The sequence below is a fragment of the Aethina tumida genome, chromosome 6, assembly GCF_024364675.1.
Source record: "Aethina tumida isolate Nest 87 chromosome 6, icAetTumi1.1, whole genome shotgun sequence".
Lineage (NCBI taxonomy): Eukaryota > Metazoa > Arthropoda > Insecta > Coleoptera > Nitidulidae > Aethina > Aethina tumida.
The window spans coordinates 9,697,924-9,758,871 of NC_065440.1; the positions used below are offsets into that span (position 1 = coordinate 9,697,924).

General features: G+C 27.6%; 2 protein-coding genes and 4 long non-coding RNA genes across 23 annotated transcripts; 3 read left to right on the forward strand and 3 right to left on the reverse strand.

Annotated features, from left to right (window-relative positions):
- Positions 1–6,166: 6,166 nt before the first annotated feature.
- On the reverse strand, positions 6,167–10,400 carry LOC109604304 (uncharacterized). Its single transcript, XR_002191872.2, has 4 exons — positions 10,226–10,400; positions 10,020–10,164; positions 9,882–9,968; positions 6,167–8,815 (listed from the first exon to the last, which is right to left on the reverse strand). It is a non-coding gene; the product is annotated as an uncharacterized LOC109604304 (long non-coding RNA).
- A 2,228-nt stretch (positions 10,401–12,628) lies between these two features.
- Positions 12,629–14,470, reverse strand: LOC109604298 (glucose-6-phosphate isomerase-like). The gene has a single exon (XM_020020824.2). It carries the CDS (start codon positions 14,468–14,470, stop codon positions 12,629–12,631), a length of 1,842 nt encoding a protein of 613 aa, XP_019876383.2.
- Positions 14,471–18,506: 4,036 nt separating this feature from the next.
- LOC109604302 (uncharacterized) lies at positions 18,507–20,296 on the forward strand. 2 transcript variants are annotated; one of them, XR_002191871.2, is made up of 3 exons: positions 18,507–18,704; positions 18,764–19,370; positions 19,428–20,296. It is a non-coding gene; the product is annotated as an uncharacterized LOC109604302 (long non-coding RNA). The 2 variants fall into 2 exon arrangements; XR_007548272.1 differs by lacking the exon at positions 19,428–20,296 and having other exon boundaries at positions 18,764–19,005; positions 19,064–19,323.
- Positions 20,297–31,712: 11,416 nt separating this feature from the next.
- LOC109604306 (uncharacterized) lies at positions 31,713–43,932 on the forward strand. Of its 3 annotated transcripts, none has more exons than XR_007548459.1 (7): positions 31,713–31,848; positions 36,431–36,542; positions 36,941–37,057; positions 37,130–37,249; positions 37,567–37,650; positions 38,982–40,700; positions 42,731–43,226. It is a non-coding gene; the product is annotated as an uncharacterized LOC109604306 (long non-coding RNA). The 3 variants fall into 3 exon arrangements; XR_007548458.1 differs by lacking the exon at positions 42,731–43,226 and adding an exon at positions 43,333–43,932 and having other exon boundaries at positions 31,715–31,848; positions 38,982–41,303; XR_007548457.1 differs by having other exon boundaries at positions 31,715–31,848; positions 38,982–41,303; positions 42,469–43,226.
- On the reverse strand, positions 41,143–44,568 carry LOC126265964 (uncharacterized). 2 transcript variants are annotated; one of them, XR_007548461.1, is made up of 3 exons: positions 44,440–44,568; positions 42,423–42,707; positions 41,143–41,257 (listed from the first exon to the last, which is right to left on the reverse strand). It is a non-coding gene; the product is annotated as an uncharacterized LOC126265964 (long non-coding RNA). The 2 variants fall into 2 exon arrangements; XR_007548460.1 differs by lacking the exon at positions 44,440–44,568 and adding an exon at positions 43,573–43,701.
- Positions 44,569–51,399: 6,831 nt separating this feature from the next.
- Positions 51,400–60,404, forward strand: LOC126265963 (arginine and glutamate-rich protein 1-A-like). Of its 14 annotated transcripts, XR_007548456.1 has the most exons (4): positions 51,473–51,935; positions 51,993–52,256; positions 53,668–53,717; positions 60,342–60,404. XR_007548456.1 is itself a non-coding variant. In XM_049969064.1 (3 exons), the coding sequence occupies exons 2-3, from the start codon at positions 53,452–53,454 to the stop codon at positions 58,931–58,933; spliced, it is 378 nt and encodes a 125-aa protein (XP_049825021.1). In that variant the 5' UTR covers positions 53,224–53,383; positions 53,441–53,451; the 3' UTR covers positions 58,934–58,953. The 14 variants fall into 14 exon arrangements, 4 of the variants coding, with proteins under 4 accessions (XP_049825023.1, XP_049825021.1, XP_049825025.1 ...); XR_007548454.1 differs by lacking the exon at positions 60,342–60,404 and having other exon boundaries at positions 51,483–51,935; positions 51,993–52,216; positions 53,628–53,811; XR_007548453.1 differs by lacking the exon at positions 60,342–60,404 and having other exon boundaries at positions 51,483–51,935; positions 53,668–53,797.
- The last annotated feature ends 544 nt before the right edge of the window (positions 60,405–60,948 follow it).

Below are 60,948 nucleotides of genomic sequence, written 5' to 3' on the forward strand. Positions count from 1 at the left end.
AAAAATTTTGTATTTTTTTTAAATTGGGAATAAAAGCTCTATCAACTAGTTCAAATATTTCTTCTTTAGTTGAATTAAATGCTCGACTCTCCATTAGTAATTGATAAGCAATCATGGTTGTCGCATGTTTCCACATAGCACCTTCCATGCTAAAAAAATTGTTATAAGACATAAATAATTAGCCATTACTCTTGAGTTATAATGTTGCCCAGTTAGAACACCCATCTCTCCAAACGAAAAATATTTCATTAAAACATGCTGTTTTAAAAAACCAGTCAGATAGGAGTTAATATTAAAATAGAAAATTAACGCAAAATATTATTTTCACGGAGTTTCACAATTAAAATGTTCCTTTGATTTTTTAGAATTTCCACATTCCACATACAGCAGGAAAAATCCATTCAATTTTACTTCTAAGATATATACAGCACTATACGTCTGCTATAAGCATGTCGGTGACGCGAACATTCAAAAAGTGTCCAACGCAGCTAAAGAAGTTTTCACTTCAAAAATCTAACAAGAATATAACCATTATTGGAGCTAAAGCACGGTAGTGGTGTTTAATTGTACGATTTGAAGAATTGTGTTGTATGTTAAGATGATGTTAATAAAATAGTCGAAACCTCCTTATCAGTTTTATAGATTTAGAATAATATGTTTCTTTAGTTATACACTGTATAATTACTTCATATTTAAACATTATTCACATTTTTCTTAAATATCACAGAACACCCAAGAAGTACCAACATCTTACTAAAAATGAGAAACAACACTGGACGATAAATTGATTTGTAGTGTTTAAATTATTCAATATATGTCGCCTTTATAGTTTTCTGTATTTTACTTTTGACAAAATTGGCGGGAATAGTTTCAAATTCAAATTAATTAGTATATATAGGGTGAATTGTGAGAAATAAAACAAGCTATGAAATTGAAACAATTTTATTATTTATTGTACGTTATAAAAACTACAGTCTACATATTATATATAACTACATACTATTATATACTATACTACTACATATTATATATAACAAAAAATAAATAAGTAAATACAAATACAACACAATAAATTTCTTCTACAACAATAACAAAAAACATAAAAATAAATAATTCGAATTAGAATTCAAATTAGACAAACTTTTAAAAACATTAAAATTAAGATCTCTGTTTTGTTAGAAGGATTAATATTACAAATTGACAAATTGAACGCCGTACTAAATTTAATTTAGAATCGAAAGGTGGTTTAAAAAACGATTTATTTTTAAAATTATGAACATCACTATAATATGTATTGAAACATAATATAATATATATTGAAGCACATTTTGGCACAGTAACCAGTGGCTGAATTTTATAAACTTATAAAATAAAATCACAGAAAAATACGATGTTTTAATAAAACTACCTAATTTCCATTCATCGAACCTTCCCAATCTAGTTGGAACGTAGATTACCCACTTTTAATATTATATATTATATAAGATTAATATACCTAAAAAGTGCCGAGTCTATTCTGGTTAAATCAGTGGTCCGGCAGACTATTTAACCTACAAAATAACATTAATTTATTCAACAGATAAGAAAAAGTATATTAATATATAAAGCATCTTATTCAAATTTGACGTTATTTTATTTCTAATACGATTGTAATGTAAAGTAAACATCTTAACTACTAAATTATTCAATTACAAAACATAGTAACCAAGTATGATTTTATTTATTAAGAAATATAAGAAATAACTTACAAACAAACAACAAAAATTTTAAACCATTTTATTCATTAGCTCCCGACACCTATTTAAATACTGCGTTGCTATTGGTCAAAAAATTAACGAACAAATCTAGTTAAATAGCCATTACCAATTGTCATACCAACATTAAAACAACATATCAATTTTAGAAAACGAGTGTAACTTCGGGAACATTCGTCTGTTTCCATTCGGTCCTATTCACTTGCCCCTCCCCATGTAGTAAACCATGTAATTTACATAAATTAATAGATACACCATTACTACTAATAAAAAAACTCGCCCTACTTGGCTTCAAAGAATTAATAATTAACTTTTGCAATTAGATGATACACAGATACACAGGAAATTACCTTATTTGTGGTTTACATTTTGAGGATAGCTGCAAAGAGGTAATGAAAAACTACGAGTGGAAGCAAGCAAGTGTAAAATGGCAGGGATAGATTATAGATATTTTGATTTATAATTTGTCTCATTTTTTTTTTATTTTTGCAGCATTAAACCAGATTGTATAACAACTTTTTTGTTTATATTCTGAAAAATATTGGTATGTTTTTTCATAAAAATCATATAAATTAAATTTAGAGTCATAGATTAGTTAAATTTGTCAGTTGATCAATTTAGCAATTAAAGCTTTTACTAAATGTTTAAAAATGAAAAAATAAAAAATGTATATTAAATAGACTGAGCTTTTTATTAAAAATATTATTTTAATAAATTTAGTATGATTTAGAAGCAAGTTATTTGTATTAATATTTGTTAGCTATAGTATGTATATTAGTTAGGCAGTAATCTTATTTTTATAGTGGTTCAGGCATGGGAATGTTTTTTTTTACTAATTAATAGTATCTCTTAATGGGGTTTATGTAAACATTCCCTATTTTAAACAGGCCCATCCAAAAGGGTGGACACAAATTTTTGTGAAGTTAACATCTAAGCAGTGTAAATTGTGAAAAATATGTGAAAAATATAGTTTTAAAATGTCAACGAAATATTCAGTTCACGACAAACCTCTATTTTTCCAGATTTTGGCGAGTCATCCCATTATTGAGGATAAAAATGGGCAAAAATTGAACAAGAGTTTAAGCGGTGGCCGATGAAAAGGTAAGTTATATATATATTATTATTACAAATCGCTGCTATCTTACTAAATTAAACTATTTACAAAGAACAATAATTCAGTTGAGCATGTTGTGGGTTTAAGTTAAGAGGAAAAGAAAGAGTGAATTGGAGGAGAAAAGGAAGGAATTAATGACTAGCATCATTGTCTCCGAAATTTCAGCCAGAAATTGATAATCTCCTCAATCATATGGATTACGAAATCTCAAATCCATATGATTCCGACGGTTTAATTTTAAGTCAAATTTCAAATGGTAAGTAAATTATTTATATTTAATCATTAAATTATATCAAAATAATTTTAGAAGATGGGGCAACGTGTAGTACAAGCAGAGAAGTTTCCAAAGACTGTGAAACACCAACAGGAAGTGGTGTTGGATCATCCAGTAGGAAACATACAGGTAAGTTATTAATAAATTCATTGTTTTTAGGTAAATTTTAAAAAATTGCAGATGGGGCAACATGTAGTACGAGCAAAAAAGTTTCCAAAGACAATGAAAACCAACAGGAAGTAGTGTTGGATCATCCAGTAGGAAAGTAATTTATTAATAAATTCATTGTTTTTGTTTAAATTTCAGTTCCTGAAACGCTGAGATCCAAAAAAGAAAAATGTTATCAACTTTTAACAAATGAACGAATGAAGTTTATTGCACTGGAGAATAAAGAACTTCAAGAATTAAATAAAGTACGGTTGAGTGAGACCAAGTACAGGTTGGAGGAGGCAAAGACAAAAGAAGAGGAGGCCTCATACAGTTTTCAAGAAACTAAACAAATAAAAAATGTTACTAGAGGAGGCAACGTTTACGATGGACGAGGCGAAGTTAACGTTGGAGGAGGCAAAACGTAGACTAGATAAAAAATAGTAAATTAATAAAACAAAAATTAATAATATGTATTTTATTTTATAAGTAATTGATTCAACAAATTATTTTAATTCCCTAGAATTAAAAGTTCTAGTTAAATGTTTGTATACAGTGTCTTCATAATTGGTATAAATTATATTAGCAAGTTATATATTTTTAAAGTTGCTCTACATTCTACCAATACTGTATATATATAGTTTTCTGCAGATAACTTATGATCTATAAAAAATATCAAAAATTTTTTCGGAGATAAATTATAGGAAATTGAATTCTCTACAAAAAAGTCCAATTCAGCACTACAAATGCTCACGATAGTTACACTAAGAAGATACCCAGGAGATTTAAAAATCCCTATGATATTCCTCTCAACATCACGGAGATTAGGCAGCTAAGAAGAAAGTATACAAATAGTCATTTAGATCAGGACTGAATCACCCCAAACCAACATAGTCATGGATTGAAGAGAAACCTACGGGAATTCAAACAAAAAGTTTGGATTAGGAAGCTGGAGGAACTTGCTACACATGATCAATGTGTGTAGAAAATGGAAAAAAGCATAGGGAAGCATTTCCCAGAAGTGTGTAAACTTGCAATAGTTCTCATGATGCCGAAGCCTGGAAAGAGTCACACCTTTCCACAAAATTACCGACCCATTAGTCTCCTGCCTGTGTTGAGAGGGTGATTTTGAAACTGATGAACTGAATGTTATCCTTGACCATCAGTATGGGTTTAGATCTGGCCACTCGACGGAACATCAAGTTCAGAGGGTGGTGGATCTAATCACTGGGTGTAATAGAAGAGAGGCCACCGGCAAGGTGTTTTTAGATGTAGCCCGAGCATTTGACAGGGTCTGGCACGAGGGCTTAATATTCAAGATGAACAACTTTGAATATACGAACAACATTACTAAACTAATATAAACTTTTCTGGAACAAAGTCCTGAGGCCTGCTCAGTTAGAGTTGGGGAAGCTCACTCAATATCTTCACATCTGACATGCAACTTCCGTACGTATAAATGGTTCCCGTCACTCCTGTAGCTAGCTAACTTGAACGTGACCTTTTCATCCATCATTAAGCATACCTTAGCAATAATACGACTTATTAAATCTTCGATATCCGGCAAGCCCGCGTTCATCATATTCCTAACTAACTACTCGGTCCAATGCGTAGGCGACTACATCGCTGATTTTTGCCTACTATCTAATTATTCATCCTGATGAGCAGCCAGAGTAGCTTGCAAATTATGTGGTAACCGATTAATCCGTAACATTCCTAGTACAACGTTTGACACTTTGCCTTGTGCCAAGACCCGAAGGCGTCGAAGAAATTAGCAGGTATTGCAGTTGCCCATTGGGTCATCTTCCAGAACGTTCAAACCCCATTTCTCATACTGATAGATACAACGTGGCCCGTATTGTCGACATCCAGATCCAGACAAGGCAATGCTCAAGAAGAGATGAAAAAATCGACTTTTTCGAAACTTTTCTGGAACAAAGTCCTGAGGCCTGCTCAGATGGAGTTGGGGAAGCTCACTTGGATAAATAACACTTAACAGCAGGAGTGCCATAGGGAGCTGTGCTATCACTTATACTTTCTTCACATCTGACAAGCCATCTAGTAGAAACGTCGTTATTATATATCAATATGCTGATGATACAGCAATAGCTACAAGCTTCGGAAACACCACCATAGTCCAAAAACGTCTTCAGTCAGCCATGTATGATAGTGTGGCAAATGGAAGATAAAGATCAATTCAGAAAAATGTCAGACAGTCTTATTCCAAAGAAGACCTTATTCCAAAAAACATCTCAATTGAAGATAACGAAGTGGCATGGGCTAAGGAAGCGAAGTATCTGGGAATTCACCTCAGCTAAACACTTACGACCTAAGGAGGGAAACCAGGACTTCGATGGTGAAGCTTTACCCCCACCTGTGTAAAATAAGTAAGCTGGAACGCAGTATGAAAATTTAAATAATCAAAGCTATTGCAAGAAGCCAATTATCTTATTGCTCATCAGTGTGGGGCCATGCGGCAGAGTCTCGTGTCAAGAAGCTTGCTAGGGTGAAGAGGATGTCCATGAATGTCTCTTGGTTTGTCCGTAACAGACAGATGTATAGGGACATTCATTGGACGGAATTTAAAGGATACCTAAGAAAGAGGCTACTAAATTTTTCGCAAGAGTAGAGAGCCACTATATCGATATAATAAGTGCTACGGTTAGAGGTCCTCCTGTTTGACAAGAAACATAAGGCCTAAATCTCTTAATATAATATTCCACAACTCGGGCATTGCTCTATGTGTATCAATATATCGTTTTAAAATCTATTTTTTCATCTCTTCATGAGTATTGCCTTTTTTGGATCTGGATGTCGACAATTCGGGCCACGTTGTATCTATCAGTATGAGAAATGGGGTTTGAACGTTCTGGAAGATGACCCAATGGACAACTGCAATACCGGCTAGTTTTTTCGACGCCTTCGGGTCTTGGCACAAGGCAAAGTGTCAGACGTTGTACTAGGAACGTTATGGATCAGTCAGTTACCACATAAATTGCAAGCCATTCTGGTTGCTCATCAGGATGAATATTTAGATAGCAAGCAAAGATCGCCGATGCAGTCGTCGACGCATAGGATCGAGGAGTTAGTTAGGAATATGAAGAACGTGGGCTTGCCAATTGTCGAAGATTTAATAAGTCGTATTATTGCTAGGGTATGCTTAATGATGGATGAAAGGTTCACGTTGTACCAACTTAGCCAGCTATAGGACTGGTGCGAACCATTGCTACGTACGAAACTTAGCCATGTCGTCTTCCTGTTTCTTCCTTCGATCTTGATTAATACAAGTTTTATCAGGATCTACAGATATCACTGCTAATATGGATAATAAAATTTAAAATATCGGTATAAAAATGTTTCCTTGGCACCGTCCCTACGAAAAAGGACAATTCTGATCCACAGGTACGCAATTAAGAACCTTGAGGCTAAAATCTCTCCACAAGAGTCTCAGGAGGATCTCCTTCCGCTGCGACCCTCCGAAGCAGCCCAGCCCCTTTTAAAACCCTTCTCTCGTGCCGTGAGGATGTCCATAAATGTCCCCTGGTGTATCCGTAACAGACAGCTGTACAGGGACATTCATTGGACGGAATTTCAAGAATACATAAGAAAGAAGGCTACTAAAATCTTCGCAAGAGCAGAGTCACTATAACGAGACCGTAAGTGGTACGGCTAGAGGTTCTTCTGTGGATGAAGAAGTATGGTATGGCAAAATACGATACAAAGGATCACTCAGTATTTATGTCAGTATTCAGTTTCATAGTTCAATTGTTCCCAGAATATTCTTCCTGTAGCCGTCTCTCAGTACCATTCATTTTAAAAATAATGGACAAGAAACATATGGATTAGTCGGTTACCACATAATATGCAAGCCACACTGGCTGCTCATTAGAATGAATATTTAGATAGTAGGCAAAGATCATCGATGTTTTATCAGGATCTACAGATACCACTGCTAATATGGATAATAAAATTTAAAATATTGGTATAAAAATGTTTCCTTGGCACCGTCCCCAAGAAAAAGGACAATTCTGACCCACAGGGACACAATTAAGAACCTTGAGGATAAATTCTCTCCTCAAGAGTCTCAGGAGGATCTCCTTCCGCTGCGACCTTCCTTTTAAAATCCCTCCGACTTCTCCTCTCTTCCTCTCACCACACAGTTTTTCCCAATTTAGCTATTATCTTCGGATCGGTCCCGAGAGGGGGTTATAGTCGGTGAAAATCCGACACTAACTCCAAATTTCATCTAGGTGACGTCTATCAAGATTTTCCCCTCATCTGTTCCAATAAAAAAATACTGAGGAATCTTAAACTGGGAATTACAGTACCATAAAGCCTTATCAACTTAACAAATTGTCAAACTCGAACATTTACGGAAGAGCAGATTATAGATCATAATTTAACGTCAATTACGAATTAGATTTTAAGTCCTCATCTATAAGATTTCGTATAGATTATTAAATGAATTTGAAAGTGACACTCTGGCAATTGTTAATTGTATACACATAAATCCTTTACGAAACCAACTCTAAATTATAACACCTTATGAGATATTGAAAGGGATTAATTTTAGATATTTAATTCGTACATTTCTGAAGAAAAATATAGTTGCTGAGCAGCAATCAAAACAATATTCTTAAATTAAGACAACTCGGAAAACTTATTTTAGTTATGATCTAAACACAAGAAAAATTGTTAACTTAGAAAAGAATGGCCAATTTACCAACTATTGGGAAAATATATCCAGGAACAATAATAGCTGTCATCAATCACAACACCAAACAGAAAAGAATCTGATGGTCAAGTTTTAATCAGAGAGAACTTATCAAATCCCTGTTAGAGTATGGAATAAAACAGAATCAAGTCACATCAAAACAAATAAAGGCGACCGAGGTTACCTTAGAGAGCAAGAAAACAGTTCAGTTCAGCTTCAGAGAAGAAGCTCAAAAGCTCAAATGTTGACTCATCTATTGTATTCTAATTAGTTTGAATAAAACACCGCACTACACGAATACTTTCGTCCATATTCTCTGAATACCACGATTTTTCAGGTTGAAATTAATAGTAAAATCTTCAATAGAACTACACCATCAATGTCAGTTATTAAGTACTGGTTATGAGTTTGTTAACATCTATTAGTTCAGATATACTAAACTGATCAATTCCTAAGAATGATCTGAATGATAGTCAAAGACCAGTGAAACTTTCTAAAAATTTAAAAATCACAGCTTAATAACTTACATTGACAAAAGTTTGCAATTATCGTCAATTTATCAAACTCCAATTTTTACCGAGCAGTAGGTATTAAACCTTAATTTGACGATATGCATTATGTATACAATAAACAACATTTACTAAAAGTTGTTCACTTAATATATGATTTTACAAAATGTCCGTAAATTTTACTTAAAATATTACCTATTTTAAGTAAACACAACTGTGATTTTGTTCTTGACTACTGTTTTTGAGTATTATGTCCATCTGGGAGTTTCAAAATGTCCTTGTACGTCTGCTCAGATATAATACCTAAAATAAAAATAAAGAATATATTAAAGACACTAGGAAACAAGTATTTTAATATTTTTGATTTCTCTGTGACTAATTTTTAATCTTTTAAAAATTGTTACTTTTCTTTTCCTCAAAACATCTTTGTTCAAAAAGAGGTACAAGCAACATTTTAACATAAACATTTTTCAGAATCTAAAAAAATGTTTATATTCGTTTAATTTTTAATGAATGAATAAACGAATGTTGAAATAATCTTCAAATGGGCCATTTAATCCATAATAATAAATTTCGCTCAATTAACCCCTCAAGTAATGAAGCGGCCAAAGCCAGTCTCCTGATGTCAATCCACAGAATTTGTGGGATAAATATTTGGTCCCACAATATTAAAAACAAGGAAGGTTTATTTCAATGCTATGAAATCGGAGAGATTCAAGTTATCTGTGAAGAAATGTGAAAAATCAGTTTATTCTAAGATCAAGAGATATGCAGATGTACTAAAAACAAAATGTTTTGCCACAACATATTAAAAATATCCATTTGATTTTATTTCTAAATTTTAGTGGTCAGATATTTTTTAATTATTATGTAATATTTATTCTTATTAAAATTATTTCTGGTCAATAATAATCTTTTCCTTTCCCTGCTTGTTAAAAAAATGGCAATCTTCATTTAATAATATATTTTTTAAGATTTTAACTAAACTGCTGGCAAAAAATAGGGGATAATGCAAGTTCTTGAGTCGAGAAAATAAAAAAACAAACTAAAATGTTTAAATTATTTACCAATAATAAAAATCTGTTTTGAATTTTTCTATTGTGTGGTAATATATATACACTGTATATATTTGAAAAATTAAGGTTGTGAAAATAGAATATTCCCTATTTTTTGCCGGAAGCGACAATTTAAAAAAATATAATTTAAATCAACATTTAGGAATAGACACCAAGATACAAAAACTACAATACAATTAAATTTAAATTCAAACCACTTCCAACTATAATTGTTAATGATGTAAAGTGGGCAAGTAACAGTTAATTATAAATTAGAACTAGATAGAATGTAACAACAAATAATTTGTTCTTACCTATGTGGTGTAGGCATGACTGATGGCAAATCTCTGATCAAACATGAAACAGCAGGCCCTGATTCAGTGTCTTTAAAAACATTTCCCCTAAAAGAGTAAATCGTCATATCTTATTTATACAAAAAAAACTCAGCTTACCTCAAATAGGGTGCAACAAATAGACGGACATGAGAAGAATCGTTGGACGACTCGCCTAATTGAACCAAACACTCAGTGTTGTGAAGGTGACCAATTGTTCTCCCATTTCAGGCACCCCCTTAGAACACGATCTTGGTTGAAATACCTGTTACAGAACTGGTGTAACTAAATGACAAGCAAAGCAAGATGAATCGGTGAAAGCTTACCATTGTACAGCCAAAATTTTAGGTTAGGTATGGACCCACCGTAAAATAGCATTTTATGGTGAGTCCAAGTTCAGTCACAGAAGACAATCCGACACAAAGAAACTACTTGTATTGATCATGATCCCATAGACAACATTGAATCTAACTGAAGACGTAATTATCAGTCGTTGACTAGAGCGTCATGGCACACAACACAGGTCACGTGTGTACACAAACATAAAACCACTGAGGGGGGGTCAAGTGAATGAGACCAAATGGAAACAGCCGAACGTTCCCGAAGTTACACTTGTTTCTTAAAATTGATGTTTTTTAAAATGTTGGTATGACAGTTGGTAATGGTTATTAAACTAGATTTGTTGGTGCATTTTTTGACCAATCGCAGCGCAGTATTTTAAATATTGTATTTTATGTTTGTAATTCAATAATTCTGTTCATAATACGTTTATTTTAAATTACAATCATATTAGAAATAAAATAACCCAAAATTTAAATAAGATTATTTATTTATTAAAATGCTCTATCTTATCTGTTGATGAAATTTGAAATCTATGGAACATGATAAATCTTAAAACGACGAAAAATCACTCGGGCAAATTTCAAAGCTCAGATGAATTGTTTGAAGCTTTTAACATTATTTGGAATTATGCTTTTAATCAAGAGATTAACCTTATTTCTTCCATGAAAAGAAGGTGTCAAAAGGTAATAAAAAATAATGTATAAATACTAATAAAAAATATTAAAAATGTAAGTTGTCTTTTAATAATTATTTTTAAATTAATTAATAAATATTTATTTTCTTTTACAGGACATTGCCTCCAAGGGTACGGATTGAGATGACGTGCTTCGTCAATAAATGACTGTACATGAACATCCATCTCCAAGGGAGCCCAAACAGTCTGTTTAAAATATAAAAAAATTTGTAAGAACTAAAAAAAAAATAAATAAAATGGTAATATTGATTTTTATTAATTAATTAATTAATTAAATATTAATTAGATTAATTAAATAAATAATATTATTATATTATGTTGTAGTGTCTTAATTACATTTTAATATTTCTTTGAGTCAACCATTGTGAATATTTTCTGAGCATGTCAAGTTACAGATGACAAAATTAATAAATATACCCTGATCTTAAATAAATAAATTGTATGAAATACAATTAAATTATACACGTATAATTCAGTTTAAATTAAACGAAATAATTTGAATAATATTTACCAAAATTGGGATATTTTTTCACGTGATATTAAATAAAATTATATAATTTAGAGTAAAAATCTTTGAAGTATGATCATAATTTTGTAAGATGATAATTAAATCAAAAGACTGATATGTTTTGAATCAAACAAACATTAATTATAACAAACTAATAAACATTTTACTATGGCACAAATTTATAGTAAATTATATTTCCTATATTTATTATATATTTTCACTAAGTAAAGAAACAAATTTGTAATACTAAAAGGTTTTTAATTATTTAATACATTACCTAATAAATAAACTGAAATAAAATTGTTTCCTGATGTAAGTAAATACAGAATTTCTAATTAATTTCTTTAGTAATATATTACAAAAGAATATTCAATTTCCTTTAATCACAATCAGATAATAAATGTATCATTATTATAAATATTTTTTAATTAATTAATTATAAATAAATATTATAAAATGAATTAAAATTAATAATTTTTAGATTTATGTTATGAATAAATATTTAACAAATGTGTTATATTTATTACTTTACATATTCAATAGTATTACTTATATCCAACTTCATATTTGAAAATCCTCTACACATCAGGCAATGTCACTTTTGACGTTTTAGTTATGTTCTTTGTTTACAGAATTTTGAATATCAATTTTACATCTTAAAGATAACAATAATGCCAAAATTTTAATTGTATTCACGACACTCAGTCAAATACTATTACTAAATAGTAGAATTCGTTAGAAATCACCAACGATGACAAAAAGAAGAATGATATAGACAACAGCCACTTCGGAAATTAGTTTTTTATAGATAAATATTTGTAATCACATGAAGGAGTTATAATAAGAGGAAAAATATAAAGTTTTATTTAATAAGAAAATTTTAGCATAACTTGAATTTTAATGAAAAAACCAACAAGTGGATGTACACTGTAACTTTTTTCAAATTTATTAACCTAAAGAAACGTTTAGCAACAAACATTTAATATGAGAAAATTTGAGCCTCAGCGACTGATTCCAGAAGGTAATTATTATCTGATTATTAACAAATAGGAAGAGTAAGTAAATTAATTTTAGTGTCCCAAGAAAATTAACAGTTAAAGTTCGTGTTCACCAATGAAGAAAATATACAATGATAAGATTGGGTCATTTTTAATATGTTTAAGTTACAACTATTTTTCTTGTTTCTCAGATTTTTTTTCGATTGGCTTTGACAAAATTAATTAGAGCGTTGGTAGACGAATCGAACTTATTAGAATCTTTATCGTTGATCAATTCTTCCAGGACGACGTCGTGATAGAACTGGTTCAACTCCGTGCTCCAACAATCGAAAGTGTTGATATCCCAAATCGTCCCCTGGACAAAGATCTTCATCTCATACATAGCCATCAAAGCACCCAGACAAAAGGGAGTCAACTTCCTGAACAAGATACTGTTCGACGGTTTGTTACCGAGACAAACCTTATGGGGAAGCAAACGCTGCACGTATTCCGCATCCAATCCGGACTGCATCATCTCCGTCTCCACCCTCTCCATCGGTCTGCCGTTCATGAAGGCCTTAGACTGAGCCACGAAGTGCGTCATCAGATTGTTCTGATGCGAGGCGAGGAACTGTTTCTGCGTCGACTGAACCGCCGCTAACAGGTCGCAAGGCGTTATTTTCGTGCCTTGGTGGAAGTGCTGATGAAAGCTGTTCTCGCACGTCGCACCAACACCACCGAACACAATCAGGCCTGTGTTGTAATTGACGATGCTGCCGGAAGCTGTGACGAACTTTCCGTTGCTGCTCATGTCCAACTGTCTAACGTAGGGCAAGAAGAAGGACAACGATTCGTCGTACGGCATGATGGCCTGGGCTTGCACCCCGAAAAAGTTGATGTACCAGATGGAGATCACGGCCAAGATCACGGGTATGTTCTTTTCAAGTGGGGCAGATAAGAAGTGTTCGTCTAAGAAATGAGCACCGTCCATCAGCTGCAGATAATTGTCGAAGCCGACGGCTAAGGAGATGGATATTCCCGCCCCCGACCACACGGCATATCGTCCGTTTATCCAGTCGTAATACTCGAACATGTAATCTGGATCTATGCCGAACTCCGTCACTTTCATCTTATTCGCACTCACTGCTACGAAGTGCTTTTTAATGTGTTCCGCCTTATTGGTGGACGACAAGAACCACTGTTTGGCCATATTGGCAACTTTAATGGTGCCTTTGGAGAGGAACGATCTCGAGACTATTATAAACAAAACCGAATGGGGATGGACCCCATTGGTGCTTTCTACGAAAGCGTTATTGTCCACGTTGAGAATGAACCGAATGTCCAACCCTCGGCTGAAAGCCTTCAACGCCTGCACCACCATCTTGGTCCCGAACTCAGACGTGCCCTCCCCAATAACGCACACATGCGTGATCTTCTTCCCCGTGAAACCCACCCATTTACCCCCAAGAACCGCACCGGTGAACTTCTCCATTTTATCCAAGAGACTGAGCATCTGCGTCCGCACATTCATGCCGGCCACCATGACCGGCTCGGTGGTACGGGAGCGCCACGCCGTGTGCAGCACCGGACGGTGTTCCGTGACGTTGACGCGTTCGCCCTTGAACAGGGCTTGTCTCGCCCTAACGATGCCCCTCACGTTGGCCAGATCGATGAGCAGTTGCATCGCCTCCTCGTCCAGACGGTTCTTCGAATAGTCCACCAGTATGGGACCGTCGTGGGGCGTGTTGAGGGTGACGCTGAACTCCTTGAAACGGTGCGGGTCCTCGTCGAACAGGTTCTTGATCACGCACGTCTTGCGAATGGAGTCGTAGTGCGACTCGAGCTGCCGCCAAATGGGTTCGGTGTTCAGCAACCGGTGGTGGTCCACTGTGGATCGTTTCACTTCGGTGGGGAGATGTGCGGTCCCCGGCAAGGATGATTTTGTTGATTTTTTGAGGGCCGGTAGATCCGATTCGGACACTCCTTCCTCCAGCAGCCGTATGCGGCATTTGGGGCCCGTTTTCAGGCACTCGGGCGTAAATTCATCCATATTTTTACACAAATAATTTTGATTGTTGCTTATGACATTGACATAATAAATACTAAGTTTTAATTTGCGTATAATTAACAGTGATTAAAATATTATATCTAAATACAGTAGACATTCATCTAAGAAATTAACGCATCGTCTATAATTTTGTAAATATATTCTTCTATTTAAGTAAAGTATATTTTGGAGTCCAAATTTTTTATTAATGCAGGAATTTACCTCACTGACGTTGGGCTGCAGTCCAGACCTAAATCCATTAGAACATATATGGAACATTCTTGGAAGATGTTTAAGCGACCATCCGTCCAACAACTTAGAGGATGTGGAGCATCTTCTACTCGAAATTCAAACTCAGATTTTGATAATAATCAGAAATACACCATATTAACTTATTATTATTTTAGATTAGATTTTTAAATTTTATGTAACAAATATAAATTAAAATATTTTTTTAAATAAATATAAGGATTTTAAGTTATTAAAGTAATAAACACTCTTTACCTACACTATTTAGGCACCATTGTTTTTCTTCACTCTAAATAGTGAACAACCTCGTTTGTGTGACAAAAGCATTGCTCAATTTGTTCACTGTATCGAAAATATGCTGTAGTAAGTTTTAATAATTATCAATGAATATATAAAAAATAAATTCAACTCAATAATAAACCAAAAACTTTAAAAACTAGCTTAAATTAAACTCCTTACTGCAGAATTAAATATAAAAAATTGTAAACAAATATTATTATTATTGTTATTAAATTTCAAATTTCGAAAAATCTTTAGTGTTTGAAATTATAAGTCATTATAAGTAAACTATTAATTATTATTTATTTAATTATAGTAACAATTTAAGAGTAATAATAACTTAAAATTTGCTAATTTTGTTGAATCTTACATTTCCCATACTGTTGCCACGTTGTAAGAAATAAAATAATATGATTTAGACAAAACTAATTCAAAATGAATGTCCTTCGATAGATTTACTCACAGTTCACACTAAATTTGACTTTTATACAATAATCTGTAAAAATAACGATTCTTTATCCATCACTTAAAACAAAAATTATAATAATAATAATAATAATTAACAAGGTGAATTTTAGTTTACTTCAAACGTTCCCTTCTTATTTCAATTCGACTAAATACGTAATAAGTAATTATAATTTATTTAATTATATTAACAATTAAGAGTATTTTTCTTGTAATATTTACAAAATACAAATGTAATAACATTCAGATTTTTTCACAGCTTATTCAAGAAAACGATTTCCTACATAGCTTTTGTCTAGTTTTTATGATTAATTTAAATTTTAACTTTGCACAAGAAAGTCGCCACTTTCCTATTTGGATGTTACTTGTAATATTTTGTTACCTCTTCCATAGTCTTAAGGGTCTAACAACTTTTCTTTAAAATACAAATTAGAAACAAACACTGGTATAAAGTTATAATTTTCAATGTTTGAAGTAAAATTTAAATTAATCAAATAATAAATATATTAATATTTAAAAAAAAAACTTCTCGCAGAATAGTTTAAAGTAATGTATATTTGAATTTTGATGTCGATAAGATTGATAAGAATGAGTTAATAATTGATTTGAAATAATTATGTTTGTAAGTAATCATTTTGAAGTAGGATCGTTGTTGTAGACGTTCTGTTTCTTAAAGGGCATAAACCACCACCTACTTCATCCCGTTCCTAAAATCCGAGTTTAAACTCTGGGATTTATTTATTTTGTTAGATTTTATGAAATTTTTCTAGTGTCAAGTCCGTATATTTAGTTCATCTTACTTACTGGATTATTTACTGTTTACTCAGTTATCAAATCATTTGTTTAAATATTCGTTAAGTTCAAACTTTTTTCTAAGTGTTTCAGTTCCATTTTAAATCAATTAATTTTGTATTTTTATTTAATTTATTTTGTTTTTCTTATATTTATTTGTTAATTAAAGCCCTGAATCATAAATATCCTTGAATATATTTATCTCAATTTTCACCAGGAATAATTAAAACATAATTTATAAGTATCAATATTAATTTTTTAAAGGTTTTTTTAGTGTTATTAAATAATTAGATACATATGTTGTACAAAATTTAACCTCACTCAATAATGATTTTAAATTTTCTACATCTTTACTTAATATAATCAAATTATAATTCTTTGAAATATTAATAATTAATTTGTATCTTTATTAACATAATCTACAATTATTTCTTATAATAATTATTGCTATTAAAATTATTACCATTTTAGTGAACAGCATCTTCACACTTTCAAACTTTTTCAATGAGTTGTTTTTGTGCAGTTTATTAAAATCCATAACAAATTTTAATATAATATTTTTCTTTGCACATTATTAATCCAAGACAAAGTGAGTCGATTCAGTTCCTGTAAGAAATTAGAAACTATGAAAGTTTAGCAAAATATTCTTTAAAATTAAAATTACTAATTTTGTTAAATCTTATATTTCTCATACTGTTTCCGCGACTAAATACATATTAGAGATTTATTTATATTAATTTTATTTACTGATTTAATTTCCATAAAACACAATAAATTGTAATCAGTTATATAATTTAAATATATTAATTTAAATGAAACAAAACAAATATTAATAATATTCAAAAAAATAGGTAAATATTTCTACAATACTGTCGCCACTTTTGTATGAAATAAAACTATATTTAGAGTAAAAATGTTTGAAGTGTGGTCACAATTTTGTGAGATGATAATTAAATCAAAGGAAGTTTGATTTGAAGCAAAAACTAACTCTATAATACTAATAATTTAATAATTATATCAATAAATGTACTTAAAACTTTATTTCTCAAATGAATGCGGAAATCACATCTTGTATACAACAATATGTAAAATTGTAAAATACTTAATAATCATTTAAATATAAAATTAAATAAAAAAAATCAACTACGTGTATTTTAGTTTTAAAATAGCATCTAAATCTCGTATTTAATACATCGAAAATTATTTACTTACTAACATATGTAAAGTAATTAATAATGATAAATATATATTCTTTCACCTTGGTTTTATAAAATAGAACTTGTGTGATGCATACAATGTTGAAGGTTACATTGCACTCTCATTTATAAATATTAGAAAGTGTTTGAAAATTTATCCCAATCAGTGGGTCAACCTACATTACAAAGGAGAATTATTGCAACTACTATATAGTAATAAATTTGTTCTTTTTTTATTGAAAGTGTAGTGATCTAATTATTATAAGTATAAACACATTCATTTGCTAGATTCTTATTAGTATTTTATATTTAACTTTCAGAAGTGCTGCATAACTTGAAATAAATTTAACAGTTACTGAAATATTTGTTTCCTATATATTTTAATATTTCTTTGAGGCAACTATTGTATATATTTCAATACTAGAATAGCGTTATTCAAATTTGTTGAATCCACCATAAACATAATTGTTTCTGAAAATTCCGATATCCACCTTGACTAATTTGTTCTCTACTGAAAATATTCTTACTTTTAATATAAAATTAATTGTGGGGTTGTTTTTAAAGTAAACAGAAAGAGATGCATTATAATTTTTTCTTATACCAAACAACAATTATAAGAAAATCGGAATTACAGTTTTTATATAAAGAAACGGTAATTAAACTAACAATTTTATACACACCTATAATCTTTTTAATCTACTCCCAATTACAGTTTAGACGATTCACTATTTTTAATATTGTCTACTTAAAAAATACAAATTCATACAAAAGGTATCACAAATTTTAGGTTATATTTACAATTAAACAATTTTTTGCAATGTCGACAACTTGGCATGGCTAACATGCACTATGTTCCACAAATGACAAGCGAAATACTCAATATCATAATGTTTCATAACATAATGTTGATGTAAAGTAATTTATTTACTGTAGTAGTGACATAATAACACGATTACTTTAATTATTTATGGATAATTTTTTAAAATAAATAGACAAAATATTTTATGTTTTGTGGTTGGCGCAACTGATTTGGTAGGCGCAGGCGCGTTGATATCAGAAGCAATTTCATTTTTAACCTCAATCAATATGTGTACATTTTTAAACATTGAAGCTAAATTTAAAACTGAGAAACCATAAAAAAGTGGAAAAATCGAATGGAACTGATAAACTTTGTGGTTAATTAAAATAAATATGCGAATGTAGATGGAATTTTGTCTATGGAATAGTCAAGGAATTACGTTAACTTCAAATGTAAGGTAGAAAATTATAATTTAATTTCTTAAAATCAAAGATAAAATTGGCGATAAATTTGTAGTAACATATATGAATATTAGAGAATTGCCCTACAATCTATACAAAAATGGAACAATAGAAGACAGAAATGGAAGTTGAAGACATAGACATCTACTGAAGCCAAGCCATTCGCTTGAGACCTATTCAATCCTCAAACTCTTTTGAAGAACTACCCTACACTCTATACATATATGGAATAAAAAAAAACATATATTGAATCTCAGCTAAGTAATCTGTTTGAGGCCCATTTAACCCTCAAACTCTGTTCAAATACATAATCAAAACTAGTACATAATTTCAAATTGATATAATTTTATTGTAGCGGAACTGCCATACACTCTACAATTAAATGAAATAAATTGAATATGTAGACATTATGGACATGTACTTGAACCTTGAGCCAAGTTGTCTGCTTCAGACCCCTTCAACTCTCAAATTCTGAACAAATACAAAACAGGATGAGTACATAATTTCAAATTGATATCATTATATATCAGAAGAACTGTCCGATACTCACTACACATAAATTGTATAAAAAAGAATATAAATTGAAGACGATGACATTTCTGGCATCTACTTGAACCCTAAGCCAAGTTGTCTGCTTGAGCCCCCTTCAACTCTCAAATTCTGTACAAATACATAATCATTACTGGTACATAATTTAAATTTAATATCATTTTTTGAAGAACTGCCATACACACTTCACACCAATGATATAAAAAAGGATATAAATTGAGGATGAAGACATTTCAAGCGTCTACTTGAACCCCACATCAAGTCATCTGCTTGAGGACCCTTCAACCCTCAAATTCTGAACAAATACTGAACAGTATGAGTATATAATTTGAAATTGATGTCATTATATATCACAAGAACTGTCCTATACTCACTACACATAAATTGTATAAAAAAGGATATAAATTGAAAATGTAGACATTACTGGCATCTACTTGAACCCTAAGCCAAGACATCTGCTTAAGCCCCCTCCAACTCTCAAGTTCTGTACAAATACATAATCAATACTGGTACATAATTTAAAATTGATATCATTTTTTTGAAGAACTGTCATACACATTACACACCAATGATTTAAAAAAGGATATAAATTGAGGATGAAGACATTACAAGCATCTACTTGAACCCCATATTAAGTCATCTGCTTGAGGACCCTTCAACCCTCAAATTCTGAACAAATACTTAACAGTATGAGTATATAATTTGAAATTGATGTCATTATATATCACAAGAACTGTCCTATACTCACTACACATAAATTGTATAAAAAAGGATACAAATTGAAGATGAAGACATTACAGGCATCTACTTGAATTCCAAATCAAGTCATCAGCTTGAGCCTCCTTCAATTTTCAAATTCTGTACAAATACATAATCAAGTACATAATTTAAACTTAATATCATTTTTTTGAAGAAGAACTGCTGTATACACTTCACATCAATGGTATAAAAAAGGATATAAATTGAAGATGAAGACATTAGATGCATCTACTCGAACCACAAATCAAGTCATCTGCTTGAGGACCATTTGACTCACAAACTCTGTACAAATATATAATAAATTCAAGTATTCTGTGTATTATTTATATATAACTATTGTGCCTTCAGACATAACAATCCTGAATTTTACGCAATAAAATTATAAATATACATTTGTAAAGCAAAGTTAATGTCACACTTCAATTGGAAGTGACAACACATTTTAGTCAAAGTATTTGCCCTCGCTTCTTATACATTTTGTCCATCTCTTGGGAATTTATGGATACCATCTCAAACGAAAGCTTCATCTTTCAATGAGTCAGTTTCGTACATCCTCGAAAGTTTCGAAGTGTTCCTCAATCAATGTCGAATCGAAGAAATCACTATTTGATCACTTTTACAGAATGTTATAGAAGAATCATTGTGTGATTCAAATTGATTATTTATTGTTTGAAGCAGGCATAGTACACTATGTACTCCTTTCTGATCCTCCTCACACACCACCAGGACTTGCACACGATGTTGTTGGTTGTCCTGACTTTACCCATGACTGTTTGCGTTTGTGATTTTTAAAATATGTCAATTTTTCATCGCCAGCCTCAACATCATTGATCATCCAAATTTTTTAATCTTTCCATGTTTCTCTCAGGTGTTAAGTGACATCTAATTCTTCCGCCGTCACTTGTTTTGTTTGTGTATCACCTTCTTCCAATAATGCTTGTAATTTGTCGTCTTCAAACTTCTTTGGTCGACTTTAGCGTTCTTCATCAATAACATTGAAATCGCCACTATTGAAACGTTAAATCCGGTGTTCACAAGTCTGGACAGTTGGAGTAGGAGTAAGAGTAATTCTTTTGACTTTTCGATATGCTTTTGGTTTATTGAACAAGAAAATCTTTACATGCAGCAAATATTATTCAAATGTATCAAAATTCGACATATTGACACTAAAAAGAAAAATATTACTTACTTTACTTGTAAATCACTAAACGAATGTGAATATACTTCAATCGGTTTTATGCACTAGCTCTTGAGAAAAAAACAACATTTTAATCTTGCTCACGTGGTATATAAGTTTGTTGATATCGAAAAAAGTGAAATAATTAATCATATACAGTTGTGGTGAGAAAAATAGCACAAAATTTAAAATCAAATATTTTGTAAGATATTTCATATAAACGACATTCGTTATAACCAACAAGGTGCTTAAAAAACTTTTAAAAATGTAAGTATGTGATAAATATATAACTATCGCTCATATGCACAGCAATAAATTACAAACAATTATTTTATTAAATGAACGAATAATAATAAATAACAATTATAAAATTAATTTTATAACAGGTGGACTGAAAAGTAGCCACGTTGACCACCAAAATACGTTGCTATCGCATTATCATCATCGCAAGATTATGATACCTTATAGTCCATTCATATTTAGACCGACATATCAAATTTCAGCGCGATACAGTCCTTAGTTTTGTTTTCACAGCTGATTTTCGGTTACGTGTTTGGCATCATGATTTTCGTTCTCTCATAAAACATTAGTTTTTGAGAGGCGAAACGGCGAAAGAAACAAAAGAAAAGTTGGATAAATATTAAGGGGCTAATGCTCCTTCAGATTACACAGTGAAATATTGGTTCTTCTATAAAAAAAGATTGTTTCTATGCTAGCCTACGAACTTTTCAGCCTAACTATTAGTATAGATAGAAATGAAAATAGACGTTACATTTCAGATAATACTTCTTTTAAAGAGTTTGATGTATTTGATTTAGCTATAATATATTGATATATGAATTTAAAAATAGCATATCATTAAGAACACCAGATACTGAACTTATGATAAAAACAAATACAGTGAAGGATGTATATGAAATGTGTGGAAATTTTATTTTTAGATTATAGATACGTCTTTAGCAGAATGCATATTTCCAAAAGAACAGGAAAGCTTCTGTTTACTTCCTATACAAAAATTATTTAATTTTTTGTTGTGTAGTAACTGCAGCCCCATAAATAATGTGGACATTTGAAAATTTTTTGTAAACAATAGTAAAGGAGCAGCTAACCAAATATTATTATAAATAAAAATAATCAAAGTGGTTTTCGTAAAGGACTCTCTTGTGAAACTATTATTTTAAATGTATGTGATGAGTGCTTTAGTGACAGAAAATAATTAATTAAATTAAATTAATTAAATATGCATTTTTTAAATGTGTGCTATTTCTGAGAGCAACCTTATCAAATTTAATTTGTTTAAGATTTAATTTAAGTTGATTTAGGAATAAAATGAAAAAGTAAAACAATGTAGTGTAATTTTATTAAAAAAAAACTAGTATATACATTTTGTACTGTTTTAGTGTATAATAAATACGATTATTATTATTATTATTAATAAAGAATTCCCTACAAAATATTAATCTTTTTTATATGTTATATACATATTATTTAATAAATATCCATTGTTTAAATGTGTGCTGTTTCTGGGAAAAGCCACAGCAAATTTAATTTGTTTAAGATTTAATTTAAGTTGATTTAGGAATAAAATGAAAAAGTAAAACAATGTAGTGTAAACATATTAAATAAAAACTAGTATATACATTTTGTGCTGTTTTAGTGTATAATAAATACGATTATTATTATTATTAATAAAGTGTGCCCAACAAAATATTAATTTTTTTATAATTTTCTGTACACATTATTTAAAAAATATGCATTTTCTAAACGTGTGCTGTTTCTGGGAGCAGCCACATGGAATTTAATTTGTTTAAGATTTAATTTAAGTTGAATAAGAAAATAAAACAATGTAGTGTAATTATGCTAAATAAAAAATAGTATATAACAAAGAGTACCCAACAAAATATTCACCTTTTTTATAAGTTATGTACATATTATTTAATAAATATGTATTTTTTAAATGTTTGCTATTTCTGGGAGCAGTCTCAGCAATTTTAATTTGTTTAAGATTTAATTTAAGTTGATTTAGGAATAAAATGAAAAAGTAAAACAATGTAGTGTAATTATATTAAATAAAAAGTAGTATATACATTTTGTACTGTTTTAGCGTATAATAAATACGATTATTATTATTATTATTAATAAAGAGTACCCAACAAAATATTAACCTTTTTTATAAGTTATATACATATGATTTAATAAATATGTATTGTTTAAATGTGTGCTGTTTCTGGAATCAGTCACAGCGAATTTAATTTGTTTATGATTTAATTTAAGTTGATTTAGGAATAAAATGAAAAAGTAAAACTATGTAGTGTAATTATATTAAATAAAAACTAGTATATATATTTTATATTATATTAGCGAATGATAAATAAGATTATTATTATTATTAACAAAGAGTACCCAACAAAATATTATTTTTTTTATAAGTTTTGTACATATTATTTAAAAAATATGCATTTTCTAAATGTGTGCTGTTTCTGGGATCAGCCACATGGAATTTAATTTGTTTAAGATTTAATTTAAGTTGAATAAGAAAATAAAACAATGCAGTGTAATTATACTAAATAAACAATAGTATATGACAAAGAGTACCCAACAAAATATACACCTTTTCTATAAGTTATATACACATTATTTAATAAATATGCATGGTTTAAATGTGTGCTATTACTGGGAGCAGCCACATCAAATTTAATTTGTTTAAGATTTAATTTAAGTTGATTTAGGAATAAAATGAAAAAGTAAAACTATGTAGTGTAATTATATTAAATAAAAACTAGTATATATATTTTATATTATATTAGCGAATGATAAATAAGATTATTATTATTATTAACAAAGAGTACCCAACAAAATATTATTTTTTTTATAAGTTTTGTACATATTATTTAAAAAATATGCATTTTCTAAATGTGTGCTGTTTCTGGGATCAGCCACATGGAATTTAATTTGTTTAAGATTTAATTTAAGTTGAATAAGAAAATAAAACAATGCAGTGTAATTATACTAAATAAACAATAGTATGTAACAAAGAGTACCCAACAAAATATACACCTTTTCTATAAGTTATATACACATTATTTAATAAATATGCATGGTTTAAATGTGTGCTATTTCTGGGAGCAGCCACATCAAATTTAATTTGTTTAAGATTTAATTTAAGTTGATTTAGGAATAAAATGAAAAAGTAAAACTATGTAGTGTAATTATATTAAATAAAAACTAGTATATACATTTTATATTATATTAGCGAATGATAAATAAGATTATTATTATTATTAACGAAGAGTACCCAACAAAATATTATTTTTTTTTTATAAGTTTTGTACATATTATTTAAAAAATATGCATTTTCTAAATGTGTGCTGTTTCTGGGATCAGCCACATGGAATTTAATTTATTTAAGATTTAATTTAAGTTGAATAAGAAAATAAAATAATGCAGTGTAATTATACTAAATAAAAAATAGTATATGACAAAGAGTACCCAACAAAATATACACCTTTTCTATAAGTTATATACACATTTTTTAATAAATATGCATGGTTTAAATGTGTGCTATTTCTGGGAGCAGCCACATCAAATTTAATTTTTTTAAGATTTAATTTAAGTTGATTTAGGAATAAAATGAAAAAGTAAAACTATGTAGTGTAATTATATTAAATAAAAACTAGTATATACATTTTATATTATATTAGCGAATGATAAATAAGATTATTATTATTATTATTAACGAAGAGTACCCAACAAAATATTATTTTTTTTTATAAGTTTTGTACATATTATTTAAAAAATATGCATTTTCTAAATGTGTGCTGTTTCTGGGATCAGCCACATGGAATTTAATTTGTTTAAGATTTAATTTAAGTTGAATAAGAAAATAAAACAATGCAGTGTAATTAAACTAAATAAACAATAGTATATGACAAAGAGTACCCAACAAAATATACACCTTTTCTATAAGTTATATACACATTATTTAATAAATATGCATGGTTTAAATGTGTGCTATTACTGGGAGCAGCCACATCAAATTTAATTTGTTTAAGATTTAATTTAAGTTGATTTAGGAATAAAATGAAAAACTAAAACAATGTAGTGTAATTATATTAAATAAAAACTAGTATATAAATTTTGTACTGTTTTAGCGTATAATAAATACGATTATTATTATTATTATTAATAAAGAGTACCCAACAAAATATTAACCTTTTTTATAAGTTATATACATATGATTTAATAAATATGCATTGTTTAAATGTGTGCTGTTTCTGGAATCAGTCACAGCGAATTTAATTTGTTTAAGATTTAATTTAAGTTGATTTAGGAATAAAATGAAATTGTAAAACTATGTAGTGTAATTATATTAAATAAAAACTAGTATATACATTTTATATTATATTAGCGAATGATAAATAAGATTATTATTATTATTAACGAAGAGTACCCAACAAAATATTATTTTTTTTTATAAGTTTTGTACATATTATTTAAAAAATATGCATTTTCTAAATGTGTGCTGTTTCTGGGATCAGCCACATGGAATTTAATTTGTTTAAGATTTAATTTAAGTTGAATAAGAAAATAAAACAATGCAGTGTAATTATACTAAATAAACAATAGTATATAACAAAGAGTACCCAACAAAATATACACCTTTTCTATAAGTTATATACACATTATTTAATAAATATGCATGGTTTAAATGTGTGCTATTTCTGGGAGCAGCCACATCAAATTTAATTTGTTTAAGATTTAATTTAAGTTGATTTAGGAATAAAATGAAAATGTAAAACTATGTAGTGTAATTATATTAAATAAAAACCAGTATATACATTTTATATTATATTAGCGAATGATAAATAAGATTATTATTATTATTAACGAAGAGTACCCAACAAAATATTATTTTTTTTATAAGTTTTGTACATATTATTTAAAAAATATGCATTTTCTAAATGTGTGCTGTTTCTGGGATCAGCCACATGCAATTTAATTTGTTTAAGATTTAATTTAAGTTGAATAAGAAAATAAAACAATGCAGTGTAATTATACTAAATAAAAAATAGTATATGACAAAGAGTACCCAACAAAATATACACCTTTTCTATAAGTTATATACACATTATTTAATAAATATGCATGGTTTAAATGTGTGCTATTTCTGGGAGCAGCCACATCAAATTTAATTTGTTTAAGATTTAATTTAAATTGATTTAGGAATAAAATGAAAAAGTAAAACAATGTAGTGTAATTATATTAAATAAAAACTAGTATATACATTTTATATTATCTTAGCGAATGATAAATAAGATTATTATTATTATTATTAACGAAGAGTATGCAACAAAATATTATTTTTTTTTATAAGTTTTGTACATATTATTTAAAAAATATGCATTTTCTAAATGTGTGCTGTTTCTTGGATCAGCCACATGCAATTTAATTTGTTTAAGATTTAATTTAAGTTGAATAAGAAAATAAAACAATGCAGTGTAATTATACTAAATAAAAAATAGTATATGACAAAGAGTACCCAACAAAATATACACCTTTTCTATAAGTTATATACACATTATTTAATAAATATGCATGGTTTAAATGTGTGCTATTTCTGGGAGCAGCCACATCAAATTTAATTTTTTTAAGATTTAATTTAAGTTGATTTAGGAATAAAATGAAAAAGTAAAACTATGTAGTGTAATTATATTAAATAAAAACTAGTATATACATTTTATATTATATTAGCGAATGATAAATAAGATTATTATTATTATTAACGAAGAGTACCCAACAAAATATTATTTTTTTTATAAGTTTTGTACATATTATTTAAAAAATATGCATTTTCTAAATGTGTGCTGTTTCTGGGATCAGCCACATGGAATTTAATTTGTTTAAGATTTAATTTAAGTTGAATAAGAAAATAAAACAATGCAGTGTAATTATACTAAATAAACAATAGTATATGACAAAGAGTACCCAACAAAATATACACCTTTTCTATAAGTTATATACACATTATTTAATAAATATGCATGGTTTAAATGTGTGCTATTTCTGGGAGCAGCCACATCAAATTTAATTTGTTTAAGATTTAATTTAAATTGATTTAGGAATAAAATGAAAAAGTAAAACAATGTAGTGTAATTATATTAAATAAAAACTAGTATATACATTTTATATTATCTTAGCGAATGATAAATAAGATTATTATTATTATTATTAACGAAGAGTATGCAACAAAATATTATTTTTTTTTATAAGTTTTGTACATATTATTTAAAAAATATGCATTTTCTAAATGTGTGCTGTTTCTTGGATCAGCCACATGCAATTTAATTTGTTTAAGATTTAATTTAAGTTGAATAAGAAAATAAAACAATGCAGTGTAATTATACTAAATAAAAAATAGTATATGACAAAGAGTACCCAACAAAATATACACCTTTTCTATAAGTTATATACACATTATTTAATAAATATGCATGGTTTAAATGTGTGCTATTTCTGGGAGCAGCCACATCAAATTTAATTTTTTTAAGATTTAATTTAAGTTGATTTAGGAATAAAATGAAAAAGTAAAACTATGTAGTGTAATTATATTAAATAAAAACTAGTATATACATTTTATATTATATTAGCGAATGATAAATAAGATTATTATTATTATTAACGAAGAGTACCCAACAAAATATTATTTTTTTTATAAGTTTTGTACATATTATTTAAAAAATATGCATTTTCTAAATGTGTGCTGTTTCTGGGATCAGCCACATGGAATTTAATTTGTTTAAGATTTAATTTAAGTTGAATAAGAAAATAAAACAATGCAGTGTAATTATACTAAATAAACAATAGTATATGACAAAGAGTACCCAACAAAATATACACCTTTTCTATAAGTTATATACACATTATTTAATAAATATGCATGGTTTAAATGTGTGCTATTTCTGGGAGCAGCCACATCAAATTTAATTTGTTTAAGATTTAATTTAAATTGATTTAGGAATAAAATGAAAAAGTAAAACAATGTAGTGTAATTATATTAAATAAAAACTAGTATATACATTTTATATTATCTTAGCGAATGATAAATAAGATTATTATTATTATTATTAACGAAGAGTATGCAACAAAATATTATTTTTTTTTATAAGTTTTGTACATATTATTTAAAAAATATGCATTTTCTAAATGTGTGCTGTTTCTTGGATCAGCCACATGGAATTTAATTTGTTTAAGATTTAATTTAAGTTGAATAAGAAAATAAAATAATGCAGTGTAATTATACTAAATAAAAAATAGTATATGACAAAGAGTACCCAACAAAATATACACCTTTTCTATAAGTTATATACACATGATTTAATAAATATGCATGGTTTAAATGTGTGCTATTACTGGGAGCAGCCACATCAAATTTAATTTGTTTAAGATTTAATTTAAGTTGATTTAGGAATAAAATGAAAAAGTAAAACTATGTAGTATAATTATATTAAATAAATCTAGTGTATACATTTTATATTGTATTAGCGAATGATAAATAAGATTATTATTATTATTAACAAAGAGTACCCAACAAAATATTAATTTTTTTATAAGTTTTATACATATTATTTAAAAAATATGCTTTTTCTGAATGTGTGCTGTTTCTTGAATCAGCCACATGGAATTTAATTTGTTTAAGATTTAATTTAAGTTGAATAAGAAAATAAAATAATGCAGTGTAATTATACTAAATAAAAAATAGTATATAACAAAGAGTACCCAACAAAATATACACCTTTTCTATAAGTTATATACACATTATTTAATAAATATGCATGGTTTAAATGTGTGCTATTTCTGGGAGCAGCCACATCAAATTTAATTTGTTTAAGATTTAATTTAAATTGATTTAGGAATAAAATGAAAAAGTAAAACAATGTAGTGTAATTATATTAAATAAAAACTAGTATATACATTTTATATTATCTTAGCGAATGATAAATAAGATTATTATTATTATTAACGAAGAGTACCCAACAAAATATTATTTTTTTTATAAGTTTTGTACATATTATTTAAAAAATATGCATTTTCTAAATGTGTGCTGTTTCTGGGATCAGCCACATGGAATTTAATTTGTTTAAGATTTAATTTAAGTTGAATAAGAAAATAAAACAATGCAGTGTAATTATACTAAATAAACAATAGTATATGACAAAGAGTACCCAACAAAATATACACCTTTTCTATAAGTTATATACACATTATTTAATAAATATGCATGGTTTAAATGTGTGCTATTTCTGGGAGCAGCCACATCAAATTTAATTTGTTTAAGATTTAATTTAAATTGATTTAGGAATAAAATGAAAAAGTAAAACAATGTAGTGTAATTATATTAAATAAAAACTAGTATATACATTTTATATTATCTTAGCGAATGATAAATAAGATTATTATTATTATTAACGAAGAGTATCCAACAAAATATTATTTTTTTTTATAAGTTTTGTACATATTATTTAAAAAATATGCATTTTCTAAATGTGTGCTGTTTCTTGGATCAGCCACATGGAATTTAATTTGTTTAAGATTTAATTTAAGTTGAATAAGAAAATAAAATAATGCAGTGTAATTATACTAAATAAAAAATAGTATATGACAAAGAGTACCCAACAAAATATACACCTTTTCTATAAGTTATATACACATGATTTAATAAATATGCATGGTTTAAATGTGTGCTATTACTGGGAGCAGCCACATCAAATTTAATTTGTTTAAGATTTAATTTAAGTTGATTTAGGAATAAAATGAAAAAGTAAAACTATGTAGTATAATTATATTAAATAAATCTAGTGTATACATTTTATATTGTATTAGCGAATGATAAATAAGATTATTATTATTATTAACAAAGAGTACCCAACAAAATATTAATTTTTTTATAAGTTTTATACATATTATTTAAAAAATATGCTTTTTCTGAATGTGTGCTGTTTCTTGAATCAGCCACATGGAATTTAATTTGTTTAAGATTTAATTTAAGTTGAATAAGAAAATAAAATAATGCAGTGTAATTATACTAAATAAAAAATAGTATATAACAAAGAGTACCCAACAAAATATACACCTTTTCTATAAGTTATATACACATTATTTAATAAATATGCATGGTTTAAATGTGTGCTATTTCTGGGAGCAACCACATCAAATTTAATTTGTTTAAGATTTAATTTAAGTTGATTTAGGAATAAAATGAAAAAGTAAAACTATGTAGTGTAATTATATTAAATAAAAACTAGTATATACATTTTATATTATATTAGCGAATGATAAATAAGATTATTATTATTATTAACAAAGAGTACCCAACAAAATATTATTTTTTTTATAAGTTTTGTACATATTATTTAAAAAATATGCATTTTCTAAATGTGTGCTGTTTCTGGGATCAGCCACATGGAATTTAATTTGTTTAAGATTTAATTTAAGTTGAATAAGAAAATAAAATAATGCAGTGTAATTATACTAAATAAAAAATAGTATATGACAAAGAGTACCCAACAAAATATACACCTTTTCTATAAGTTATATACACATTATTTAATAAATATGCATGGTTTAAATGTGTGCTATTTCTGGGAGCAGCCACATCAAATTTAATTTGTTTAAGATTTAATTTAAGTTGATTTAGGAATAAAATGAAAAAGTAAAACTATGTAGTGTAATTATATTAAATAAAAACTAGTATATACATTTTATATTATATTAGCGAATGATAAATAAGATTATTATTATTATTAACAAAGAGTACCCAACAAAATATTATTTTTTTTATAAGTTTTGTACATATTATTTAAAAAATATGCATTTTCTAAATGTGTGCTGTTTCTGGGATCACCCACATGGAATTTAATTTGTTTAAGATTTAATTTAAGTTGAATAAGAAAATAAAACAATGCAGTGTAATTATACTAAATTAACAATAGTATATAACAAAGAGTACCCAACAAAATATACACCTTTTTTATAAGTTATGTACATATTTTAAATAAATATGTATTTTTTAAATGTTTGCTATTTCTGGGAGCAGCCACAGCAAATTTAATTTGTTTAAGATTTAATTTAAGTTGATTTAGGAATTAAATAAAAAGTAGTATATACATTTTGTACTGTTTTAGCGTATAATAAATACGATTATTATTATTATTATTATTAATAATAAAGAGTACCCAACAAAATATTCAGTCACAGCGAATTTAATTTGTTTATGATTTAATATAAGTTGATTTAGCAGCAAAATGAAAAAGTAAAACAATGTACTGTAATTATATTAAATAAAAACTACAACTAAAATACAGTATCTTGTAAACTCTTATGGAATTTGAATGCACCAAAATTAATAAGTCGCATAAGTAAATTGCGAATCAAGACTGTGAGAGAAAATTTCTCGAAGTAAAAACGTGTTTTGCTTAACGAACTCGTTTCGAAACTGGACGTTATTCAAGTCACCTTCATTCACAAGACATCATAAGTTCTGGTTCAGGACTCGCTGCTTTCCAGTAGCACGATACTGAACGTGCAGAAAAGTTGTTGGTCAACGGTGATCATGTGTAAAGAATTTTGTTTGATGCACTGCCTGCTGCAATTACCAGGTACGCATTGTCTACTTATTATTTATACAATTGAAATTACCTCAATAATTATTTAATGTTTTTTATGCAATTTAAGAAATTTTATACAAAATGTATACATAATAAAATTATTATCATTATTATTATTAACAATGAGTACCCAACAAAACATTAACATTTTTTAAGTTATGTACTATCACATGCATAAGTGGTCTGCCACTTCATTGACGTCAGGCTGTATACAGTCACATTCTATATTACCGTGCACTGCCTGCTATTGTAAGATGACATTCCCAAATGTGTTGTCGATTCATTGTGAATTGTTATTGCGAATAGGAGTGACCAAATATGAATCTACACGAAGAAACACGTATAAGAATAATTTTCTTTAAAGAACAAAGAAAAAAGTGAATTTTATATGTAGCGAAGGAAGAGAACCTCTACATATGGTTTAGTGTTTTAGGTTTTTCATTATAATATAACATTTGTTATCAAGTATTTTAATTTTAAAAATTGTTATTGCAATTTAATGTTTCATATAATAAAATAAATACAATTTTGTGAAAACACTGTGGCCATTCTGGAAACCTTTTTGAGGTCTAAGATGATTTACATTTAAGAATCGAATCGAAACGCGACGTGAATTTTGTGAATTATATATCACTCATATTCAATTTTAAATTATGTATCAACAACAATGTTGGAGATTCGCAGCCAGTTTCTTATATTCAATTTTAATAATGAAAAAGACGAAAAGAATCACTTATTTACTTCGTGTCTAATATAAACAGTAGTAACGTTCCAAATACAAAATACACACTTACACAGAAATAATTATAAAATTGAATAGTACAAATGATTTTTAAAAAATCCATTGTTGATAAAAATATGTCAAAATAGTGAAGTATAAAATAATTTTAAAAATCAGGTAATTCATATAATTTAGTATTTCTATTTATTCATTTATTTTTTCTCAAATTTCTAAATATTTGTATAATATTACGTACAGAATCTCATAAACAATTTAAAGAAATAAAAAAGTACAAGATATGTGTAACTGATTAAATCTGGAAACGACAGAATGAATAAATATCTTATATCTGAATCTTATAATTTTTTTATGTTCATTTACAATATTAATATTTAATTTATTTGTTTAATTATAAAAAATTAAATAATAGTTATTATAAAATTATATAACATGAAAACCTAATGTATATATTTTCTTAATATCCTACACTTGATGCTATTTAAAGTGTATTCAACAACATTTAAAGAATACCATTTATAGAAACAGATTACAAATGATGAATAAGTTATAAGATACAATAACAAACAATGTTCAAAGAAGCAATAAATGAAAAACAAGAGTGAGGATCTTTTTTGAACAAACCAAAGTGGTATTTTTGAACTCATAGTTCCAAATTCTGTTTTCGTCTCTTATTACAACGAAATGTATGATATTTTGTTAATAACTATTGTTATTTTATTGTTTTAATTTTATTCTACATAAAGAAATTAATAGCAAAAATTTTCCATAAAATAAAATTTTAAAAAAGTAACTGGGTGTTGTGAGTAATGACCGTTAACTATTTATTTAACAGCTATTATTATTAAATATTACATACTGATAACATTTAAGTAATTGTCATGTATCGTAATATTTCAACTCATAGACACGAACAATTTCTAATCACTCAATCTTTTTTATGATATTTCTTAATAGGTATTATTATAATAATATTTGTTATTTAATTAATCGCTTTAAATATTGTAGTTATAATAACAATTTCAACAAAACACAAAAAATATTCTCTCAATTAATATTATTATTTTTATTTTATAAATAAATAAATAAATAAATAAATAAATTAAATACCAATATTGTAAATGAAAAGAAAAAATATCTCTTAAAAGTATTATAATATAAGGTATAAAATATTTATTGGGAAAACATACAATATTAGTATTTAATTTATTTGTTTCTTTATAAAATAAAAAACACAATATTATTAATTAAGATTAATTTAATATTTGTTGTCGTTTTAAATATTGTAATTATGACAATAATTTCAACAAAACACGAAAAATATTCTCTGAATAAGTAATGCTTACAAAATTAGTTCATAATTTGCCATATTCCAATTCTTACAGCCCTTTTATATATAGTATAACATGTTCTGTAATTTCGATACACATCATGCAGTGTCAAAACTTGCATTGATTCAAAGAATGTTTTTCGTGTTTTGTTGAAATTATTATGATAACTATAATATTTAAAACGATTATTTAAATGACAAATATTAAATTAGTCTCAATTAATATTATTATTTTTATTTTATAAATAAATAAATAAATTAAATACTAATATTGTAAATGAAAAGGAAAAATATCTCTTAAAAGTATCATAAGATAAGATATAAGATATTTATTGGGTAAACATACAATATTAATATTTAATTTATTTGTTTGTTTATAAAATAAAAAACAAAATAATATTAATTAAGGTTAATTTAATATTTGCCATCGATTTAAATATTGTAGTTATGATAATCATTTCAACAAAACACGAAAAATATTCTCTGAATAAGTAATGCTTACAAAATTAGTTCATAATTTGCCATATTCCAATTCTTACAGCCCTTTTATATATAGTATAACATGTTGTTCTGTAATTTGGATACACATCATGCAGTGTCAAAACTTGCACTGATTCAGAGAATGTTTTTCGTGTTTTGTTGAAATTATTATGATAACTACAATTTTTAAAACGATTATTTAAATGACAAATATTAAATTAGGCTCAATTAATATTATTATTTTTATTTTATAAATAAATAAATAAATAAATTAAATACCAAAATTGTAAATGAAAAAATAATATCTCTTAAAAGTATTATAAGATAAGATATAAGATATTTATTGGGTAAATATACAATATTAGTATTTAATTTATTTGTTTATTAATAAAATACAAAAACAAAATAATATTAAATAATAATAATTAATTTTATTTTATTATTTATTTATATATTATATTATTTTGTTTTTTATTTTATAAAGAAAAAAGAAAATTACATACTAATATTATATGTTTACCCAATAAATATCTTATATCTTATTTTATAATACTCTTAAGAGATATTTTTTCTTTTCATTTACAATATTGGTATTTAATTTATTTATTTTTTTATAAAATAAAAATAATAATATTAATTAAGACTAATTTAACATTTATCATTTAAATAATCGTTTTAAATATTGTAGTTATCATAATAAAATCAAGAAAACACGAAAAACATTCTCTGAGTCAGTGCAAGTTTTGACACTGCATCGAAATTACAGAGTAACATGTACTATAAAAAGGACTGTAAGAATTGGAATGTGGGAAATTATGAACAAATTTTGTAAACATTACTAATTCATAAAATATTTTTAATATTTGTCATCGTTATAAATATTGTAGTTGTCTAATTAATTTCAACAAAACAAGAAAAATCTTCTTTGAATGATTATTATTTTAATAAATTGGATAACTATTAACCAAGAATCTAAAAGCTTTCCAGCAAGTTGTAAGTTGTGTATGTGTCATTTAAATAATATTAGTTATCACACCTTAGTTTCAGACGTCCTTTTTATATTAAATGTTGTCATAATTATTATATAAATTATCTTCTAATATATTTTTCAACTTAACTGTTCTCCAAAATTGCAAAATTTAAATAATATTTTAAATTTTCTGGAGTGGTTAAAATTATATTGTTAGCAATATTATGGTTTGCAACCCGCAACTCTTCGGTGTATTATGGGTGGTGTATACGTCAGGGAAGATATAAAATGACACTTTGGATTGTCTCGGTTATTGTTTGCTCAGTATTGATAATAAACCATGTATATAAACCATAAAAGGGATTTTAATGATATAACAATATTAATATATTAAACGACAATACTGAATTTTTGCGAGAAATTATGTTGGAATGAAATTTTTCGAAGTAACGATATGAAATGAATAAGAAACGTAAATATAGGTTAGTTTTATGTTTACTATAAACTAATTTTACATGTTTATTATATCAATTGTGTATTTTTAAAAGTTCAATTACAACTGTTCAGTTTTGTATTGTAAAAATATAAATTTTCATATATATATATGGATAAGTAAATATTGAGCAGAGTCTAATAATTTTTAAATTTTATCTCAAAGTTTATATTATAAATTTTAACTATTGAAAATTGTTTTGCATACATTTAGTATAAATGTTTATGCTGGGCAATTAATTTTGATTATTTAAATAAGATCAGCTATCACAAGTTACTTTCAAGACATCCGTTTTATATTTAATGGTGTCATAATTGGGATCAATTGACAATATTTTCCACTTAATAGATTTCTAGAGTAATTATCTTATATTTTTCAATTTAACTTTGGTGTCATACGGGTAGTGCGTTCATCAGGGAAGATATAAAATGGCATTTTGGATTGTTCGGTTACTTTTTGCTCGGTATTGATAATAAACCATGTAAATAAACTATAATAGTGCTTTTAATGACATAATAATATTAATATATTAAATAACTAATACTGAATTTTTACTTTTAGCATTGGTCCAAGGAGCCAAGAAGCATTCGACCAAGTTGTAAGTTCCGTAGAACAAAAAAGATATTGGCATGAAAGATAGAAAATGAAATGAATCACAACATAAATATAAAAGGTCAATTTCACATTTACTATTAACTTATTTTGTCTAATATTAAACTGTGTGTTTTTAAAAGTACAGTTACAACTGCTAAGTTTTGTATTGTATAAACAAATTTTCATTAATATGAGTAAACACACAAATTTTAACTGTTTAAAAATGATTATATATGTGCTCTGTATAAATGTGTATAATCAACAACTATTTTTAGTCATTTAAATAAGATCAACTACCACAAGTTACCATCAAGACGTCGTTTTTTGTATTAAATGTGGTCACAATTATATTATACTATATTCTTCCTCTTAACAGTTATATTACATTGTAAAAATTAAATAAGTAAATAAAATTTTCTAGAGTGATTAAAATTATGTTAATAAATTGGATAACTAATATCTATTTTTTGTTTTTAGAAATTAAAAAGCTTTCCACCAAGTTTTAAGTTGCCTAGGACAAACATGAATAACTTTTGGCATTTGGAAATTTTATGAAGAAAAAACAGAAATGAATTACAAACACAAATGTAAAAGGTCAGTTTCACATTTACCATTTACTAAATAAGTCTATATTAAACCGATTATTAAACGATTTTTTGTTTTTAGCCAAGAAATTAACAAACTTTTCAGTAAGATGTAAGTTTCCTAGGACAAATGAGAGATTAAGCTGGCATGAAATTTTAAAAAGAAAGGAAATTAAATGAATTTGAAACGCAAATATAAATGGTCAGTTTCACATTTCTTATAAATTTATTTTGCATATTATTATATTGATTGTGACATTTAAAAAGATCAATTAAAACCATCATGTTGATGTTCGACATACAGTCTTGAAGCCAATATTACAAATTTTAACTGTTAAAAACTGTTGTGCTGGGCAATTAATTTAGTTAGTTAAATAAGGTCAATTATCACGATTTATCTTCAAAACGTTTTTTTTCTGTGTTAAATAATTTACTGTTTAAATTATACTATATTCTTTAACTTAAATATTATATAAATAATTAATATTATTAATGTATTGATATGATTTTTTGTTTTAGCATTGGATTAAGAAATTATAAAGCTTTCCACCAAGTTGTAAGAACAAATGAAACTGGCATAAAACGTTACAATGGAAGGAAAAGGTTAGTTCTACATTTACCATGACCTTGTTTCACTTATTATTTAGCTGATTGTGTGTTTTTAAAAATACAATTTAATTGATTATTTTTAATTTTCTAAGATTAATTTTACATATTTAAAATAACAATTGTTTATGCTTTCATTTTTAAATTTTATTTTTTTTTAATTTGATTTTTTTAATATTTAAAACAATTTTAATTCGTTTAAAAATTTAATTTTAATAATTTTGATTGAAAAAGCAACATTATAGTAAATTAATATACTATATTTTCGTTCGTCTAACCTTATTTGATGACATTTGATTTTTATTCAGTTACATTTGTTTTATTTTCACTTTTATTCTCAGAATATGTTGAAAAATTTCACCAATTTAAAATTTTCATAGTGAATATCAAATTTTAAAGTATTTTGACAAATTTAAATATATTTTTCAAGTAATTTGAATTATTTCAATTTCTTTTTGTGAATATTCACTTAAATTTGTAAAATTTCAAATTTGTCTAGTTCCACATTATTTTCTGTAAGTTTTTTTCACAGATTTTTGGCTTAAAATTGTAAAATTACAAATTTTTTTTTTGTTTAAATAATCAATTTGTTTTGTTTCATTTTTTTAAAATTTCTAATTTTATCGTATGATTTTAATGTATTTAAATATTTTTTTCAAATATTAAATTTAATTTAATATTTAAGATAAAGAAAGAAGATAATTAAAAAATAATAGAATGTGAATAAATCGATATTTTTATAATCATATATTATAAATTTTACTTTTAAAAAATTTTCTATTAATTGTTAAGTTAATTTAATTAAATAAAAAATATATTCAGTATCAGTGTAAATTAATAAATATTTTTTAACAATGAATTATCTCTTTTACCTGTAAGTCTTCAATAAATTTCTATTATTTGTTAAGTTAGTTTATATTTTTCAATTTTTGTCTTATAAATTTTACCTTTCTTTATTTTTCATAAAATGTTTCTTAATTCTTCTTTTAATATTATTATTTGAAATTTGAGAATTTGAAATAATATAAAATTAATTTTTTTATTTTTATTATTAATTTTTTTACATCATTTTTGAATTGAGAATTAAGGGATTCTCTACAGTTACTCTTTAAAAATTTAGGAGTTATAATTATAACATGAAGAGAGTTATAGTTGTTATAGTCATGAAATTTCAGGCTATTATCATGTTAACACCTCTGGTGTCTTTTGTATCTGTCTCAAAACGTTTTGTTAACTACTTAATTTTGAAGATAATTAGCAAATTGAAATATTTCAATTATTATACGTTTATAATGTTTTCCAACGTTTGTGAACTTTCTATGTTTTAGGTATTAGGATCATCATCATTCCGAAACCACTCGTCGTGACTTACTTTCTTCAGTCACTCGAGCCTACGGATTAAACGATTCAACTAATACACCAAAATAATTATGGGTTAGAACTCTAGCAACATCATTTGGAGATCATTTGGAGATTCGCATAAGCACGAGATTCTTACAATAATTTTATCCTAGTTGTGGACTTTCATAAGTAATTTTATGTATTTAGTATGTAATTTATAAGAATGTTATTCTACAACAGTATATACCCACTTACATGTACATGTTTAATTGTCTCAACTAAGGTTTATAACCTGCTGCTTCCTAAATATTGGAGTTGATGAATTGACAATTATAACAAGTATCTAAAGACATAGTTGTGTAGTGTAGTTTTACATAATTTTTATCTTCAATGGGTTATAAATCCTATTTATTATGTTTATTACTGGCTCTTCTTCATTTTGGTTTGGTAAGATTAGTGATGAGGTCGATTGTTTCTTGATGATTCAGGATTGCACATAATTAGTTTTTATTCTGTTCTTTGCTATACAAAATGTAATTGTTTTTGCTTTTCCTGCTAAAGTATAGGATGTGATGTTAGTCCGATCCGACTGAATGTATGTCCTGATCTTCTGGCTAAGTTTTGCCCTCATACTCTTATTTCTAGTAAATAATGCCACGGTACATGGTCCTTCAGGTTTTGGTCTGCAGCGGCGGTGGCACTGTGATTATAAGTTTTAATTAGTACATCTAATTTTGGACATCCAAATTCTTCAATGTTAACACTCAGATGCCCATAATTTATTTTATTTAAATATGTCTTTTCACAGACACCACCTTTGTAAGCTACTTTCCCATTCATAGAATCGGCGGTATGACAAAGGTACTCCAATACACGAAAAATTTCCTTAGATTCCAAATCATCTTTGTAATCTCCGAAATCTAAAAAGATTTATTTGTTTGGTTTTTAGTACATCACGTGTTTTCATTAGTTTTATGTTAGAATACAATTTTCTTTTAGTACTAATACTTAGATGTACATATTTTTGTATATGTCTACAAGAACAGTTCAATGCCAAATTAAAAAGATTATTATACTTTCCGCTACTGATTTTCCAATTCAGCAGCTCCAACTCATCCCCCCATGTGTATTTTATATTAAAATCATCAGGATGTACAGGTTCTGGAACTCTTCCTTTACATGTATTACGATTTTTTAAAAAACGTTCCAATTTGTTAAAAGTTTTATTTGTTTTAATAATTGGCTGTGCCGTGAACAATTTTGGTCTGCAGCGGCGGTGGCACTGTGATTATAAGTTTTAATTAGTACATCTAATTTTGGACATCCAAATTCTTCAATGTTAACACTCAGATGCCCATAATTTATTTTATTTAAATAAGTCTTTTCACAAGTACCACCTTTGTAAGCTACCTTCCCATTCACAGACTCGGCGGTACGACAAAGGTACTCCAATATACGAAAAATTTCCTTAGATTCCAAATCATCTTTGTAATCTCTGAAATCTAATCCATGCAGGTGATTTCTTAACCATACCGCCGTTCGTCGGTCTTTATCAGACAGGGATCTCAACGAATCCACTTTAAAGTAATGTAAATACGTACGTTCAGAATTCGTGTATTATTATGGCCAATTCTTTGGGAACAAACTGTATGTTGACATTGAACCCATAAAAAAAAAATTTACCTCCATTTGTGGGCAGTGAGCAGGTCACTTATTATTTAATAATTGGCTGTGCCGTGAACAGTTTGTTAAAATTATTATTTGTTTGGCTTCTGACGTAAATTAACAATTATTTTTCTACAGTGGGCTTTTAGTACATCTCGTGTTCTCATTAGTTTTATATTTGAGTATAATTTTCTTTTAGTACTAATACTTAGATGTACATATTTTTGAATATGTTCCACAAGAACAGTACAATGCCAAATTAAAAAGATTATTATACTTTCCGCTTCTGATTTTCCAATTCAGCAGCTCCAACTCATCCCCCCATGTGTATTTTATATTAAAATCATCAGGATGTACAGGTTCTGGAACTCTTCCTTTACATGTATTACGATTTTTTAAAAAACGTTCCAATTTGTTAAAAGTTTTATTTGTTTTAATAATTGGCTGTGCCGTGAACAATTTTGGTCTGCAGCGGCGGTGGCACTGTGATTATAAGTTTTAATTAGTACATCTAATTTTGGACATCCAAATTCTTCAATGTTAACACTCAGATGCCCATAATTTATTTTATTTAAATATGTCTTTTCACGGACACCACCTTTGTAAGCTACTTTCCCATTCATAGAATCGGCGGTACGACAAAGGTACTCCAATATACGAAAAATTTCCTTAGATTCCAAATCATCTTTGTAATCTCCGAAATCTAAAAAGATTTATTTGTTTGGTTTTTAGTACATCACGTGTTTTCATTAGTTTTATGTTAGAATACAATTTTCTTTTAGTACTAATACTTAGATGTACATATTTTTGAATATGTCCACAAGAACAGTACAATGCCAAATTCAAAAGATTACTATACTTTTCGCTACTGATTTTCCAATTCAGCAGCTCCAACTCATCCCCCAATGTGTATTTTATATTAAAATCATCAGGATGTACAGGTTGGGGAACTCTTCCTTCACGTGTATTACGATTTTTTAAAAAACGTTCCAATTTGTTAAAAGTTTTATTTGTTTTAATAATTGGCTGTGCCGTGAACAATTTTGGTCTGCAACGGCGGTGGCACTGTGATTATAAGTTTTAATTAGTACATCTAATTTTGGACATGCAAATTCTTCAATGTTAACACTCAGATGCCCATAATTTATTTTATTTAAATATGTCTTTTCACAGAGACCACCTTTGTAAGCTACTTTCCCATTCATAGAATCGGCGGTACGACAAAGGTATTCCAATATACGAAAAAATTTCCTTAGATTCCAAATCATCTTTGTAATCTCCGAAATCTAAAAAGATTTATTTGTTTGGTTTTTAGTACATCACGTGTTTTCATTAGTTTTATGTTAGAATACAATTTTCTTTTAGTACTAATACTTAGATATACATATTTTTGTATATGTCCACAAGAACAGTTCAATGCCAAATTAAAAAGATTATTATACTTTCCGCTACTGATTTTCCAATTCAGCAGCTCCAACTCATCTCCCCATGTGTATTTTATATTAAAATCATCAGGATGTACAGGTTCTGGAACTCTTCCTTTACATGTATTACGATATTTTAAAAAACGTTCCAATTTGTTAAAAGTTTTATTTGTTTTAATAATTGGCTGTGCCGTGAACAATTTTGGTCTGCAGCGGCGGTGGCACTGTGATTATACGTTTTAATTAGTACATCTAATTTTGGACATCCAAATTCTTCAATGTTAAGACTCAGATGACCATAATTTATTTTATTTAAATATGTCTTTTCACAGACACCACCTTTGTAAGCTACTTTCCCATTCACAGACTCGGCGGTACGACAAAGGTACTCCAATATACGAAAAATTTCCTTAGATTCCAAATCATCTTTGTAATCTCTGAAATCTAATCCATGCAGGTGATTTCTTAACCACACCGCCGTTCGTCGGTCTTTATCAGACAGGGATCTCAACGAATCCACTTTAAAGTAATGTAAATACGTACGTTCAGAATTCGTGTATTATTATGGCCAATTCTTTGGGAACAAACTGCATGTTGACATTGAACCCATAAAAAAAATTTTACCTCCATTTGTGTGCAGTGAGCAGGTCACTTATTATTTAATAATTGGCTGTGTCGTGAACAATTTGTTAAAATTTTTATTTGTTTGGCTTCTGACGTAAATTAACAATTATTTTTCTGCAGTGGGCTTTTAGTACATCTCGTGTTCTCATTAGTTTTATATTTGAGTATAATTTTCTTTTAGTACTAATACTTAGATGTACATATTTTTGTATATGTCCACAAGAACAGTTCAATGCCAAATTAAAAAGATTATTATACTTTCCGCTACTGATTTTCCAATTCAGCAGCTCCAACTCATCCCCCCATGTGTATTTTATATTAAAATCATCAGGATGTACAGGTTCTGGAACTCTTCCTTTACATGTATTACGATTTTTTAAAAAACGTTCCAATTTGTTAAAAGTTTTATTTGTTTTAATAATTGGCTGTGCCGTGAACAATTTTGGTCTGCAGCGGCGGTGGCACTGTGATTATAAGTTTTAATTAGTACATCTAATTTTGGACATCCAAATTCTTCAATGTTAACACTCAGATGCCCATAATTTATTTTATTTAAATATGTCTTTTCACAGACACCACCTTTGTAAGCTACTTTCCCATTCACAGACTCGGCGGTACGACAAAGGTACTCCAATATACGAAAAATTTCCTTAGATTCCAAATCATCTTTGTAATCTCTGAAATCTAATCCATGCAGGTGATTTCTTAACCACACCGCCGTTCGTCGGTCTTTATCAGACAGGGATCTCAACGAATCCACTTTAAAGTAATGTAAATACGTACGTTCAGAATTCGTGTATTATTATGGCCAATTCTTTGGGAACAAACTGTATGTTGACATTGAACCCATAAAAAAAAATTTTACCTCCATTTGTGGGCAGTGAGCAGGTCACTTATTATTTAATAATTGGCTGTGCCGTGAACAGTTTGTTAAAATTATTATTTGTTTGGCTTCTGACGTAAATTAACAATTATTTTTCTACAGTGGGCTTTTAGTACATCTCGTGTTCTCATTAGTTTTATATTTGAGTATAATTTTCTTTTAGTACTAATACTTAGATGTACATATTTTTGAATATGTTCCACAAGAACAGTACAATGCCAAATTAAAAAGATTATTATACTTTCCGCTTCTGATTTTCCAATTCAGCAGCTCCAACTCATCCCCCCATGTGTATTTTATATTAAAATCATCAGGATGTACAGGTTCTGGAACTCTTCCTTTACATGTATTACGATTTTTTAAAAAACGTTCCAATTTGTTAAAAGTTTTATTTGTTTTAATAATTGGCTGTGCCGTGAACAATTTTGGTCTGCAGCGGCGGTGGCACTGTGATTATAAGTTTTAATTAGTACATTTAATTTTGGACATCCAAATTCTTCAATGTTAACACTCAGATGCCCATAATTTATTTTATTTAAATATGTCTTTTCACGGACACCACCTTTGTAAGCTACTTTCCCATTCATAGAATCGGCGGTACGACAAAGGTACTCCAATATACGAAAAATTTCCTTAGATTCCAAATCATCTTTGTAATCTCTGAAATCTAATCCATGCAGGTTATTTCTTAAGCATACCGCCGTTCGACGGTCTTTATCAGACAGGGATCTCAACGAATCCACTTTAAAGTAATGTAAATACGTACGTTCAGAATTTGTGTATTATTATGGCCAATTCTTTGGGAACAAACTGTATGTTGACATTGAACCCATTAAAAAAAAATTTTACCTCCATTTGTGGGCAGTGAGCAGGTCACTTATTATTTAATAATTGGCTGTGCCGTGAACAGTTTGTTAAAATTATTATTTGTTTGGCTTCTGACGTAAATTAACAATTATTTTTCTACAGTGGGCTTTTAGTACATCTCGTATTCTCATTAGTTTTATATTTGAGTATAATTTTCTTTTAGTACTAATACTTAGATGTACATATTTTTAAATATGTCCACAAGAACGGTATAATGACAAATTCAAAAGATTATCATATTTTTCGCTGCTTATTTTTCCATTCAGCAACCCCAACTTATCCCACTATGTTCAATTTATATTAAAATCATCAGGATCGTGTATTATGATTTAAAAAAAAAACGTTCCAATTTGTTAAAAGTTTTATTTGTTTGGATTTCGTGTTATTAATTTCACAAATGATATTATTATTATTGGTCTCCATATTTTTCAGTTAAAAGAAATTAATTTTCTATAATTTCGATGTCGCATTATATAAGCGAATATTTATCAAGTTTGAATTTAGATATTTCAGCTTCTATGACAGGGACGAGGCTTTTGGGAAGTTATACTATTTCTTTATTTAGCTCAATTTATATTGTTTTTGCAAATTTTCTCTGTACTATTTGCATACTCCTTATGATATATATTACCATCCATAGGTAACTTACCTTTCCTTTCCCAAAAACTCCAGAGACCTAGGAATTGATGGAACTGTCGCTTTCCGTGCCCAGTTACTTTGATTTTGGAATAGGAAGGGAAGTTGCTAAAACTTGAAATTTAGACTTCAATGTCGCCACACTTCTGAAGGCTTTTCCTACAGTCACTGACAGTGTCAAACAATTGATCAAAGAAGAATAAAAGATCCACTGTTTATATACTTTCAATAATAGCTGTAAGTGTTTCCGCATTTCTGTTGGGAACTTCAAACGAGGAAACATTTACCAGAGCCCCGTTTTATACCACCGGATACCCACCGTCCTGGAACCCAACGGCACCGATGGTACTTTCGGTGGAAAAACTTGGACTCATCTATTGCCACCACTTTGGGCTCTTGGGCATCATCATCTCAGTCTTCTAAAACCTGGGGATTTACTTCACCAGTCAATTATTGTGTGGCTTGATTCAGCCGATATGTTTGCTTTCATTTTAATATTTTTCTGGGACATATCAGTTGCACGGCTGTATAAAATTCTAAGGATTTAGAGAAGAGTCAAATGGCTTGAAGCAAAAGAGAATCTTTTTATTTTTCATTTTTTGTTTTTATCATGAATTTATAATAAAATTTATGCAAAATATTTAATTGTTTTATTTTCGAATACTATTCAAAAAACCTAACCTATACTCATTTGATATAAATTTGTAAATTTTCCCGCTTTTTATAAAGTGACAGATGGACAAAAAGATATCTGTAATCTATAAGAAATGGCAACACCGCGTTTAAATGGCAACATGGCCCTCATCACGAAATCATCCCATTTGAGATAAGGTAATTGTTTAAAATCACGGCTCCACCTATTTTCACCCAAAAAATCGAAAACTTTTTCCAATTATTACTATTAAATAAGAACTATGTTTTGACCGAATAAAAAAATTAATATTTCATAGAGGAAAATTATTTTAAAATTAGAAAAAAAAATGCTTTTAGTTCACCAAAATAAGCATATTTTCAAAATTCAAAAAAAATTTCGTAATTTTTTTTTAAGTATTCTATTTTTAACCGTGTTGTCTTGGACAATTGATAAAAATCAAAATTTCTTAGAGAAAAAAAAAATAGGAATCAAACCTAATCTCTTTTTTCAGGTACTTAAAATATAATATATAAAAGAGTTATGTTTTTGTTATTATATAAATATTTGAAAATATTATTGTTAAAATATTTACAAATTTGGACAATACCAAAATGTCAATTTCAAAAAAAAAAAAATCTTAAAAATCAGTATTTTTCAAATTTAAAATTAATATTTCATAGGGGAAAATTATTTTAAAATTTGAAAAAAAAAATGCTTTTAGTTCGCCAAAAATAGCATATTTTCAAAATTCAAAAAAAATTTCGTAATTTTTTTTAAGTATTCTATTTTTAAGCGTGTTGAAGTCTTGGACAATAGATAAAAATCAAAATTTTTTAGAGAAAAAAAAATAGAAATCAAACCTAATCTCTTTTTTCAGGTACTTAAAATATAATATATAAAAGAGTTAAGTTTTTGTTATTATATAAATATTTGAAAATATTATTGTTAAAATATTTACAAATTTGGACAATACCAAAACGATAATTTCAAAAAAAAAATCTTAAAAATCAGTATTTTTCAAATTTAAAATTATTTTTTCTTTTATTATTGATAAGCTGCGATTCTAAACAATTACCTAAATTATTAATAATTTACTGTAAGAATCAGTGAATAAATCCAGTTGAATATTTATTTAATGATTTAGTAATTTGACATACCTACATCACAAAAGAACTGGTTCCGTATTAATTACCTTCAAGCCAACTACTCCTTCATCTCTTTTTTTGAGGAAGGGAAATCTCTTCTATTTCATCAATTGTGAGGACTTGATCAACAATTTTAGTTGACTCAATCATCATTCAAATCTTTAAAAAACTAATAATATTATTATTCATGACTGATATTATAATTAAAATAAACCTATGAATACTGAGGTAAAGGTGTGCCATATAAAATAGTTGAAATAAAATTAATAATATAATATATAATTTTTTTATTTACCAACAAAATTAATATAAATCACTCAAATCAAACACAACAATAATTGTCAGGTCTGCTGCTTTTTAAATTTGTGATGATGCCTATTTTTGAAAATATACTTTCAAAAGGAATGGAGTAATTTATCAGTAAATTTTAATCTATTGACCAAAAACGAAGTGGATTGAAAGATTCTACTTTTGTCGAAAAACATGAATTCCTTATAGGACTCAGTTTAGATAATTTAATCAGATAATTTTTTCAGTTTTGACATGACAATTGAATAATGGTGCTAAACAGCATTAAATAAAATTATTAATTAATTTATATTATTTTGAAAGAAAAGATTACAAAAATTAATATTAATGGTACAAAAGTTATTAAATAATATCACAAACTTATATTAAAAAATTATTTGTTCCAAAGTTTTAGGTTTAGATTTTTTATTTATAAATAAAATAATTTTGGCACCATTTTTTATTTTCTAGAAAACAATTGGGTTGTAAAATTGTGGTTTATTTGATATTATAATATTATATTTATATCATTCAATTGACTTTTGCGGAGAATTCTCATTATTTTGGAGGAATTGGTGAATTTGATATCTAAATACTTCAACAATATGTCAACTTCAGCAGAAGTTATGAACTCCGCAGCTTCAATCGTGTCAAATCAAGCGTCAATTGAAGCTTTGGTTAAAAATCTATTATGTGGATTATGTAAAAATTGTTTGGTCCAAAGTTTCAGATGCACCTTCTTGAATTTGTGGCAGACATTTTAGATATAAATAAAATACTTTTGGCACAATTTTTTTTATTGTCTAAAAAACAACTGGGTTGTAAAACTATCGTTTATTTGACATTATAATATTATATTTATATCATTCAATTGACTTTTGCTGAGATGTCTTATTATTTTGGAGAAGTGAATTTGATATCTAAATACTTTCACAGTACCTCAACTTCAGCAGAAGTTATGGAGTCCGCATCATGTCTAATTAAGGATCCATTGAAGCTTTAGTTAAAAATCTACTATGAAGAATATGTAAATAAAAGACTCAAGAAGGTTTATTTGTTGTTACATTACACATGTTTAAAACAAACACAGGTAATAAAAATTCTTTAGCATAATTAAGTATGGATAAAGTCTTAATCTAAATAATGCCATTAAATTATTTATAATCTCAAACTTGTGGCAGACATTTTATTTATAAATAAAATAATTTTGGTAAAAATTTTTTTATATATATATTATTATATTTATATCATTAATTGACTTTTGCTGAGATTTATCATTATTTTGAAGGACTTAGTGAATTTAATATCTTATAATCTTAAAATATTAAATAATAATGTAATTGGAAGTTTATTTACATCAATTTTCATTTGATATCACAAATTTGTATCAAAAAACGAGTTGTAAAACTGTGGTTTATTTGACATTATTATATTTATATCATTCAATTGACTTTTGTCGAGATGTCTCATTAGTTTGAAGTAGTTACTATACTATAGTTACTATACATTAACAATATGTCAACTTCAGCAGAAGTTATGGACTCCGCTACTTTGATCACGTCAAGTTAAACATCAATTGAAGCTTTGGTTAAAAATCTATTATGCAGAATATGTAAAGAAAGATCTCAATAAGATTTATTTATTACATTACATAGGTATTAAAACTTCTTTAGTGTAATTAAAACTAAGTATTAACAAATTCTTAACCTACATAGTGCCATTAAATTATTTATAATCTCAAAATATTAATTCAATTTTCATTTGATATCACAAATTTGTATGTATTCCAAAGTTTTAGGTGCAAGTCTGCCTTTTGATGATTTGTGATGATGCTCTGAAAATATATTTTCAGAAGGTACAGATGTCGCTGATGAAGATAAACATTTTAAATATAAATGGAATAATTTGACAGTAAATTTTTATCTATTGACCAAAAAACAAGTGATTTGAATAATATTATATATTTGGCACTGATATATTTCTATTGAACTGCCTTTTGTTGAAGAGGATGAGCTCTTCGGTCATCTCAATTTTGATATGATAATTAAATTTTTAAATAAAAAACACATATTACATAAATTGTGAAATAGTATCACCAACATAAAACAATATTTTTAAATAGTACGAACATTTTCAAATAATTTCCCAAACTTGTATTAAAAAATGCAGTCCAAAGTTTTGGCTGAGAGTTTGCAACTTCTTGAATTAGTGACAGATAATTTATAAAAAATAATTTGGCACCAAATTTTTATTTATTATCTAAAAAACAAGAGAGTTGTAAAACTGTAGATTATTTAGCATTACCATATTATATTTAGTCACTTCTTAGATTTTGAATGAATTTGTTATTAGAGACTCCTCAGCTTTTACCAAATCAAGTGAAGCATCAATTAAAGCTTTGATTAAAAAGCTATTATATAAAATATGTAAATAAAGGTCCCAAGAAGATTTATTTATTGTTACATTACATATGTTTAAAACAACTAGATGAACTAAAACTTCTTTGGCATAATTAAAACTAAGTATTAACAAATTCTTAATCTACATAGTGCCATTAAATTATTCATAATCTCAAAATATTAAATGCTAATGTTTATTTACACAAATTTTCATTTAAAATCGAAAAATCATAGTTGATATTAAGATTAAATGTTAATATAATAAAACTGTACCGTATAAACAACGATAATTTTTCAGAATACTAGGTAGATCCATTACCTAGAGATAAATATAATAAATATAGATTTACACATAATATACATCATGTAACTAACATTCCCCGAAATACAATCATCCCCAAATCAAAAACAAACATGTCTTCCCCATTGAACTGTGAAGTACTCGATGAATTCGTGTGTAAACTGTGTTCGCGACACTTAAGGCCGCCAATCAGGATATGCGAAAACGGCCACTGCATTTGCAACGCGTGTTACCAACAACCCGTCCCTTGTCCCGAATGCGGAGGGAAAAAAATTAACGTGAGGAATGTCCTGCTTGAGAAATTGTTTGACAAAATCAAGTTTCCTTGTATATACAGTCACGAGGGATGTAATGTGGTCGCAGTTGGGGCGGATATAATTTCACACGAAAGAGTGTGCACGTACGGATATTTTCAGGCGATGGATGTCAATTAATTCGTATAATATTGAATTAAATATTATTTTGTAAATAAATATTTTATAAGTATAGTATAGTTACAGTTTTTTATTTTTCGTACTTAGATTAAGATGTTAATTATTAATTATTAAAAATTCTATTAATAAGCTGCTTAGTATGAATTTAATAATAGATAACAATATTATCTTTAAATAAACCATTAAGAACATTAAGAAGGGTTTATCTAATATAGAAATTTCAAATTACTGCCTCTGAATCAGATAAATTAAATTTAGAAATCGTATAAAATCTGGTTATTTAATTTTAAAAATATTGAATGATTTTATTTAAGAAAACATCATATATTTCAATATACTTTCAATACAAAAATAAGTATCTTACATAAAAATTTTTTGAATAAAATTATTTCTCAATTAGAAACGTTTAAATTATTATTTAAATATTAAATAAATAGACAGACAATTTTGACAAAATTAAAGAAGAATTATTATGGATTATTATTATTTCTCAAATAAAAATAATAAAAACTCAAAAGAATTGCTATTAAAATATTATAACATGTCATTTTCAAAATTAAATTATTGAATAAGATAAAACTAGAAATAAATAAATAGACAAGATAGTTTGGATAAAAAATTAAAGATAATAGAAACAATTACAGATAAAATTTCAAGTTTTCAATTATATTATGAATCTAGGTATATATCTAAATAGAAATTTTAGGCTTACTAGAAATACATAAAGATAAACAAATAATATATTAAATGATCAAATTATATTTTAGACACGACATTAACGTATCAAAAATTATTGTGAATTTATGATATTGATAATATTATTATATTATCTTTAAATTGACGTTAAAAATGATATATCTAATTGATGGCTTTTTAACTAGTTACAAATAAATTTATTAAGAAATTATATATATTAAAAATTAGGATTTATTTTATGTAGTTGTAGAAAATTTAATAAAAATTAGATTAGAAAATTATCCATGAAAATATTTTCTTTTTTTTTTCAGAAAATTTAACATTGTATAATATAGATTCAAAAATTTTATATATAATTTTTAAATATTCAATAAAATTTCAATTCAAGAGTTTTACACAAACGTAAAATTATAAATTTAATAAAAAATTCAGTTAACATTGAATCAAATAGAAACATTATTTGTTCAAATAATAAAAAGTTTGAGATAATTTGTGGGGTGCCACAAAAATTTAAATGCTAATTTTTGAGACAACATTTTGAGAGTGAATCAAAAGACTCACTAATAAATTATTATAACTTCATACAGTACAGGAATACACATTTAATTTTTTAATTTCGGTGATTTCATCAGTTTCTCCAGGTCTTCGTCTGTATAAATACTTATTACAGCTTCTTGAAGTATTGAAGAACTCTGTAGTTCAACTGTAGTGAAGTGACAACTTTTCTTGTTCGCTCTTGAAGTGACATCTGATCCAAATGTCAATCATCTCAGTAGTAGTCAGTCTCTGACCAGCAGTATAAGGTCTCGTTTGACTGATACCATAATTCAAGTCAATTTAGGATTTAAGATAAAAGGACAAGATAAACTTGTTAACACCATAAAGAAAATTATACGAAATTCCGGAATCATTGTATTGAATCGACATTCACTGAATTATTGACAGGTATCATATGTATGGCAAAATGTGAATGAGTTTAGTTTAAAACTGGTCATCTTTCAGCACTATCTCAGTTCGACTTTAATTTAGACGCACGAACAGCCAGCCGAAATGCCAGCGAGAAATATAATTGGCAACGAAAATCGGATTGTCGAGTATGAGTTGGTGAGGGTAAAGAGAGAATTGACGGTGGAGGAACGACTCGAACAGGAACGTCAGACACTTCGGGAAATGAATAGAGCTCGAATAAACGAGGCAAGGTTGAAAGAGGAAAAGACCAAGCTCAGGTTGAAGGCAACTAAAAATTTCCACAAACTATTGTTTGAGGTGGCAAGAAGAAAAGTAGTGAGAACAAGGTTGAGAATGGAGGAGGCGAGGTTAAGAATGAAGACGGCGAGGGCAAGGATGGAGGAGGCGACGGTAAGGATGGAGGGGGCGAGGTTAAGGATGGAGGAGGCGAAGTTAAGAATAGAGGAGACAAAAAAATAATAGTTTTTTTAAAAAAAATAATAAATAAATATAATATAATAATATAATTTATCTTATTTTCACAAAAATGTATGAAATATACATGTAATATTATAGTAATATAATTATTTATATATTATCTATAAATGGAAGGATATTCAGACAGAGAGCAACAGAGCTTCTGTGTGGCTGTCATGTTACGATAAATTGTTTTGTAGTGAATAAATTTTCAATATATGTCAACTTTACAGTTTTCAAAATTTGACATTTTACAAAAATGGCGGCATTTTATTTCAAATTCAAATAAATTTGTATATAATTATTGGGCTGTTACTGTACTGTGTATTACCAAAAATAAAACAAGCTATAGTATTAAAACATGTTTTCAATATCTGTAGAAAAACAAAAATAATAGAAATTTATCGTAAAATATTTAAGATTGCACAGTTATTATAATACTAAAATTTATAATTAGTATTCTTAGTACGATTTAAATTATTTTATTGAATATATTCACCTTCAGTGAGAAGAAACACATATTGTACTCCAGAGAAGAAGTAATTAATAATTAATACTAAACATCAAGGTCTAATACTGCTGACATCGTTAAAAACTTGAGATACTGTGGGTATCACAAAAATTTATATAATAATTTTTGAGACAATATTTTGAGCGTGAATCAAAAGACTCATTAATAAATTATTATAACTTCATACAATACAGGAATATACATTTAATTTTTTAATTTCGGTGATTTTATCAGTTTCTCGAGGTCGAGTGACATCTGAACCGAATGTCAATCATTTCAGTAGTAGTCAATCTCTGACCAGCAGTATATCTCTCAGTCTCGATTGACTGATACTATAATTCAACTCAATTTAGGATTTAAGATAAAAGGACAAGATAAACTTGTTAACACCATAAAGAAAATTATACGAATTTCCGGAATCATTGTATTGAATCAACATTCACTGAATTATTGACAGGTATCATATGAAAGGCAAAATGTCGACGAGTTTAATATAAAACTGGTCATCTTTCAGCACTATCCAATATGCCAGCGAGAAATATAATTGGCAACGAAAATCGGATTGTCGAGTATGAGTTGGTGAGGGTAAAGAGAGAATTGACGGTGGAGGAACGACTCGAACAGGAACGTCAGACACTTCGGGAAATGAATAGAGCTCGAATAAACGAGGCAAGATTGAAAGAGGAAGAGGCCAAGCTCAGGTTGAAGGCAACTAAAAATTTCCACAAACAATTGTTTGAGGTGGCAAGAAGAAAAGTGGTGACAACAAGGATGAGAATGGAGGAGGCGAGGTTAAGAATGAAGACGGCGAGGGCAAGGATGGAGGAGGCGAGGGTAAGGATGGAGGGGGCGAGATTAAGGATGGAGGAGGCGAAGTTAAGAATAGAGAAGGCAAAAAAATAATAGTTTTTTATAAAAATAATAAATAAATATATAATAATATAATTTATCTTATTTTCACAAAAATGTATGAAATATACATGAAATATTATAGTAATATAATTATTTATATATTATTATCTATAAATGGAAAGATAATCTTTGGAATGAACAGAGTTTCTGTGTGGTTGTCATGTTACGATAAATTGTTTTGTAGTGAATAAATTATTCAATTATGTCAACTTTACAGTTTTCAAAATTTGACATATTACAAAATGGCGGCATTTTATTTCAAATTCAAATAAATTTGTATATAATTACTGGGCTGTTACTGTATTGTGTATTATCAAAAATAAAACAAGCCATGGTATTAAAACATGTTTTCAATATCTGTAGAAAAACTAAAATTATAGAAATTTATCGTAAAATATTTAAGATTGCACAGTTATAATAGTAAAATTTAGACTTAGTATTTTTAGTACGATTTATATTATTTTATTGAATATATTCACCTTCAGTGAGAAGAAACACATATTGTACTCCAAAGAAGAAGAAATTAATAATTAATACTAAACATCAAGGTCTAATATTGCAGACATCGTTAAAAACTTAAGATACTGTGGGTACCAAAAAAATTTGTATAATAATTTTCGAGACAATATTTTGAGCCTGAATCAAAAGACTCACTAATAAATTATTATAACTTCATACAGTACAGGAATAAACATTTAATTTTTTAATTTCGGTGATTTCATCAGTTTCTCCATGTCTTCGTCTGAATAAATAGTTATTACAGCTTCTTGAAGTATTGAAGAAGTCTGTAGTTCAACTGTAGTGAAGGTTTCCTAACTGGTGAGCTGTTTTTGTTCGCTCTTGAAGTGACATCTGAACCAAATGTCAATCATCTCAGTAATAGTCAGTCTCTGACGCAGTATAAGTTCTCATTTGACTGATACCATAATTCAACTCTATTTAGGATTTAAGATAAAAGGACAAGATAATCTTCTTAACACCATTAAGAAAATTATACGAATTTCCGGAATCACTGTATTGAATCAACATTCACTGAATTATTGACAGGTATCATATGTATGGCAAAATGTGAATGAGTTTAGTATAAAACTGGTCATCTTTCAGCACTATCTCAGTTCGACTTTAATTTAGACGCACGAACAGCCAGCCTAAATGCCAGCGAGAAATATAATTGGTAACGAAAATCGGATTGTCGAGTATGAGTTGGTGAGGGTAAAGAGAGAATTGACGGTGGAGGAACGACTCGAACAGGAACGTCAGACACTTCGGGAAATGAATAGAGCTCGAATAAACGAGGCAAGGTTGAAAGAGGAAGAGACCAAGCTCAGGTTAAAGGCAACTAAAAATTTCCACAAACTATTGTTTGAGGTGGCAAGAAGAAAAGTGGTGACAACAAGGTTGAGAATGGAGGAGGCGAGGTTAAGTATGAAGATGGCGAGGGCAAGGATGGAGGAGGCGAGGTTAAGGATGGAGGAGTCGAGGTTAAGGATGGAGCAGGCAGAACAAAAATAGTGTATTAAATAAATAATAAATAAATATAATATAATAATAAAATTTATCTTATTTTCTACAAAATTTATATAATATTATATAATATTATAGTAATATAATTATTTATATATTATTATCTATAAATGGAAGGATATTCTTTGGAATGTACAGAGCTTCTGTGTGGCTGTCATGTTACGATAAATTGTTTTGCAGTGTTTAAATTATTCAATATATCAATATATGTCAAAATTTGACATTTTACAAAAATGGCGGCATTTTAGTTCAAATTCAAATAAATTTGTATATAATTACTGGACGTTCTGTGTATTACCAAAAATAAAACAAGCTATGGAATTGAAACATGTTTTTAATATCTGTAGAAAAACTAAAATAATAGAAATTTATCGTAAAATAGAAAAGACACGTTTAAGTCGCGGATACAATTGTTTGTCGCTCGTCTTCTGTTCCAAGTTAGCAAAATCGTAAAATTTCATACGTAAACCGAATAATCATAGAAATCTGTAAGTATATGTGATTGTGGCATAGTAAGGGGGTATGTCATGTGTTTCACTCATGATTCATAGGCGGCCTATTGAGTGGACGTATTCAGGAAAATCCTAAAATGCTTTGGGATAGACTAGTTTAATTCGTGTATAAAATTGTTTCACAGTCAAAACGCCGTCACCGACTTGGAACTAAATTCAAAAACTACGCAATCAGTCTATTTCAAATTTTGGATGTAGATTAATAAATGTTTGATCTTTGACATGGCATAGTTTTGAAGTCGTTACTCTTAAATAACTAAATTAAGTGTGAAAATTGTGTCATTTTTTACCACGTTTGTACAGAAACTCAAGAAATCTTATAAAATCTGTTTATTCAGTTTTAAAGATAATGAATGATTTTATTTAAGAAAATATCATATATTTAAGTTTAACTTAAATATTCAATAAACTTTCAATTCACCTATTAGGAAAAATTATGTATCTTACATAAAAAATTAAACAACAATTATAAATAAAATTTCAAGTCAAATTGTATTAAGAATCTAAGTATATATTTAAATAGAAATTTTAGACTTTCTAAACCCATAAATAAAATGTTCATGATGATACTTATTACACTATTATCATCTGTCTCAAGTAAATAAATAATATATGAAATGTTCAAATAATACTTCAAATACAACATTAACGTATTAAACATTGTTGTGAATTTATGGATATCATTTAATTCATATAATATTGAATTAAATATTATTTTGTAATTAATTTTTTATCAATGTATTCTAGTTATATTTTTTTATGTACTCGTATTTAAATTTTTGAAAATATTACAAGTTATTATTATTAAAATTATCCATAATTCAAATTCAATTCAATTAGTTAAGCTGTTTAGTACGAATTTATAATAGTAATAATATTATCTTTAAGTTCACCATTAAAACCATTAAAAAGGAGTTTTCTGATTGATGTTCTTTTCAATAGGTGAATTAATTTTGAAATAACTTAAAAATTTCAAATTACTGCTCCTGGCTAACATAAATTAAATTCAGGAAGCATATAAAATATGTTCATTTATTCAAATTTAAAAATAATAAATGAATTTATTTAAGAAAACAAAATATATTTAAATACAACTTAAATATTCAATATACTTTCAATTCACCTATTTGGAAAAAATAAATATCTTATATAAAAATTTTTTGAATAAAAAATTCAATGTTATTTCTCAAATACAAATGTTCAATGTTGTTTGTATTTTCTTTAATTTTTTATTCAAATTTACTTGTCTATTTATTTATTTATAGTTTTATCTTATATTTGAGTTCACAATAATGTTTGATACGTTAATGTTGTGTCTAAAGTATTATTTGACCATTTAATATGTATGTTTATTTATATGAGACAGATAAATAGTGTAATAAGGATCATCATGAACATTTTATTTATTTTTGACAGATTATTATTATTATTTATTACAATCCTTATTTACTCTCAATATTTGAGCTTTTATTATTTGAATAGTTTTATTCAATGTTATTGAATTTTTTATTCAAAAAGTTTTTATGTAAGATACTCATTTTTCCAAAATAGGTGAATCGAAAGTATATTGAATATTCAAGTTGAATTTAAATATATGATATTTTATATATACAAATATTATTGGGAATTTATAATATTAATACCATATTATCTTTAAATGAACGTTGAAAATGATTTATCAAATTGGCAGTTTTTTAAATAGTTACAAATAAATTAAATAAGAAATTATATATAACAAAAATTAGGATATATTTTTAAAATTAAATGAATAATGAATTTATTTAAGTAAACTAGAAACATCATATAGTCCAATATATATTAACGTATTTTATGTAGTTCTGGAGAATTTAATAAAAATTAGATTAGAAAATTATTCAGGAAAACATTTTGTTTTTTTTTTCTGAAAATTTAAAATCACTATTGACGCACTATTATAATTGAAACAAGTTTAAAGAAATTATATAAAAAAGATTCAAAAATTTTAGATATAATTTTTAAATGTTCAATATAATTTCAATTCAAGTGTTTTACACAAACATAAAATTATAAATTATTTAATAAAAAATCATTTAACATTTAATCAAATCTGTTCAAATAATAAAAAGTTTGAGATAACTTGTGGGGTACCACAAAAATTTATATAATAATTTTTGAGACAATATTTTGAGAGTGAATCAAAAGACTCACTAATAAATTATTATAACTTCATACAGTACAGGAATATACATTTAATTTTTTTATTTCGGTGATTTCATCAGTTTCTCCAGGTCTTCGTCTGTATAAATACTTATTACAGCTTCTTGAAGTATTGAAGAACTCTGTAGTTCAACTGTAGTAAAGGTTTCCTAACTGGCGAACTGTTTTTGTTCGCTCTTGAAGTGACATCTGAACCAAATGTCAATCATCTCAATAGTAGTCAGTCTCTGACCAGCAGTATATGGTCTCATTTGACTGATACCATAATTCAACTCAATTTAGGATTTAAGATAAAAGGACAAGATAACCTTGTTAACACCATAAAGAAAATTATACGAAATTCCGGAATCACTGTATTGAATTCACCGAATTATTGACAGGTATCATATGTATGGCAAAATGTGAATGAGTTTAGTATAAAACTGGTCATCTTTCAGCACTATCTCAGTTGGACTTTAATTTAGACGCACGAACAGCCAGCCGAAATGCCAACGAGAAATATAATTGGCAACGAAAATCGGATTGTCGAGTATGAGTTGGTGAGGGTAAAGAGAGAATTGACGGTGGAGGAACGACTCGAACAGGAACGTGAAACACTTCGGGAAATGAATAGAGCTCGAATAAACGAGGCAAGATTGAAAGAGGAAGAGGCCAAACTCAGGTTGAAGGCAACTAAAAATTTTCACAAACAATTGTTTGAGGTGGCAAGAAGAAAAGTGGTGACAACAAGGATGAGAATGGAGGAGGCGAGGTTAAGAATGGAGGAGGCGAGGGCAAGGATGGAGGAGACGAGGGTAAGGATGGAGGGGGCGAGATTAAGGATGGAGGAGGCGAAGTTAAGAATAGAGGAGGCAAAAAAATAATAAATAAATATAATATAATAATACAGTTTATCTTATTTTCACAAAAATGTATGTAATATACATGTAATATTATAGTAATATAATTATTTATATATTATTATCTATAAATAGAAGGATATTCTTTGGAATGAGCAGAGTTTCTGTGTGGTTGTCATGTTACGATAAATTGTTTTGTAGTGAATAAATTATTCAATTATGTTAACTTTACAGTTTTCAAAATTTGACATATTACAAAATGGCGGCATTTTATTTCAAATTCAAATAAATTTGTATATAATTACTGGGCTGTTACTGTATTGTGTATTATCAAAAATAAAACAAGCCATGATATTAGAACATGTTTTCAATACCTGTAGAAAAACTAAATTAATAGAAATTTATCGTAAAATATTTAAGATTGCACAGTTATAATAATAGTAAAATTTAGAATTAGTATTCTTAATACGATTTATATTATTTTATTGAATATATTCACCTTCAGTGAGAAGAAACACATATTGTACTCCAGAGAAGAAGAAATTAATAATTAATACTAAACATCAAGGTCTAATATTGCTGACATCGTTAAAAACTTAAGATACTGTGGGTACCAAAAAAATTTGTATAATAATTTTCGAGACAATATTTTGAGCCTGAATCAAAAGACTCACTAATAAATTATTATAACTTCATACAGTACAGAAATAATCATTTAATTTTTATAATTTCGATGATTTCATCACTTTCTCCATGTCTTTGTCTGCATAAATAGTTATTACAGCTTCTTGAAGTATTGAAGAAGTCTGTAGTTCAACTGTAGTGAAGGTTTTCTAACTGGCGAGCTGTTTTTGTTCGCTCTTGAAGTGACATCTGAACCAAATGTCTATCATCTCAGTAATAGTCGGTCTCTGACGCAGTATAAGGTCTCGTTTGACTGATACCATAATTCAACTCTATTTAGGATTTAAGATAAAAAGACAAGATAATCTTCTTAACACCATAAAGAAAATTATACGAATATCCGGAATCACTGTATTGAATCGACATTCACTGAATTATTGACAGGTGTCATGTAAGGCAAAATGTCGACGAGTTTAGTATAAAACTGGTCATCTTTCAGCACTATCTCAGTTCGACTTTAGACGCACGAACAGCCAGCCGAAATGCCAGCGAGAAATATAATTGGCAACGAAAATCGGATTGTCGAGTATGAGTTGGTGAGGGTAAAGAGAGAATTGACGGTGGAGGAACGACTCGAACAGGAACGTGAAACACTTCGGGAAATAAATAGAGCTCGAATAAACGAGGCAAGGTTGAAAGAGGAAGAGACCAAGCTCAGGTTGAAGGCAACTAAAAATTTCCACAAACTATTGTTTGAGGTGGCAAGAAGAAAAGTGGTGACAACAAGGTTGGGAATGGAGGAGGCGAGGTTAAGAATGAAGACGGCGAGGGCAAGGATGGTGGAGGCGAGGTTAAGGATGGAGGAGTCGAGGTTAAGAATGGAGCAGGCAGAACAAAAATAGTGTATTAAATAAATAATAAATAAATATAATATAATAATAAAATTTATCTTATTTTCTACAAAATTTATATAATTTCATATAATATTATAGTAATATAATTATTTATATATTATTATCTATAAATGGAGGGATATTCTTTGGAATGTGCAGAGCTTCTGTGTGGCTGTCATGTTACGATAAATTGTTTTGCAGTGTTTAAATTATTCAATATATCAATATATGTCAAAATTTGACATTTTACAAAAATGGCGGCATTTAATTTGAAATTCAAATAATTTTGTATATAATTACTGGACGTTCTGTGTATTACCAAAAATAAAACAAGCTATGGAATTGAAACATGTTTTTAATATCTGTAGAAAAACTAAAATAATAGAAATTTTTCGTAAAATAGAATAGACACGTTTAATTCGCGGATACAATTGTTTGTCGGTCGTCTTCTGTTCCAAGTTAGCAAAATAGTAATATTTCATACGTAAATCGAATAATCATAGAAATCAGTAAGTATAAGTG

What these genes read in the sequence shown, in the direction of transcription:
- LOC109604298 (XM_020020824.2), bottom strand. Translation starts at nt 14,470, where the DNA reads ATGGATGAATTTACGCCCGAGTGCCTGAAAACGGGCCCCAAATGCCGC.
- LOC126265963 (XM_049969066.1), top strand. Translation starts at nt 52,041, where the DNA reads ATGCCAGCGAGAAATATAATTGGCAACGAAAATCGGATTGTCGAGTAT. An exon ending in TCCACAAACTATTGTTTGAG is followed by an intron (nt 52,257 to 58,771) that starts GTGGCAAGAAGA and finishes CAATTGTTTGAG; the next exon opens with GTGGCAAGAAGAAAAGTGGT.